The following is a 72,089-nucleotide window of genomic DNA, read 5'->3' as shown; positions in this document are numbered from 1 at the left end:
GTGTACATTTAGAACTCTGTATCTATGTATATGTGTGTATATATACAGTTATGCTCATAAGTTTACATACCCTGACAGGATCTGTAAGATGTGCACCATTCATAATGTCTATAGTATCTATAGTTCAATTTTAGTCTCATCACTCCAAATAACTTTGTTCCAGAAGTTTTGGGGCTTGTTTTGAGGCTTGTGTAGTTACTGTTTGTTATTGTATTTTTTCTGGCAACTTGACCGCGCAGCCCATTTTTGTTCAAGTACCTCCTTATTGTGCATCTCGAAAACAGCAACTTTGTTTTACTTGTGTTTAAAGCCTCCAAAATAAGCAAAAAATGAGAGCATTAGTAATATAATTTCTGTCTGTCTGTGCAGGGAGACCCTCGTACTGCCAAAAGAGGCTGCTCCATCATGTGATCCCACTGCACCAACCAGCCACCTCCTTCTCTGAGCCCAGCCAGTCTGCTGCCAACTGTAATACTAGAACTATTTTTCTATCTTTTGTAGTGTATTTCAATAAAATGTATGGATTTTATTTGATGTTTTCATAAGAATGCAAAACAGCTTTTGGTAGATTTTATTTTCATCTGAAAACCAAAATATGGTCATTGAGCAACATTTTTACTTCAGAAGCTTTTTTTCTTTTTTTAAACCATGTAACAGTAGCTTAACTCAAAGACGGGCTGTGTCTTTAAGAAAACAATGAGTGGTGTTATGTAATTTTTAAAAAAAAATAGACTTTAATTTTGTTATTTTATTTTATTTTATATTTGATCTTATTATAATTATTATTGATGCTATATTTTAGGCCTTTAAATGACAAGGAAAGCTACAAGATGTCAGTGATTAGTTTAGGTCATGGGCTGGTTTTTAACTTTTCTAAAGATCTACTGTATGATTAAGAAATTGTGGAAAAAAATGAACACTAAAAGCTCATCAGTAAAATGAGTTGATGTGATGAATGACTTCCTCCTATTAGTCTGGACCTTGAGTGAAAGAAAGTCTGAAGAATTCAATATGGAATCATCTGTTCTAGGGGTGTAATGGTACAAAAGATTCACGGTTCGGTATGTACCTCAGTACAGCAGAAAACAATTATTATTATTGTTGTTATTATTAATGAAACAGTTTAGTTGTGCTGCAGTGGAAACTATTACTGAAACAGATGAGTTGCCACAGTGGAAAACAACCTTTGTTGCAGAGTGACAGGAAACCTGCTGATAGCTATTTTATGCTATTTAGCAGCTCCACCTCCAGCAGCTACAACAGTAACATGCTGCTCTAACACTGATGCTTCACTATTAATAATCTAATGATGTCATATATAATAATATATCAGTCAGAGAGACCAAACCACTACTTTTACTGCAATACTTTTTAAGTACATTTTTCTCTCAGAACTAGTTCTTATGACGACGACCATGTCAGAAATGTTTTTATTATTGTTCTGAACAGCTTCACTCAAAGGTGGAGTGAAAAGGTGACTTGTCACAGAGAGGGGAGGGGGTATCATTGCACTACAGAGATAACAGGGCGTATCTTAATACTAGTGTTGCAGTCGGTCAGTGTTATGGGTCTCTGACTCTACAGGATAACCAGATTAACCAGGCTACCTTAGCTAAACTGGCTAATATACACCAATAAGTATGCTACAGCTAAGTGATGTGCTGCCAAAATGTTTCAGGTGGAACTCGTGCTCTACAGTTATTGTTCCACACATCAGAGTAAGTGGATTATTAAACTATTGTGAGAGTAATTGTTTGAGTCACAGAGCATATTCTTCGTGCGACTGCATGCACCGGACCGTAACGTCTATGCCGTGACGGTTCAGCACGAATACATGTACTGTTACACCCCTAATCTGTTCAGTGTTATCCTTGTGATATCTTCAGAAAAAACTTCACAATCATGATGTATTTATAAGGAAGTCAGAGGACAGTTGAGTTACTTTAAAGGTGCAATGTGTAAGAATTGGCCACGTGATCCAGACAAATAAGCAGCAGCATACCATTATCACTCACTGAATGTAACGTAAAGCTTACTGTTAACAGTAAATCTGTGTATCGTCATTGAGATATCAAAATGTTACGGAGATATTAGAGCCAGAGGTAAATTGCCAAAGAGCTGTACAGATCAGAAAGCGGTTGCACCATGGAGACAAGTCAAAACATAACACTAAGTAACAACTAAATAGTTACACACATCCCTGAGGTAGGGTAAAATGTCACAGTACTCACTAATTGTAAAACAGCAGTTTTGTGCCACAGAGCATCATATTTTCAGTAATTGTATGCCATTTTACAACACAGTAATCCATTTGAAAGCTAATTTGTTGATATATTTCAATATCAATCCAGCTTACTACAATTGGAACTCTAAATAGTAAATAATAAAGTGACGTATTGACAGCACTAGAGTGAAAGGTACAGCAGCTTTCAGCCTGGCTCATCTCCACCAGTGCTGCTCAGGGCAGCACCACTTCTTCTCCCTCTCATGTTGACTGAGGGAAGACTGGACGCTACAGTCTCTCAGACACAAAGTGGTACTATGAAACAGTATGGGCCAGATGGGAGGGGTTAGCTGATTAGCATGCTACTTCAGTAGATATCTATTCAAAACAATACATAGATATCTTTTGACATAACGTCAAAACTGTTTCTTCACATTCTGTTGATATTTTTAGTTCATTTTTGAATGTTTTAAACAGAAATTATGGTGAAATCTTACACATTGCACCTATTTAAAGCCCCTATGTGTAGGATTAGAAACTGTGGCTTTTTGGTAGTATCAAAATAGACTGAAAGACACCACCCCCACAGATCTGACCTGACCTACAAAAAAGGACTAAAAGTAAAAGCATACATCCGAGTAAAACTTGTGTCATCAAAATAATTTGATATGATGCTATAATCAAATTTTATACATGGGGGGACTTTAATGTGATGTCATGCAGCAAACATGACTTTCTCGTCACTGACTTTGAATAAGTATTGCACCACTACTTATGAAGTGTTGATTGTATTCTTAACTTTTGATATTTGAAGTGTTTGAAGTATACTTTGTGTTTGTGTGTTACTATGCATGCTATGGCTGTAACCTTCATAGTTGAATGAATAAATGTTCTTTTCTTGTACTTGTGTTTAACTTATTTTTAATACATCATTCCATATAACCGTATAGATAACAAGATTAGTCATAATTAGAATAATTATTACAATATAAAAAAATCCATATCAAGAAATATAGATAATGATACTTGATTGCAATAATGTGTATGGCCCTGTTTTTATTAATCCATCCATTGCTGCTTAGTCGGGACCAGGTTGCAGTGTGCATCAGACTGAGTAACCAAGACATCCTTCACCCTGGCAACGCCCTCCAGCTCCTACTGGGGGATCTTGAGACATTCCCAGGCCAGAACAGATATGTAATCCCTCAAGTGCGTTCTGCATCTGCCCTGGGGTGTCCTACCAGTTCAATATGCTCAGATCACCTCCAGAGGGAGGCATTCAAAAGGCATCCTAACCAGATGCCTAAACCACATCAGCTGGCTCCTTTCAAGGCAAAGGAGCAACGGGTCTACCCCGAGCTCCGCCCGGATCTTCAAGCTCCTCACCCTGTCTCTAAGGCTGAGCCTCTGGAGGAAACTCATTTCGGCCGTTTGTATTCACGATCTCATTCTTTCAGTCATTACCCAAAGCTTGTGACCATAGATGAGGTTTGAAACGTAGACCAACTGGTAAATTGAGAGCTTTGCCTTCTGGCTCAGCTCCTTCTTCACTGCCCGCATTACTGCTGATGCTGCACCGATCCGCCTGTCAGCCTCACGCTCCATCTTAGTCTCTCTTGTGAACAAGACCCCGAGATACTTGAACTCCTTCACTCCCACCCCGGAGGGAGCAGTCCACCTTCTCCTGGCAGAGTACAATGGCCTAAGACTTGGAGGTGCTGACCGCTTCACATTTGGCTGCAAACCATCGCAGTGCCTGCTGGAGGTCACTGTGTGTTCAAGCCGTCAGAACCACATCATCTGCAAAAAGCACAGAAGCAATCCTGAGGTCCTCAAACTGGAAACTCTCCTCCCCCCAGCTGTTCCTTGAGATTGAAAATCACAAACAGAATCAGTGAAAAGAGACAACCCCGGCAGGGCCCAACACCCACTCAGAACAAGTCTGACTTCCTGCCGAGAACGCGAGCACAGCACTCAGTGGGTTATTTAAGGACTGAATGGCTCACAGCAACGGCCCGGTACCCCATTCTTCCGCAGCACCCCCCTCAAGGTGCCCCAAATGACACGGTCATAAGCCTTCTTCAAGTCCAGAAAGTACATGTAGACTGGATGTGCAAACACCCAGGACCCTTAAAGGGTGAAGAGCTGGTCCACTATTCCACGGCCAGGATGGAATCTGAATTGTTCCTCCTGAATCTGAGGTTCGACAATCGGCCGGAGGCTCCTTACCAGCATCCTGGCCTTAGCTGTCTGGGTTACCACCCAGACAGGCACCGCCGACCCTCAAGCCACAACTCTGACCAGCCACTCTGACCTCCACAACTGAGGTCCTGAACATGGCCCACTGGGATTCCATGTCCCCAACTTCCGCCGGCATGCAGGAGAAATTCCTCAGGAGGTGGGAGTTGAAGACCTCATGGACAGGGTCCTCTGCCAGACATTCCAAGTCCACCTTCACAACTTGTTTGGGTCTACCAGGTCTGTCCGGCAGCCACCCCCGTCATCTGATCCAACCCACCCGACCCATCACCAACTGATTACAGTTAAATCTCACTGACTACAGACAACCTGTGACGACCCCCCTTCTCCCCACTCTTCCCCCTCAAACAAGCTGTGTTGTGAGACTCAACACATGTCTGTGCTGAAGACCAGAGTCAAAGATGCTTTTAAAAGTCTGTGTTCAGCTCTCAGTATTTTTGTAGCTTCTAAGTGAATCGCTTTGGTTTGAAGTTAAGTTTCTGTTTGTAACTTCAGATATCTGCTTTATTTTACAGTTTCCTGATCGCTTTTAGCTGTATCGGATCCGTGTTAAGTTACTGCTGATGAAAACACATTTCCTGCTGCTGCTTCATATTAAAAGTTTCCCACTAACAAACTAATGGAAGGCTTTTATTGTGAAGAACTAATAGGAAATAAAATGTGTTTATCCACCATTTCACAGCTGTGACTTTGACCACTAGTCACAGCCATGATGTTATACGCTGCTTTCAACTCAAGACAAGTGCGTCATCGTTTAAAGACACATCTTCAAGTGGGCAGCCCTGTTGTAATGGATATGCAAATCCCTGTCATGCTGGACTGACACACCAAGTCAAACTGAGTCAGCCAAGCAAGTCAGAGTCTTCCTCTTAGCCACATGTAGCTGCAAGGAGGCGACCCTCTTGTTCCACAGGGAGAATTCCAACACTGCGGTGCTCAGCCGGGAGCTCATAAGTATCCCCACCTGCCAGGCAACTCTCACCCTGGGAAACTCCAGAAAAGAGAGTCCAGTCAATCTCCAGGAGTTTGGTTCCAGAGCCGTTGCTGTGCGTAGAGGCGAGCCAAACTATATCTAGTCGGTACCGCTGCACCTCCCGCACTAGCTCCGGCTCCTACCCCACCAGGGAGGTGACGTTCCATGCCCCTAGAACTAGTTTATGATGTTCAGGATCAGCATGCCCAGGTCCCTGCCCCTGCCTGCTGTCTGACTGGCAACACACCCAACCCAAGTTTCTATCCCTGCAGGTGGTGGGTCTACAAGGGGGCGACTCCATATTTTTATTTATTTACAGATTTAAACTGTATTCACCCCCAAAATTATCAGGCTTTGTCAAAGCAGAGATGACCTCGTAGCAGATACATTGTTCCTGTTTTCTCGTTCAAAATCTCAAATTTGTTTGAAGTCCAAGTCCTAAATTTGATGACCAGGTCATTATGTGCTTCTCATCAAATTTAATTCCATTTTAGATGCTTACCAACTCAGGAATAGTAGTACCTTTTAACTTTCTAGCCTTTTAGACTATTAAATAATATTCATGCAAGTAGCATTCATTTTCTCTTAAAGGAAGGTAATTAATCTGAGCACATTCAGTTTTTCCTCTTTTCCTCCTTTCTCTCAGAACTCACAGACACACAGACTTGCTTTCCCTGCTGACCAAAGATCAATGGCAAACAGTTTAGGGAATATATCACATTGCAGATTATTTGGTTTTTTAGCACTTTCCATTCAGGGTACCAAACAGTTAATATTCACATAACCACTCTGACTGATGAAGACTCATTGAGTTCATGTTTGCAAAGGTAGGCTGAATCCAAACGTCAAGTCCAGTCTGTCAGTTTACTGAGCCGCGGGATGAAATATGCTTTGTGATGGGATTTACGTCTCACATTTAAAGTCTTTTTAGATCCTGACTGTTGTTTTAAGGCAGAATTGAAAAACTGTAAAATAGGAAAACGATTACCATTCTTGAAAATATAGCAGTTCATGAACTTCATACATCAACGCCTATTTGTCCATCCAAATGTAGTGAATGTGGATGAGCAAAAACGTTATGTATGAAAATGTAACAATGTATTATTACGCCTGTATAGTTTCCAGGACAAAAGAAAAACTTTCACACCTTTGAATAGTACATAGTACAAGATAAGCGGGTATACTTTGGATTTTGTGCGTTAAACAACATTATTGCCTTTGACATAACTTAAAAATATGTTAAAATGTCAAACATAGTATGACATGTGTCTTTAATTTATCTGCAACAGTTACTAATGAGATTTTTTTCCTACTTGATACCTGCCAGACTCCGTTGTATTTGGAAAATCAGTTCTGTGATCGCAGGCTAATGTATTCACTTATTTCACATAAATCTGAGCCACATAAAATCCATAAATTACCCTCACCAACTCATGTATTGAACATTGTATTTTATTTTCAATCAAAACACACATAAAACAGAACGAACAACAAAACGTTTCAAATACAAAAAATAACCTTTGGTTTAAATGTGTCTCTATCAATCAGAAGTGCCAAAAATTGCCCACTGACATATTAATACACTTTTAATGTACCAGGAGAGGACTTTAAGGCTGTGCTCGACATGACATCAAACATCTTTCATCTGTTTACGTCCATGTGTCTTCGTTTATGCTGCTGAAATATAAAGACATCCACAGCTTGCTTATTTCTATTGAAGTAAGTGCTTACAGAACAGTCAATTTTATAAGAACAGTCTGATATTTTGGGAAACTTCTCATGTGATAAACGAGATTTCTCTAAATGTCAAACTGTCCTGTTCTTTGAAGTAACGCTATAGCCATAATATCTTCATAACGGTGCAAACATGTCTCACTTGGGCTTAATTTAATCAAAGGCGTGGTGCTGTTACTGCACATTACAATCACAGTGTTTATCTCTCTGTCATTTGGTCGACGAACACCCTGCAGTCCCTCCCCCTCATCAGGAGCCAAGATGGCTGCTTCATCAGCTCACAGTGCTCATTGACTGCTTGGACCATCTTACCAGTCCATTCACACATGTGACATCAGCTCTAGTAGGTCTCGGATGAGTACTTGAAAGTGCAAAGGGAGCAGAGGATGAACAGTGTCCGTATCCTAATGAGAGCCTTGGAGAAGGCTCTGTGCTCAGACTATTGACTCTTTGGACGGCTGCTTCCCTCGTTGGGAGCCTTGGAAGGAGTGCAGCGCTGACGGCTCACTATGCAACCTGGGGAGCAGGAGAACCACTCTCTGATTGGACTGTCGCCACTCGTTGTACAGTCGACAGTGATACCTGAGAGACACCTGGGGAGGACAGGACGGATGTCAGGATTCCACCTAAAAATTGCATTTTCACTATGCGATGGACATTTTAAAAAAGGTCACACCACCTATTTTTACATGTTGTGGTTAGTTCATCTTAGCCTGTGAGGAAGGAAGTTTGTCAAGTCTGAGAAAATGAAAGAAAGAAAGAAGTGCAATTGATGATGTCACAGTGAAGTCACCAGTGTTATCTCAGCTTCATAACAGAAAACCAGAGTTAGGAACTGGAATTTTGTGGTTTGAAAGATGTGTGCGTTTAACAGGAAATAATGCAACTATTTCTGCGAGATGTCGGTCATTTTCAGTGGAGACCTGCTACAACCCCAGTGGGGGCATCCAGAAGAAATTGTTACAAGATACCATTACTGTAGCTTCAACATTTCAAAAAATATACTTTGGCAGGCTGACTGAAGTACGGCTTATGTGTGGTTAATATTGCATAACATCTACAGCCCCACGCCTCAGCATACTAACCAGGGTCCAGAAGAGGTAGATGGTGAAGAGGGCGATAGTGAGTGTGATGAGCCCCACGGCCTCCAGCCGGCTGGAGTAGTGAAGGTGATCGATGGCACCGCGAAGGCAGAGCCAGCCAGAGATGGTGGCCAGAGGTGTGATGAGCAAGAAACACACCATGTCACCAAACAGGGTGCGCTTCTCCTGACGAAGACCTGGGTTCTGCAGCCACTAAACCACCGGCAAGAATCAAAGCACAGTCAGTTATAGACCAAAAATGTGAAGCAACGACTCAGTGAACTGGATCTTTCTTAATCCTGTACCTCGAGCAGCGGCCTGGACTTCCTCTGCACAGTGAACTGGTAGTGGCAGAGCTCACAGTGACTGGTTCCTGAGGCAGACAGCCAGTGTTCCAGACAGCTGCGGTGGATGGTGGCCAGGGTCCCAGAACATTCACAGGGGGACAGCAGTTCCTCCTGGGCCCCGCTGTCATGGCAGATCCGACACATGGGGCTCTCTGGCAGAGCACTGAGGAGGAGATGGAACTGGTCTGTTATGCTTCAAATACTGTGTGAATATATCATGTATGGCATATATAGATTATATACATTCAATGAAAATGAAAATTTTCATGTCACGTTTGACGTATTTTCATCTGGAGGTTTAGCAACTGGGGAAAAGTGATTCACATAATTGCACAATAATAACCGCTGTTACTCAAGCACTCAGTACTAAGTACTGTTTTGTTCATTCTTTTAGTTAATTAATTTTTCCAGCCGGATTTAACTGAAATAAACAGTGATTATTTTCTGGGTAAGTTGGTGAGTCAGTGCCATTCTTCTGAATTTGGTGTTTTCAAATACTCTGTATGGGCACATGTCTATGGCCTTCAGCTGGAGGAGTTGGGAGTCAGTGTGCTGTAGTGTTAGCTACTCTCTCCTAAGGTTGACGGTTCTGTCGCCTTGGTGTGTGACGCCTCTGGCATACTGTACGATACTGCTGTGCATTCTGCAGACTGCTATTACAGTTGAATGATTTTATGCAGCAGACACTTGTAAGCAGGATGTTACTAAAAAATTTTTTAAAAAAGAACTATTTTTGGAGCCAATTTCAGTTCTATGTATATTTTTGTGTCATTTGTGTTTACACCTCCGACCACCAGGTGCAGCTTCACTTTTTTGTGATAACTGATATGAGTTGTACATAAGGAGGTCAAGGTTAATCAGATTTAGGTGTTGCTCATTTATGATAGAGACATTCCATTCTGCTAATTTATGCTTCCTCCCGTCCTGGCTCCTCCATCCTCCAGCTGGTTAAATGCACCTTGAGGAGTCTTGAGGAGTCAAGGAGAGAGGAGCTACAGGTGTATCCTCTGTTGGACAGCTACACCGCACAGCTGCGTGTCTCCTATAAAATCATCCTGAGCCTGAAAAGGACGAAATGAGCGAGGACGTCATGTTTGATGAATTCAGTTCATCTCTCTCTCACGTCCTCGCTGGGAGCAGCTAAAATGCGAGGGAGAGACATGAGTGAAGGAAGACGAGGGGGACACGTCTTCTCGTTGCGTCTTGAGGATGGATGAAAGAGAGGTATGAGGAAGAGATGTGAGGACGGAGGAACTTTATTCAATTATGGAATTAGGGAAATTATGAAGAAACAATTTAAAATGGAAACAGCTAATGACTGCTCTAATGTTTTATTATTTGATTATAGATCTATGGCAGTGTCTGACTGTCACAGAGTAAGACCATTTAAATCCCTTCATTATTGAAAGAAAAGAACCAACGTAAAGGAGCAATAAACAAAACAGCTATATTTAAATAAAATACTGCCTACTTACTAGTGTGTGAAAGTTTGATGTCCTTTTCAGGCTCAGGCAGATATTAAATTATTATTATTATTCCCCTCTTAATTGCTCTTGTGAATCATCCACCAAATACATTAAAGTCCTGTTTCCTCCTCTCTCTCCTCTGAGGCACTGAGGGGATAGGAACGTCCTCGATGATAGCAGAGGGAGAACTATTAGCTCACAGCTGGAGGACAGAGGAGCGAGGATGGCGGGAGGTATAAATTAGCAGAGTGGAAAGCACCAAGTGGGTGTTTTTCTCATGACCTTATTTCCATGTCTCCTCGCTCCTTCACTCCTCTAGGTTGATCCGGAAATCATTCCATCTGCCATCACGCAGGACATCTCAATTACCTTTTACTGCTATTCAGAGGAGCAAGGAGGCTTCACTGTATGTCTTAATAATGAAGCATAAAAATCAACTTTCATCATTCATTAGAAAGATGACTTGTTTTCATTTTCCCCATTTTTAAACCTGGATCATGGATGCTGCTCAAGGAGAAGAGCAGTAGAAACATATCTTCTTTGTGTTTTGGGTGTATTCTTACACATTAGAAGTGTCTCATGTGTATTGAGCCGACTGTGGTTTGACAGATCTCTTGTTGATGTTATAATATGCGGATGCTTGTCAGACTGTTTATTTGAAGAGACACATTCTTCTGTCATGTTAGAGGACATCACTACAGCGCTGTGCTAGCAGTGATAACTGTGTGCTCTTATTATTTTACCAAATCATCACATTATCAACAAATACAAATTCCAAGGCATCATTAAAAAGATGTTAACATTCACAGGCTGAAAGCTGAGCCAGCGGTGATTCAGCTGTACAGACGTCATGAGAAAGTGAAGTCACCTCAAACGTCTATTTCTCAAAAAACATGTTTCCTCAAATTCCTCTCCGCTCACGTCTTTTTCTGCATCTCGCTTTCGTGTCTTACGTAGGAGCGACTAAGACATGAGGAGAAGACACGAGTGAGGGGAAGGAGTAGACATTTAAGATTAATGACTGTGCTTAAACTCCGGCCTTTGTTTGTTCCCAACACACCGACAACGGACATACTTTCTCAGCAAGGGGTGCGCTGAAACGATCTGTGTAATAAATCTGAACTTTTTCTCATCAACAAACTGGCCGTTTCCTGGGAATCACTACAAACATATCACAGTAGCAGCAGTAGGCTTTTTTAAGTAGAGTAAATGGTCACTACAACTAGTGTTTTGCATATATCTGCTATCATTGACAGAAGAGTGTAAATCTATCACAACACATCAAGAGACTCAACAAACAGAGAATCAGAAATATGAAAAACTAGAATGAATACATGACCTACCACTGTTTGCTGTACGTGTCCAACGCCGCGGGCATCAGTTGAGCGTCCAGCTTGGTAGACACCTGTGTGTAATACTGAAGCTGCTCGCCGGCTGACACGCTGCACCCCTCCATGGTTTTTCCTGGAAGAGGCGGCTCTTCAGAGAAGCCACACATGGATTCGGAGTCAGGCTCGGGCTGGAATCTTACATTTGGCAAAACTTCTGGCAACAAAGTGCAGCGACCGGTCATCATGACGGTGGTGGAAGAGAGAAGAGCGCTGGCACAGATCAACAGGCTTACTGGGCGTCTCCCATCTACAGAACAGGAAAGGTGATTCAGCCCCGTTATGTACAAACAATACAGGAATTAGAGATTTACGCATTAGATACCAATGTGATATCTGTGTATTCAGCAGTCACATTGAAAGAATTTGCTCCTGTATTTCAGAATGTTAATACTATCTGTCTTCAGTCCTCCTAAGCTCCTACATCACATATGGCACATATGAGTGATATGTGAAAATCCTCTCATATTGAACATAAGATTTTACTCACCAAATAACTGCAGAGATGTATGACCCTGGTGACATTGCTGAAAATAAGTCCAACTGGTCAAGAAACATGAGCGGTCTGGCAGATCGCTTGAGTCAGACAGGTTGACAACTAGCCAAGTTTCTACAGAAACACATTTATTTGGAAATACAACCGAAAATAAGCACAGGAAATCAACTGTGACACATGGCTTGTTATTACCAAATGCTTTTCCTTTCTTTTCCAAAGAAATTTTTGTCAATCTGATGATTTGTTTCCCACGCTTCGATCATCTGACTTTTCATGTTTCTTGACCAATCAAACCTTTTTTTTTTTTTTTAACCTTATCGAGTTGAATTGTCTAGTGTGCTCGGCAAAAAAATCGCCTGTTTAGGAGAAAACTCCGTTCTCTGACGAAGACCGTGAGAGGAAGTTGAAAACTCCCACGACCTTAACCTTTGGATGAACTTTCACGCTTAACATGACCATTACCGATGAGTGTAAGTCCAATATTGACTCTCGTTTAGCTCTGTTTTTGGTCTCCACCAACTCCTGAGAAAAATATCTGTCTCTTTAGCTGCTAAATGCTCCACTATGTCCACCAGCTACTGTCTGATATCACCTTCAGACAGCAGATGTGCGTATGATGTGGGCATACACAACGCATGTTTGCAGCCATCACCCTGCTTCTCACTGTTAGCAGAGACTACAGTCTGCTGTGTAGTTTCATTTCACTCTCTGTGTTTATTCTCTTGACAAATTAAACATCGATATCACCGAATGTATTTCTATTCCAGGTAGTAACACCAGGTCTCCAAAACCAGGCTGCGTCTAAACCCTGGTTGAGGGTCAGCTGACACTCATACAGATACATACCCCCCAACACGTCACTGTGTTGTTCTGAATGGGGTGTAACTGTGTTTGTCTGCTATTTGGTGCTGAGCAGGTAGTGTACAGTGGGTTAATCAGTCACTGAAAAAATATCTGCCTGCTACTGCTGGATGAGAACGCTGAGACTCAACCAAACAGTGAAGTTGTGGGCTGTAAAAACAAAACAATTAGCTGAGATGCTAAAAAAGCTGAAGGAAACTGCAGAGTTGATTATTATTCTGTGTGGTTCGGTTGCTTCAAGTGACCACCCTTCACATTATACACAGTCATCTGATCAATAAGTAATATAAAATTTGACATTTTGACATGTGAGAGTAGGAAAAACACAAGTGTAAAGAATAAAATGAATAATGGGTGAATTCCATTTAGCTGCTTGAGTTGTAGTTTCCTGGTATTGATGCATTGTGAGGCTCACTGTCACACTGTCATGTATACATAACTGGGAGCCATCTTTAATGTTATTAGTGACATCTGCTTTCCCTGCGGCCAAAATGTCTGCTGTTAAAAAGGTCTATTCACAACTAACATTTCATCTAATATTCTAAGCTTTTAATACAATTTTCTCATCATATTTGAATCATATCTCATGTAAAGTAACTGTCTCCCAGAAAATTGTAACAATTCCAAACGAACTAGATTATGAAACTTCTGAAACGAATGTTTTGAGGCCAGTATAAACGCCGACGTATTGCACGGATTTCAATGTCCCCATAATGACAAGCCCATGTGCTGCCATAAGTCAGTCAGTGTGATTATCTAGCCTGGCACTGCTGAGGAATGTAACGTTACTGATTAATAAGCATGGAGTTGGAGAGTTTTGTCCTTAGTTATGTCAGCTAGTGGTAGCTGTAGTTCTGACTAACTTCACGTCATGTCTCCACACAAACAACGGAGCTAACTCATGCGTACAGTAAACAATATTTCCTCCTTGTTATGATGCCAGCATGCAGGGGAAGTTACAGGAGGCCTAATGTGCCACACCTTTCCCACTACTTCCTTCACACTCCACTGACTTACCTTCAGTCGACGGCCTGACTCCGCCGTGGCGCCAGGTTGAGCGGCAAAGAATGATATTAAGAAGCGGTCTCTCCTCGAACTCATGTAACTATGTGTCAAACTCTGCTATCATGACACTCCGCGAACTTCCGCTCTGAGCTAAATGGGTGCTGTTCGGTTCAGCTGTCTGGCGCGTGAGAGAGTTTTCCGCCCTGAGCTGTGGCTTACAGGCAGACCTTCTTTACGCTCCGTAACAATTTCTTCCTGTTGTTCTGTAATACAGCCATGGTTGAGCGCCCAGCTTAAAGACTTTGATTGGTAGCTCTTGTTGGGGTGGACATGGTCTGAGGGAACGCCTTGCCTATGAGTCTCACTTCAGGGCACACCATAAAAGAAATGCATCTGTCCACTGGTTTCTCCTGGCCAATCACAGCATGTTTTGTCCACAGTCTTTTACATATTGTAAATGGGGAGGACAAAGTAATATACGCATTTCCGTGTAATGCAATCCAATACAACACTGAACTCTCCGCAGATCTATTTATCATAGCAATAGAAAGTATGGCCGAAAAAAATGGAATCAATATAATAAAATAGAAGGTATTAAAATAAATGGTTTAGAATAAAAAATGTAAATGTATGCAGATTATGTTAATTTTCATATTCAACCAAATGTTGCTACTCTCTCTGCATTAGTTGAGGAACTGAATATTTTTTCTGTTATTTCCGGGCTAAAATCTCACTATGATTACGAATTGGATCACTGAAAGGGACAAATTTTGAGCTGTGTTGCAATTTACCTATAAAATGGATAAATGGCCCCATAGATATTTTAGGTATACACATCCTAAGAAACATGGAAGATAGTACAAAAGAAAATTTTGATAAAAAGCTGTAAATGGTTGACAGAAAAATAAATGTATGGAAAACTCATTTAACGTTGTACAGTGAAATAACAGCCCATGTAGGAGGACGTTCTTGGGACCTTGCGTAATGTTCCCTAAAAGTTCTCTTTTAGGGAAAGGTGACAAACGCCCCAAATTTTTACAGATCATTGGGGACGTTCCTAAAACGTCCTTTTTGGTTATGAAAGTGCTGTAGTTCAAAGTTCCCTATATGACTTTCGGGCGAAGTTCCATTTCAGTTATTTTATGGTCACAGTGCAACATTACAAAGAGGACATTTGGGGCATAAACACATATTCCCATATGGTCACCTGTTGCTCGTATGAGAACATTTTGATGACAACTTCATCAGTTCGCATATGGGTCTAAATTGGTCATATAATAACGTCCCCCATATGACTTTAGGCGGATATTTTGGTTATTTTATATTCACACTGCAATATTACAAAGAGGACATTTGGGACATTCCGTTCAAGACTGCAGTTGACAGTAGGGGAGACCAGGGACAGTTGTAACACTTTTTGCAATTTTCCCTATAAATCAAAAACCAATTAAACCAGAATAGTCCATTTGCTATATTATATACCTCATACATATATACATTCATACATTCATGTTATTGTGACTGTTCATTTCTCTTTTTTAAAATAATGACTACCTTTTTTAGGTAGCAGCCAATAAAATACTTATTAAGTAGGACTCTTACATTGTATTTTATCTGTTAATAACAATAAGGCAGGGCAGAAGTGGAGGCCCCACCAGAGAAGAAAGCAGAGCTGCAGGAGACAAACGAGGGAAGTGAATAGAATGTGTTTGTGATCTAGTTTCCTGTTGTACTGGTGCTGTAGTGCACTGTTTTTGTCAGGAGGCCTCACTGGAGTAAATCCTATGAGACTGGATTGAACACAACAGGAGGATGGACCAGCCCTGGACTGGCCGCAGGCGGTGGTGGTTTTATGTAGCCTACCTTGAAGCTATGTGCTTCTCCTCTGAGCTCCTGAATATGAGTTTTTTACTGTCATCACACTGTAACTGTAATACTGTTTGGTTGATCTAACTCTTAATTCAACAAATCATCTGAGCTCAATTGGGTCATGTATAGTATTTGTATTTGCGTTAGTGACAAGAGGTCTTTATTAATCAAGAGTGTCCCAGCTCTGATGAACCTCCACACTCTTGAGGTCCTGATGGACTACTTGCAAATAACGCAAGCCTGGGTATTGAGAAGAACCCTTAGTGTACATACTCGTGCAAGCCATGCTCTTGTCTTTGCAGGAGTAGACATTGCTCCCCAGTGCTGTAGTGGGTGAAATGGGCAAATCTAACAAGCACACAGGAGAACGAAAGTTCCTTGTTAAAACTTTACTGTGGCTGTGTCAAGTAATTTTTTTTTATATAGCCCAATATCACAAATAACAAATTCACCTCAGGTGGCTTTATGATCTCTACATTATAAAACATCCTCTATGCTTAGATTCTTGTCTAAGTCTTGTCCAAGTCCTCCACTCCCCAAGAGGTGATCTTACCCCCACACTATCCAGCTGCAGCATGAACATGTAGAGTGGCCTGACTGAGTTCTCCTACTTTTCTTTTTAACTGCCTTAAACAACAAGCTCTCTGATATGCATTGCACTCTATTTGAGCTCAAGCGAGTACACACACATTTTCTTCAGTAAAAGCTATTGTTCCATCCCAGCCAGTGCACTTACTATAAAAGCCCAATGTGTTCACGTCCCCTTTGAGATATTGTCCTGATGTAAAAAAAAAAAAAAAAAAAAAAAAGTAATTAATTTCCACATGAAAACCACTAATACTATTATTTTTTTTATTGAAGTTTGTTATAAAAATGCATGATGGCCTAATTTGTTCCGTTGCCTGCTTCCTGCTGCTGCCTCAACTGTTCATCAAAAGTGCTGTGGAGTCCAGTTGTAATGTTTTTGTAGCTCCTCAGTTTTACAGAAGGTGGAGCTATAGCACAAGCTCTTAGAACTTACTACATTCATGGCAGTTAAGTTTCGCAATGCATTCATATTCACACTAAAGGAATTTGAAACATTCATTTATCTAAATGTTGAACGTCAACACATGCCTCTGAGGATAGTGTTTCTCAACATACAAGATTCTTAGAGCACTGTGGGTTTCAGTCCTGGTTCTGTCTGTGTTGAGTTTCCATGTTCTCTTCTCTCTGAGTTCATATATGTTCCCATGCGTGTTTCCTCTCCCCCACCAACACTTGTCTACCACCAGGAAGTCACTCTGAAGCAAGGAAGAGAAGGCCAGAATGTAGAAGAGAAGACAGAGCAGAATGAAGTTGATTACTTGCGTGTATTACAGATCCATATCTATAATATCTTCATCCAAAAGCTTCAGTGTAAATGCTAATCAGAGATGTCTTAAATGCAAAAATTGTACTCAAATGTAAAGGTGAGAGTGACATACTCTCAATGTAGACTGAGAGTTACTGTTGAGCCCTAAGGACTGAGACTACCTGCCACCTCCACAGCTTCATTCTACAGGCTGTAACTCTTATAAATAAAGACCCCTCCAGTATGACATCATCAAGCATAGCAGACACATTGAGACTGAGACCAACCCACACAGTAATAAGAAACAAAAAACAAACAAACAAACTGCCTTGAACCCCACTATTTCCTGTATTGTGCACATTACGTACACTGTACATATTTGCACACTATGTACACTTGATCAGAATCACTGAATGGCAAAACATCTTAACATTGCTGGGGTCGTCTCACCAAATTTGCGACATGCATGCTGCAATTTGAACAACAAAATACATTGTTGGTCCATGTACTCCAGTATAAAGTGTTTTTCTGATCTGATGCCCCTATCAGCAGGATAACATCACTGTGTGTGCCTTCTAAAACTGCTGAAAAATAAATATGCTTTATCATTTGACAACCCTGTGGTTAGGGTCCAGTTAGGTTTGGACACAGGTTCAGGGAGACATCACCCCTTCAGACATGTCTTAAGACATATACTATACTATACAATACAAGACGAATAATCTGCTTGGAGTAATCATTTGTGTCAGATATGTTGTTTCACAAAGAGTTAAATTACCTTGTTTAAAATAATATCAACTCATATATGAAAATATTTTTCATTGAAAAGTTTTCCTGCTGGACACAAGATGTTTCCTACTTCACTGTAAAGTCCATTCTCGGAGTTTGTGGATTGGAGGCTTCAAGTTTCCACATCACACTTGTGTAGGTTGCATACTGGACCACAATTGGGTCAAAACTAGTTGTGATGTCACAAATCCTGCTCTTAGGTACACACCTTACACTCAGATTTAAGGTAAAGTAAAAATGAGTAAAAAAAAACATTTTTGAGTGGGGAGGGGACCATCGTTGTTTTCTTGGAAGGACAGTCTCGATTTGAATCATGAAATAGTTTTCTCTCCTAATAACTTAAAATTATTTCTCATCAAAACAAATGCAACACTTACAGCCCATGTACAGGCATGCAAGAGTCCTGTAGGACTTGCAAATATATCTGCAATGTGCAAACAGCAAATAAATGTGTCTGTTTAATTCCAGTTCTTCTTTATGGTTATTGAGGCTGTTCAGTTTTCTCCTCCGTTCCACCAGAGCCCTCAGCCTTTTCTCCCTTTTATGGAAGACTGGACTGTGTTGGAGAAGGCTGATTTGAGTTGTGTTTTTAAAAGACTATCTGGCATGATATTATTTAAGTTGCCTTTATTAGGTAGTCTGTCTTTGTTTTCATTATTCATTCATCACATAGTTTATATTCAGTCATTAAGAGGATTATTTTGGTTTTCTGTTTATTACAGAAGAGAGGTTGTAGCGTTGCTTGTGTATTTGAGTTGTATTCATGTGTATTCTGTCGTGGTTCTATCCAGGTTGGTTTATTATGAAGAATTTTGTGTTTTCTGGGCTTTGTGTTTTTTGCTGTGTTGCTGTGCTTGCTTTGCCCACCTACACACCTGCCCTGTATCAGCCTCGTCAGCCCTGTCATCCTCCCTGTGTTTCCTCCAGCCAAATGGCTCCCTGTCTGTTCTCCTGTTTCATCACCTCACTCCCCTCTCCTGATCGTCTCTGCCCATCTCTCTACCTGCACCTCATCTCTTCATTTGTTCAGTTTTTGGGTCCTGGGTTTCTGTTCAGTCTTTGTAGGATTTTTGTTCGGTTTAGTTGTGTTCTGTGTAGCTTGGCCTGCCTACACTTCTGTGTCCTGCTCCTATGTTGTTTAATAAATATATTCCTCTATTGCCCCAAAGGATTACATGGCAGCTTGTTTTGCAGCTGCCGGCTGCAGCGTTCTCGCTGTCGCTCAACACTGGACCAATTTCAAAAATTGGTCCAGTCCAATCACTTAGACACAAAAGTTCATGATTGAGTGATATACAGTATATACTGTATATCACTCAATCATGAACATGTTATGTGGTGGTAGGCTATAACAAAACAATGGACAGATGATGACATTGTGCCACACCTCATTTAATTGACGCTGCTTTAAAATGACGGCTCCAAAGCAAGGATGTCTTATTTTGTTAAATGCCTGTTGCCTGAACTCCTCTGTCCTCACAGGAAAGGAATCAAGGATGTACAAACTGACAAATAAGACGAGGGGAGTGTAAACTGAGCTTCAGGGTGGCTGTATAAAGAAGTAAAAGTGAACAAACTAGTGAGCCAGTCCTTCTTGTATGACTGCTTTTCTTTGTGTCTCAGAGGAACAAAGCCATGACTCACTTCAGTGCTCAGCAGTTCAGCAGCTAACTGACACACATTAGGTCCACTGGTCCAGTTTATCATTCCCTCAGTGCTGGTTCTAATACTTGTTCACGGATTTAAACTAGAGATACATGTGAATCATCATTCATCATTAAAATGGGCAAGGATTTTGTTTAGGTCACAGGAATTCCATAGACTTGGTAAACCACAGTAATTCAGATGCAGTGATTTCCCAATGGCCTTGCCATTTCTTTGTTTTCAAAGAATCCAAACCTGAATGGTAGGTAACGTACTCCAGTCTTTGACAAGGCTATTTAGTAAATACAAAGTGTCACTTTGTGACAAGTAAGTGGAGCCTTGTGGGCTGTTTGGAATGTTAATGTGAAGGATCATAATGAGGAACTGCTCAGTATGAGGGAATAGTTAAAGATGTATTTTGGATCTAATCATCGTAGAATGACCGCTCTGGTTGGGCCTATGTGAGTGAACTCAGATTTTGCATACTAGTCGGTGTCTGTGCACACATGATGGAGACAGATGCATGAAAACAAATTAAATTGAGTCAACAAACCTGAACAGCCATAATTAATGCAATGTGACTGTCATGTGACAGTTGTTTGAGTTTCGCCACACAATCACCCTGTCTGCTCATCCTGTGTAAAAATTCTCATCAACTGGACAGATTTCCATGACATTTTGTATGGACATTTATGGGTCCTAAAGGCTCTTTTTCCCAGTGACACTAGTGACCCCCTGACCTCCCCTTTAGTACCATTGTCAGGTCAAAAATTCCATTTGGACAACATGTCTATTTTGAAAATTAAAGCCATTTTTGCTGAAGATATTCATGGTCCCCATGTCTTTGGTAACCCCAATTCGTACACAAGTAATCGCACAATGCCATGATATCTACTGAACATATTCAGACTCACCACAGTAAGAATCCTTGCAAGGATCAGGCTTGATATGTTTCTTATTGTTGACAAGTCCCATGAAAAGACCAAAACCAACAATGTTTTCAGTCATTTCCTAAATCACTAATAGTGATAATAATAATCTCAGTTTGGTCTTGGAGACTTCACTTTCATAACAGAAAACCTGTGTTACAAAGCAGACATGGAGTTTAAAAGTCATAGGTAGGCAGAGAGGGTCTAACAAAACATCCTAAGGAGCTGTATTATGGGAAATGTAGGATCCATATTTTTAAAGCTTGACTCATAACAGAGATTAAAAACCAGGATATCTTTGCCTCTGTTGTTCATTTTGACCATTCTTTTTTTAAATTTAATTTTTTGGCAGACAAAGACTTAATCACTGGACTGACCCTTTAAACACAAGTTATTGAAATGTTGCATTATTTATTTATTTGTTTTTATATTATTTTCCAGGTGTGTCACTCTACAACTGACTATATTCTCATGTGGAGTGATGCACTTTGCCAGAGCCAGCTTTTCTCTCACTGCCCTGCAGAGCTGGGCATTAAGACTGACTGTTGACAGTGCTGTTGACCTGATGGATGTGGTAAATTGCAACAGTTTAATCTTGTGAGAAATTCATCATGTGAATAAAATAAATGTCAGATTTTCAACTGATATGATTAAAAAGGAAGCAGACCATGTGGACTCACCCTGGATGTTTCATTTACTGTAAAGTCGGTGACACCACAACCAAGCAAAATAACTTTATTATGTGGATTATGTCTTGTTTGCATACTTGATTTGTTCTGTCAAACTTTCTTTTGTCTCCCTGTTATATGATATTTCCCTTTGTGTGATGTTTCCTCTCTCTTTTTTTAAAAACTCAAAAGAAAAGCTGTCTTGACCTGAATATATGTATCTCACTGTTTCAATATATTGCAGAGAAGGACAGGGACATCATTTTAACCAGTGTTTTGGCATTTTTTTTAGCTCTTTCGCTGCAAATCACATGAACTTGATATCTCTGCTGACCATATTCAGCCATTTTCAGACATGATGTTTTTTTTGATGAATTACTTATTTCAAGCCAGTCAAGTCTTTTATACATTGAATGAATGGTAACCTGGAAGGTGTGAAAACATTAAAAAATGTGTAACACTGAAGCATACATTGGTGAATAAATACATGGGTATATAATCCAGTATTAATAATAATAATAATAATAATTTGTAGTATAGGTTACAACATTCATAACACTGTTTTGAACATCCTGATTATTTGAATATCTTTTGCATTATTTGCTACATCTTTCAGCTTAAAATAACCAAATTGAACCTATTTGTTCTCTTTTTGTAGTGAATAGTAAAAATCACTAAGAACCACTGGTGTGTGTTTCTGTTTAAATGTGTGAATTAACATCTTCAGCAATGGGGAATTCACTTTTAAAAAATACACTCTCATTACTTTTAGTAAGACAGAACAAAAGAGGACAGAACAGGTCCCTTGGTCTATATCAAATCATGAGATTTGCTTGTAATTGTGAGTCTGAGTTTCTCCTGGCTCTCGCTGCTTTCCAGACACGGAAGGTAAGTTAGAAACCTTCTACTATATGTGCTTTTTGGAGTATTTTTTCTTTCTTTAACAAAGTAGTGTTTACAAGTAGTAAATATAAGGTTTAAAAAATGCTTTATACTAGTGTCACATCTATTGCAAAGTGCAAATGCTGCTTTCTATAAACTGAATCAATGAACTGGACGTCCATGGTGCAATTCACAGTGACAGGCTGGTCAGAGCAGAGGAGATTATTTTGTATAATTTACTTAATAGCCTAAATTTCAATATTTATAACTTTATCCTTCATCTGCCTTTTGATGTCATCCATCATATCAAACAGTGTTTTCCTTAGAACATAAAGACTGCATCTTTTACTCTGTTGCTACTTACTCTCTTCTGAACTTTTACTCAGTAAAAGTTTGACAGCAGAGGGCCTCTCCTCACTGCTAACTGCCAGAACACACTAACTCTGTTATCTGAGTTTTAAACAGACGAGAAGAGCGCCTCAGCACGCCCGCCCACTCATCTCCACAGCAACAGTCACATGATTTCACTTCCAGAGACACAATGTCAAATTTCCCCAAGAAAACAAGTCTTAAAGGAAATCATCTTCCCTTCAAAATAAAATGCTTATGTTGTGTAACTTCTGTCTCAGGATGAGGAAAAAGTCATGTATTTTGCATGCCTGCCCGTCCTGGATGATGGGGTGTTCAAAAAATATATATTTAAATTAAAAAAATAAATTATTAAATGTTTTTGTACAGCGTACGCCACATCGTCCTGTCAAATTATCCTTTATTTTGAAGGCAGCGTTTCCCATGTTCTGCTCTTATGCTGTGTGGCTTAACTTCAGTTGGCTTACATCACACTGACAGTCCCTGTTTCTCACCTGAAACATGTAACCGTGAGTGTAGTGAACAGTGCGCTCACCTCTGAGTCCCCACAGTCTCCTCGGTGACCTCTTGCTGTCTCTAGCTGCAGACATGGCTGCCTCTCTGGGCTGGCTCTCAGCTCTGTTCGCAGGTGTTTTCTCTGCTCATGTGTTGCAGAAACTCTGTTTTCCATACTTTTGGAATGACCTCGTCTTTCTGCTGAATATAATCAGGTACGGCGCGAAGCTGGAGCTGTTCAAGCTGAGATCCAGAGTGTGTACAGTGCTGGACAGGTTCATCCAGCAGGCGCAACGTATACCCGGCAAGCCGTTTGTTATCTACGATGGAAACATCCACACCTACGGGGACATCGAGAAGCGCAGCAACAGACTCGCAAATGTTTTCCTCGACAGACTCAAACTGAGGAAAGGAGACTGCGTTGCCTTGCTCATGAACAACGAGCCCGACTTCCTGTGCGTGTGGTTCGGGTTGGCAAAGGTCGGCTGTTCGGTTGCTTTTCTCAACACAAACATAAAGTCCAGGTCTCTGCTACACTGCTTCAACTGCTGCGGAGCCAAAGCTCTAATTGTCGGCGCAGGTAAAGCTCTCACCTTCCTGTTATAACTGTGCTGAATCCCCACTTCTCCTGTACACCACTGTGTCTTATGTATTACAAAGGAGGTGAACAAACTACCTACTGTACTTCAACCTGCATGAAAGGGTCAGTTCACCTTAACTGAAAAACAAAACAAAAAAAGGTGGAGAATAGAATTTTGTTGGCGCCGCTCAACACATCAACACAGTGTGTTTCCAGAAATAATGTGCCACTCACTCTTAATAATCCATATCATTTAATAATAATGATTCGTTTTGTGGTTTGGGTTAACTGACCCCTTAAGCAATTTTTTTATATAAACATTGAGTCAAATGGCGTCATGTGATAGGAAGGGGTCACTCAGAATACCAAACACATAGAAAAATAATACAGAAATTTGCAGGGATGTGCAGCTCTTTTTTTAAAGCATTGTTTTGGTTTCCAGTCCTCACATTGACTGTAGTGTTGAGTCTTACGGCTCTCATCAGTGTTGCTACACTCACAGATATTTTTCTCAGGAGTTGGTGGAGACCAAAACAGAGCTAAAAGGAGCATGAATGCTGGATTTACGTTTGTCAGGTAAACACAAACATGCTGGATGTGTTAGGAGGCAACATACTCTGTTAACGATTATAAATGTATAAGCTAAGAGAATGTCAGATAGAGCTGCACGCAGCTGTTATTGTGCTCAAAGGTCAATCTGGTTGCAAATTTTTATGATAATAATTGCTAAACCAAGAAAGTGTCAGGAAATAGCAAAGCAATTTTCCAGAATCCAATGAGATGTCTTCACATTACTTGTTTTGTCAAACCCACAGCCTCAAACCCAAAGTTTTAAAGTCATGTGTGTAAATACAGTACCAGTCAACGGTTTGGACACACCTTCCCATTCCCTTCAATGAGAAAATGTGTCCAAACTTTTGACTGGTACTGTATAAATAATGTAAATGACAATAAAACAGAGAAAAGCAGCAAACCCTCACACTGGAGAAACTAGAAGCAGTATTTTTTTCTTGATAAGCAACTAAAATGATTCATTAATAATCAAAATGATTGTTAATTAGTTCTGTGTTGTTCTGTTATTGTGTCAGTACTAATGCAGGGCTGTGTTTGTTTTGGAATCAGTCAAATATTACTAAAGAGGCACCTTTACATACAGTACAATTGAAGTACTGTCACTTATCCCAGTTGTGTATTTTTTACATATAAATATATATATTTTACACATGCTTAACATTAGATAGAAATGTAGTTAACATGTAGATAACATGTAGTTTAGATACAGCACACACTTGTGATAATGTCCAATAGAGAACCACAATCTCCAAATGTCCTGCCAGGTTGGAGTTCAGTGAGGGATGTGAATGGCTGCTCAATGTGGGCATACACTCTGAAATATGCCGTTATATCTAAAACTGATCTGATTGATGCCATGGTCTGGAGGAAAAATCAAAGGTGTAGGTCACATAAGGACCCTCTAAGCTGGGAGCACCCTGATGAAACGTCATTTAACGTGCAATATTTGCTGTTCCATTTAAATGATAAAACAATATGACATTCTGGAAGAATCCTGTTTCTACAGTTAATAGGATTCACCATGCTGGAGCCATGTGACAGGATGACAGATCATTACTCAACTAAACAAGCATGATGTTGGTCAGGAACACTGTCCTCACTACAACCCCAGTGCAACAGAAGAAGGAGTCATGGAATAGCTGGGACAGCCAGACACTGATAAGAGAAGCTGTGGTGCCATATATAGACACTGTTCCTATAGGATAGGCTTACACAATATTGTACTTGCTGTTGACATGATTCTCCTGTGTCTGAGAGTACAGTGGATCCTGCAAGAAATGGAGAGTCATGTCACTGTGGGAACATTCTCGTACACTCTCCACGCTCTTGTGTCATTTAAGACTATTGGTAGAGCTGAGGTATCCGAGAAAAATCAGATTCTAGAGCTTATGGTTCAGGGTTTATTGAAGTAAATCTAGAGCAGTGGTTCCCAAACATACACCTGCCTTCTTTTCAGCTAAAAATTACACCACACATGTGTTTATAAGAATTTATTTTAACAAACTCGAAAAAATACAACAAACAAAAAAAACTTGACAAAAATACAAAGAACACTGATGTAAAATATATAACATACAGCAGGTTTTTCCCTGGATCTTTTTGAGATAAAGGTGGCAAAGGTTTTAGAAGGTGCATGGTGCGACATACACAGTTTGTGTGCACACATTTATTAGTCGTGCGCTCAAGTTAAAAAAAAATCATGATTTGACAGACAAAAGTGTCCAGAGGGATTTAAATTTTATACCAAGATGGAACAAAAAGATAAAAAAAATAAAGATTGTGACAAATGATGTTTATTTTGTAGGCCTGGGACAATATGCTTATATCCTGATTTGATATTATCATAATACTTGGGTGCCAATTTGATTCAGAATCGATTCTCAATTCAAAACCAATTCTCCATTGAATGAATAGAAAAGGGGGGGGGGGGAGCTCTATTTTCAGTCTCTTGCTCCAGTTTACTTGTGTGCCAAACCATTCACTGGTGTCTGTAGCCCATTAAAATACAATATGAAACATAACTGGCAGAGGTAAATATAGAGAGGTAAGGTAAATGTTAAAACATTAACTGCATTAATTAATGGATCAATTAATTTGTAAGCATCTTACAGTCTCCTAGCTGTATGAGAATCACAAAATGAGGGGGAGGTGCTCCGCTGTGTTATCAACATCATGTCTCCAGCAGTGGAGAGCAGGTTCTCTGCTGCACTGTTAGCTCTGGGGAAAAACATCATAGTCCAACACACTGAGCAGGTGCAGGGTTTCTGAGGTGAAACAGACTGTTCAGGGTTATATTCTTCACCTCAGAGTTGGTTTAAGTTGTTTAATGCTGCATTGTGTGTTGGTCAGCTGGTCTCCTTTGTTACTGCTGGACTTTGCTGCTCTGCTCTGCTAACATTAGTCTCTGAGTGACGGCGTAGAATGTTCACAATATACTTCACATTCATCTCACAAGGGTAATTATGTAGTATTTAAATAAAAACATTCTTGCAACCGCTGCCTTTTGTGAAGGTGAACTCCAGCGTATGTGTGCTGTAGACTGTCCGGGTGCTGCACTGCTCTTGCAGTTGAGTTCTGCCTTTTTTGTTCCGTCAACGTCACGCAACGAAATTTCAACAAAGGTGGTGGCCAGTAATACAAAGGCGGCATGAGTTACATGGGCAGGGAAAACTTTGTTATTTACCTAACCCCAGTTCTCTGAGTAATATGAGTGAGATGTCTCACTATTGGATGCACGCCTCGCTACAGCATTAATCTCATTATGCCAATCCTGATTGGCTGGTGAACATGTTTGTCTGCAGCAGGTAGTGCCACCTACCTGAAATAGCTTATGCAGTGGACACTGCCTCATTCAAGATAAGCACCTCTTCTCACTCGCCCCAGCAAGAGGGGTTGTCTGGTGAGACATCTCACTCATATTACTCAGAGAAGCGAGAAAGTTTTCTTTCATAATATCCGTTTCAGTGTCTCACTATGGGATGTGGTAGCTCCCGTATTGCACGGGGCACTCTCACCCAGTGGGAGAGGCGCTGCTTTGTGACAGGTGGGTTTTGTGCTTTGTTTCCCCACATGAGGATTAGCCCAGGAGATAAACAGCCTATCGTCCTCCTGAAACCCCTCGTCTTATCCATATAAGTGCACACACTGGACATAATGCATGACCACTGCTCTCTAGGCCACAAGGTCAATTGGAGAACATGAACCAACCACCTTAGGCACAAAGGCTGGGTTGGGCTCCAGAGTCATCCTTACATCACCTGGGGCAATCTGGGCATACGAGGGATGCACCGAAAGTGTATGGATGTTGAAAAAGCACGAGGCACGCCCTGTAAACCTTAACTCTTTCTGCCGAGAGGCGAGCTGTGAAACACACCGAGTCCAGAGATAATCCCAGAAAGATTATGCTCTGTGCTGGAGACATCATACTCTTTTCCGTGTTCATAACCGAAACCCGAGTCGGATAGGTGTCTTATGAGAATACGCATATGCGCCCTGGCCTCCTGCTCAGATTGCGCTAACAGCAACCAATTGTCCAGATACGTGACCAAGTGGATACCCTGTTGTTTCAGAGGGGCTATTGCCACTTCTATGCACTGTACGAACACCCTCAGGTTTAGAGACAGGCCGAAGGGGAGTGCACAGTACTCGTAACAGACTCCCTGGAAAGCGAATCTTAGATACTTTCTGTGAGGAGGATATATTGGAATGTAGATTGATGGAGGTGAACTAGATGCAGCAGGGATGCATGCGTGAGCATCTTGAATTTGTATTTCCTGAGATATTTGTTCAGAGCCCATAGATCCAGGATAGGGCGAATACCCCCGGGAGACAGTGGGTGTTGCCACTGCACTGTTATTGATATTTCGTTCATTATCATTGATTTGGCTTTTTTTTTATTTGCCATGCCCTCAGCACTTGGCCTGGACGTGTCAGCGGGACACTTTTTAGATGTTAGACAGGGAGACTCATTGTAGCAGTGAGGGAAAATTGAATCCTAATCACGCATTTTCTTGCTTTAGAGCTAATATTATTATTATTATTGTGTTATTATGTATTGTTAAATTATTGTCTGTCAGGTACGTATCCTAAAAGGGTGGAAAGAGTGGAAGAACTCTTACAACAACAGCAGGGTTGCTCTGCTTCATTTTTCAGTGCCAATTATCCTCATCATCCTACTGCATTATAATTCCTTCAGAACTTTACTAGTGGTCCTTCCTTGGGGAGCTTTTAGTTTTGTTTTTCCTAACCGGTGATGGAGTAGGATTCATAGATGTGTCATAGCAGTTATAAGTTATAATTATCCCTGAGAGACGGTCCAGCAGTGCTAACATGATTCAGAATAATGATCAACAAAGCAGTGCTGTGTTCTCTCTTTTTATGACTGTGGTGAGCTGATAGGATTTTGTTTACTTTGTGCTGCATTAGAGTGCTCTTCCATGTATCGTTTGAATCAAGGCACTCACATTTAGACAATATTGTACTTATGTTACAATATACATAAGGAGTTGAGTTTTATTGTGAAATACTCGACTTCAGTCATTTGCCGTGGAGGTTCATGATATCAATTGGCACGGTGTATAATTTCAGTCATTGAGAAAGATATTTGCATACACTGATTACAATTCCATTCTTAAAATATTCCATGCAGTCACCATGAAACACCAGCACTAGTTGCACAATCCTTTAAAAAGTACGTTTTATGGTATTATACCATTTATCATAATATATTGTTAGCTTCCTATTTGCCCTGATGTATTTACACCACACATGTAGGACACAACACATTTTATTTCAGCACAATCTTCAATCACTATCATGAAATGTAACTTGAATCTTGGTCTCTGTCTTCCAGATCTAGTGGAATGTCTCGATGGCATCCTACCCAGCCTGCTGGAGGACAACATTCAGGTGTGGGCTATGAAGAGCCAGAGTGAGCACACACAGGTTAACACTCTGTTGGATAACATAGACGCTGCCTCTGATCAGCCTGTACCAGCAGTGTTACGTGCCACCACCTCCCTCAAATCCCCCACCCTCTACATCTTCACCTCTGGAACAACTGGTGAGTCTGTACACTACAGCTCAGATAGGACAGTTCATACTAATGACATCATGTGTAGTCTGTTCTTGTAACAACCCTTTCTCAAATAGGGTGTTTCGTGTACAGTATGACAGAAGATCATGAAGAAGAACACCTGAATTGTATAAAGTGAACTAGTACTGTGTCTGGTGGCAATAGTGTTGCTGTGATGTAGGAACAAACATTTTACATTTCACTCTTGCTTTGATTAGTATGGAGCTCCCTGAAGTCAGACACACTTTACATCAAAGAACTGAGCATTTAGCAAATGGCTGTACAGGAAGATTAGGCACAGCTGATGCCGATCAGTGGATGCAAGTGTTTGAATTACCATTATGCTTCATGTGTTGTTTGCACAAAGTATGGAGCACATTCATACAAATTATTATCTTTTCCACACAAGTTATACTCTTTTTAATACAAGATATGACTTTTGTTATTATCTTATCTCATCTAACCTTTTGGGGTTTTGGGGCTTTATAACAAAGAAATGATGAATAATTGTTGGGGTAAATTCTACTGCAGTACACCAAAAATTATAATACAAGAGATGATATCTAACGTGACTCCGAGCTTTAGATGACTTGCGTCATATGTTTGTCTCCTGTATTAAAGAGTATAAGTTCTCAAGCACAATGTGAATGCGCAGAGCAATATATACAAAGTTAGTAACCCAAAATAAAATTGATCATTTTGATCATCGACCTTGGACTTTCAGTCTGGTCCTGAATGTCAGTGAGAGGGCTTCTTCCTTCCTTTTCCACTAGGCCATGTTCCCCACCATTTGCAGGTTTTGTGTTAAATCATTCATTTTCATTTCAGTTAAACTGTTTTGCAGTCAGGATGCAGGTATAAAGCATTATTGGGTTTATTTGTTGATTTTCCTTCAGTTTTAAGTTGTTTTGTTGTGATTTGTTTTTTGCCATTGTTTCATTTGCATTGTAGTCTTTTCTTGCATGGACTCCTGTCTGGAGTATTTGAATTCATCATTTTCTTCAAAGTCTTCCAGTGCCAGAAAACATCCATTGCCCTTTATGTGAGGTGTTGGCTAGGCAATGACAAATAATCAGTCACCATCTGTGTAGATTATTTCTATAATTCAAGATAAGTTTTGTATCTGGAATGCTATGGTCTATTATAAAGCCTCCTATGAGTGTTATGGGTGTGTTGGTAACAGGGTAAACAGACCAGATCAGATGTTCCCCGAGGCCTCCTTCAGCTTCCCGTGGGGACACCTCCTGGTGTAATCCCTCCAGTGTACCTTCTCACACCATAACTGTGTTTGTCTTAATGCAAAGACTGAACTGTGAGCTCTTGCTCTGGTTGTACATGGTTGACAAATGTATTATATACAATGTCAAAACATAACACACGCGGGGATAGGCTTCATGAATAGGCTGTCAGGCCTACAATATTAGTGAAAGTAGCTTGTATTTTAACGAAAGTGTAATTCAGGACTTCACATAGCCTGCAAACATGAGTCCTACATTTATTATTAAAGGAATATTTAAACATTCTGAGAAATATTTCAACAGCATCAGTAATCTCATGTCTGCTCACTGAGCACAGAGCTGGAGTCATAATAAGTTGAGTAAGTACTTGATTCCTGTTTTCATAAAAGTATTGTACAGGCTTTCACACAAGTTTTTGTCCTTTTAGGTGTTGAACGTTTAATGTTTTAGTTAGTTTTGGTTACAAAATGGAGCTTGGATTCATTTACCATAGGTAGGGTAGGGTAGGTAGGGTATAATGAGTGACACTGTTGACTTGCATTATGGGAAGTGTAGGATCCAGTGGCATACTATAGGATAAAAATTAGGATATTTCTTCCTTTGCTGCTTCAATTTGAACCATTTTGAAGTCTGTCTCTTGTGAGTTCCCCAACTTCATGGAAGTGATGTACTAAATCGCTGAAATACCCCTTTAATGTAAAAAGCCCCAGTTCAACACAGTGTAGACTGAACTGTGATCGAGAATTTGCTGGCATTTATTTTTTTAGAAATCCCTCTGAATTTGCTGTGAAATCAGGCTCTTCAGAAAGACACTAAAAGCTTGTTCCTACTGGAAGTCATTCATCTGTCAGAACAGAAATGCTTTGACTTCAGCTAATACGGCTGTCTTCACCATCTCCATCACATGCACATCATGATGACCTGAAGAGAGGCTTTAATATAGAGGGAGAGCTTTTAACACAGAGGACAAACCAGAGAATCAGAGAGATGTCAGGACTGAAAGCATGAAGACTGACTTCCTGTGCATGTACAACACCCTTCTCTTTCATTACTGGAGACAGAAGCCACAAAACTATTATGATATTGGTACAATGACAATGGAAATGTTTGCAGTGTTGCATGATATTGTATTGCAATGTCAGGGAGGTAGCACATGGCCGGTTTAATCTAATGTTAGCCAGGTTAACATTATAGTCAACTGGCAGGCAGTGCAGTTGAATTGGTCAAAAAGTATCAAATGTTTTTTTTATAACATCATGTGTTTAATTTTCACAGGGCTCCCTAAGGCTGCAGTGATAACTCACCTCCAAAGCTTGAAGGCAGCAGGAGGATTCTGGGCATTTGGGGGGACTGCAGATGATGTGATATACATCCCTCTGCCGCTCTACCACAGCGCAGCTTCACTGATTGGTATCGGAGGAACCATTGAGCTGGGTGGGTAGACCTTAAATGTTCCTACATTTTGTATTAACTATATGTTATAACCATCTCTACTATCTTGTCAGATGAAATCAACACATTTCAGACATGACGCTCATGTCAAGATTTTAACCCCCTACTGCAATAACATGCATTTTAGTTTGACTCTTGTTCATGTAATGCTCTGGAACAAATCTGAGCAAGCTTGACACAGACTGTCCCTGAGCTCAAAAACCCTCCGGCAGAGCCTGAGATAAACAACATTTCCAGAAACGTTCAACATCACAAACAACTGAATGCTAATACAGCAGGTGGCTGGGGAGGTGGGGGGAGTTACATTCTGAAGCAGGCAGCAGTGCAGCAGCAAGGACAGAACTCAGCATTGTTGTAGGCAGACTGAATAAGTGCAAAATGTTTATATACAGTAGACTGCCTATTGTGAGAGGTAGGTCATGGACATACATGGTTTGGAGGATGTATGGAACATGTTATTATAAACTGACTTCCTTGCCTGCTTGAATGACCATGAGGCTCCATGTAGCTTAAAGGAGCTAGATGTATCATTGTTGCCACATTAGTTTTGAGAGTTAAGATTGTTGTACATGTATGCAGCATTTCAGGTGTATGGGAACTTTGCCGGAAAGAGGGAGACCAGGGCACCCTCCTGGTGCCAGGCCTGGGAGGGGAGCTTGCTAGTGAGCGTCTGGTGTTCAGGCCTTGACCCATGGGACCTGGTCAGGCACAGCCAAGCTGGTAGTTCCAAGTCTGGAAAGTGAAGCCAATGCTGAAGTGCCTTAAACTTGCATTCTCTCTAATAGTCAGCAGGGGGTGATTCCACTGGCTCCAAAAAGAAATGTGTTTGTATAGAGTAGAGTCATTTTCCCATAGAAAATGACTCTACTCTACTCCTCACTTGACTTATTACCTCAGTAAACATTTTCCTAATGAGTTTATTGTCTCAATCACTAGTTTCAAGACCTCCTCAATACAGTATGATGTTCATTTAGTAAATTATGGACTGATTTAATTTAAATTTGAAGATAAAGCAGCATATGCTTTAGGGCATGACTATGTTGTGATTGACAAGTTGCTACCATGGTGACAATGTTGGTTTGGTAACGTAAACATGGTGTAACCCCAGATTCAGGGTACAGGCGTAGCCGTTGCTATTTCAGTGTGTTTTCAGTTCATGAAAGTTAATTTTAACCATTCGGTTGCCTAAGAAAGGCAAAGACCCTCAGTCAGATGATCAGTTTTTTCCGGTAAGTACATTTTTGATTAAATGGTTTTAAGCCTGTTTTTCACTAGTGAAAATTTGCATCAGCATTATCATAGTTAACCATAGACTGTAAATGCACTGTGCTAACCAACCTAGCAGCAAGCGTTAGGGTCAGCTCCGCTGTCTCATCCAAATGTCACTTCTCATCACCTCTGACTCCAAAAATCCAAGATAGCGATGGTCAAAATGCCAAACTGAAAGCTTCAAAACCAAGTCCACAAACCAATGGGTGACGTCACAGTGGCTACGTCCATTATCTATGGGCACAGCCCAAAGAAATAACATGGAGTCGCTACCCTGTGGGCCCACCACCTACAGGGATAAAGACTAGGGTGTGGTGCATTGCCAAACGGTCAGCAGGCAGGGTTGGGGACCTGGATGTGCTGATCCCAGGCATTGTAAACATGGAACATCACCTCTCTGGTAGGGAAGGAGCTGGAGCTAGTGTGGGAGGTGGAGCGGTACCAACCACATATAGTTGGGCTCGCCTCTACACACAGCACCAGTTCTGGAACCAAACTCCTGAAGATGGGCTGGACTTTCTCGTTTTCTGTAGTTGCCCAGGGTGAGAGGCGCCAGGAAGGTGTAGGGATACTCACTGGTCCTCGGATGAGCACAGTGGTGTTGGAGTTCTCCCTGTGGAACGAGAGGATCGCCTCCTTGTGACTACATATGGCTGGGAGGAAGACTCTGTTGTTTGTGCATATGTGCTGAACAGCAGTTTGGAGTATCTGGCCTTCTTGGAGTCTCTGGGTGGGGCCCTGGAGGGGGCGCTGTCCAGCAAGTCCGTAGTTCTGCTGGGGGACTTCAGTGCTCATGTAGGCAATGATGGAGAAACCTGAAGGGGGGCGAGCGGGAGGAACAGCCTGCCTGATCTGAACCTGAGTGGTGCATTGTTACTGGACCTCTGTGCTAGCCATGGATTGGCCATAACGAACACCATGTTTGAGCATAAAGTTGTTCATAAGTGTACCTGGTACCAAAACATCTTAGGCCAAAGATCGATGATCAACTTGGTAGTTGCGTCATCAGATCTGGTCGCATGTTTTGGACATTCAGGTAAAGAGAGGAGCAGAGCTGTCAGTTGAGCATCATCTGGTGGTAAGTTGGATCAGGTGGCATGGGAGGCTGCTGGACAGACCTGGGAGACCCAAATGAGTAGTGAGGTGGACTGGGAATGTATGGCCTTTCCCGTGAGGTCTTCATCTTCCACCTACAGAGGAATTTCTCCTGCATCCCAGGGGAGGTTGGGGACATCTGAGTGGGCCATGTTTAGGACCTCAGTTGTGAAGGTGGCTACTTAGAGTTGCCGCCAGAAGATCATCGGTGTCTGTCGGGGCGGCAACCCAAGAACCTGCTGGTGGACACCAGCAGTATAGGAGGCCATCAAGCTGAAGAAGGAGGCCTTTCAGGTCTGACTGCCCCAGGGATCTCTTGAAGCAGCAGCTGGGTACTGAAGGGCCAAAGGGGGAGCTCAGGTGATTGCTGAAGCAAAAACCCAGGTATGAGAGGAGTTCATGGAGCCATTGGGGAAAGACTTTCAGTTAGCCTCAAAAAGTTATGGCAAACCATCAGGTGACTCAGGAAGGGGAAGCAGGGCTTAGCCCAGCCTGTTTTCAGCAGGGATGGAGAGCTTTTCTTGTCAGGCAGGGGAAAGAACACTTTAAGTATCTCTCCAAGGAACAATGTGGATTCCCTCCTGGCTGTAGACCAGTGTCAGATCAAGTTTGACTCATTCTCAGTGGGTGTTGGGCTCTGCCTGGGTTGTCCCTTGTCACTTATTCTGTTTGTGATTTTCATGGACAGAATCTCAAGGCGGAGTCTGGGGGAGGAGAGCATCTGGTTTGTAATAAATGAACCTCAGGATTGCTTCTCTGCTTTTTGCAGGGGGCAGACTCAGAACATGCTGTAGGGACTAAATATCTAATATGTAATAAATAAAATAATTATTATAATTATAATTATAATTATAATTAAACATAATTAAATAAAACAGAGAGAAGTCTGAAATGAGAGAATTTGCAACCTGAGAGTGTGCTTGGCCAGTAATCTTGATGATTAATCGATTAAAAAATTGTTATTGAAAATGATTACTGGCGATCAACTAATTAATTGACATTTCAGCCCCAACTTAAATTTTAATTTACATAATGTAAACCTACATAAAACTTGATAAAGCACATTGGAATAAGAAGCACTGCAGCAAGAGAGTTCAATTAGGGCCTAAAACCAACATTTAAAAAAAACATTAAAAGATCTGCAATAGCAGTTACAAATAATTCAGGCTTTTTCAGGCTACTAAAACTTTTTTTTACATTGTAACATACCATAAAAATAGGCCTAATCAAAAAAACAGGGCAATACAACAGCAGCATTGCTGTGAATGATAAAGAAGAAAAGTTGTTTTCCAGCTGGTTTTAACTCATCTCAGTGCTTCATTGTTTACAAAGTTTTCTCTGGATTTTGATTTAAAGTAGTAGAGAGCATCAGTTGAGGTAGAGTCAGAAATGCTCAGAACTTTGCAGGTGTTGATGAACTGATGATGTTGATGGAAAAAAGAAGGCTTCATGTAATTGTTCACATATAGTATAGTACAGTGGCTATAGAGAAAGTCAAGGCAAGAAAGGTTTTCTCATCCTTTTCTCTTAGGCAGAATATTTAAGACAAGACTGAGCTCAGATGGTATCCTTAGAATAGAAAAATAAAAGTGTGGGGGGGAAACACAGAAGTTACCGAGCAAAGGAGGTGAGCAGAAATTTAGACTTTCCAAATAGACAAATATGTTTTGCCCATTTAACTTCAAAGGATCTACATAGAATTTGTACATAAAAGAAGTTGGTTTAGGATTGACATTAATATGATGATATGAAAGCCTTTGTCCTCACTACATGAATGTAGCCCACCCACACGCCTTTATCCATTATAAGCTTTGAATCCCATGTTAGATACAGAGGAGCAGTTCTCTTGGTAAACTGGCTTTCAGGGCTGCAGACAATGTCTACTGCACATACTGTAACTGCCAAAATATGTGACCCCTTTGAGGACCCACTGTTTCACTTCAACTAGCAGCTTAATTAGAGGCTTCGAAGCAGGAATAGGACGCTGGACACTATTATGGAGAATTTCATTATTGTTTTAGGTCACTGTTGCTTGCCCCCCTCATGGAAAAGTCCACTGTATGAACCTTCATATTTGAGTTTAGATAACATAATAGTGCAGAAGAAACTGCTTGTTCATCAGTTAGCAAAACAGCTGATTGATTGGTTGAAAACATAAGTAACTGTTGTCATTAATTTGTATGTAAGCTGTTTAAGTATATAAATGTATCTTCTGAACTACAGGTCAAGCTTAAAAGTAATGTTGCACATCTACATAAAATGGTTTTGTAATATCAGCTATATTGTTGAATCCTTGGTTTCTGTATTTGTTCCAACTGTTGGTTGAGAGTTCAGTGTCCTTCACTTGTAGAGATCAATGTCCCGACAGGTTGTCCTGAGAAGCCCTGGAGAGGCCGTTGTCCTGACAGTTTTATATGTTGAAATGTACTAAACTTTGTACACATTTATCACATCCAGACTTCAGACATCCTATTTGATAAGAAAGGGCAAGCACAAATTTAGACCAGCAGATGTAGACATGTCACCAGCAAAAGGCAAGAAATGTGATAGCTGCTGTAGATTTAACACATTTCATTTTTCTTGATAATGGATGGCACATATTTAACTGGAACTGCAGATCTGAAACTGGAATTGTGGTTCTGCTGAGATTCTGAATAGTTTGATGTTTGACATTATCTGGTTTGCTAAGATGAGACACAGATACTGTACATGGTGTAGTACTTGACACACCCCAGCCAGAACAACTGACAGTTTTGGAATTAAAAGATAGGTTCTGTTGACATACATACACTGTGTCCTTGTTATTTGCAATGGATTTGCGTAGTAGGCCAAAGAGCACGTCACACTTGATTGAGTTTTTGAAAGACATCAATGAGGCACCATGTGTTCTGTTTGAGGTATCTCTGTTTGCACTGTGAGTGCATCGATTAACAGTTCTACCTGTTTGTGAAGTGACTGCATCAGTTCAGAGAGGTCAGCAAATGGGTTGTGTCTCAGGTGCATTTGGTGTTATTTTCCCTGATTTCCCACATTTTGGATTCCATCTGGAAAAACATTGTATGTTTGATGTTGTTTCTGAGGATATTCTTGGCAAGAGTATACCATATAGTTGATGTAACAATACCTGTTTTGCTCAGCTTTAATTGAAAGCATGAAGTTCAGGACACTTCTGAACTGGACTTCCCAGGCAATTGGGAATCCTGCCATGCTCTGCCTCACCTAACAAGCCTGGCCAATCAAACGCTGTAGTTCATAGGTGGATGAGAGTGGAGTCAAGTTCTGCCAATGCTAGTGAAGGAGGTGCAGCCTGAGAGGAACATGTTTACACCAGGTTGTGGTCTTCGAGTCCTCCTTTGGTGCAGTTGTACATTTTACAGCCCTTTATCACAACCAATGGTTACAGCCTTCTGCAGTTGGTGGAAATGTGTCACTGTGCATCAGTGTCTTTGCCTTTGTTTGTAGAACAAGAGATTCATGATGATAGACAGAATCTGCACACATGCAATGTATACTGCATTGGGCCTAAAATCAGGGCTGCGTTCTAAGAACTGGTTCCTAAGATGTTTTCTGACCACATGGGAAGGCAAAACTGTTCCAAATGGCCACACTCAAAGCCAGTGGTCATAGAAAGGGTGAGCGATCTCTCCTGGAAGACAACCTACTGTCTCACCTCCACACACCTGGCCAAAGGCTGTGTTAAGTGGCCTTGATTTTTGAATTGTCAGTTTTCAGACAGAAATTGTCAGAACCAATATAGATGTTGTTCAACCACTTCGGTTGGAATATACAGACACCTTAGGGCATGAGTATGCTGTTGAACAGCACCTGACCTTGACAGCTATATCAGAACTGCTTCATTTGTATTTTGAAATAGACAATCCAACAGTCACACCTACCTTACGCAGTGATTGGCCAGGTGTGTGGAGATGGGAAAGAAGGCAGGATTTGAACTCTATCTCTCAAGCTCCTTTTTCACTCTTTATACAACTACTTCTGTCACCTCTGTGACTGACATTACTGGCTGACATTATCCCCTCTTGGCACAGTCCATTATGTCTCTGCGACAGCAGTGTGGTCATTGGTAAAGGATATAAACACTTTTGCCTTTAGACGAGTTTGGACAAAACTTCATATGAACTAGTTTGCTTGAAACATACTGAGACATTAAATGTGCCTTGGTACTTTTGTCTTTTTTGCAAATTTGCATGGTGTCTTGAGTGTTCAAAACCAAATTAAAAAATCTGCTAAAAGCTACTTAGCATTATTAATTTCTAGTTGACATTGTGGGTGTATGTGATGTGCTATTGTGTGTTGCTATGTATTTTGTATTATGTGTCCTGTGTGTTTTTGGCTTTGTACTGTTACATGTTTTAATTGTGACCTGCCGAAGGGACTGCAGATGAAAATTAGCTAACTCTGGTGCAGTACATCAAATGATAACATTTATGTTTAACACTGTACATGGTCCCAATAAATACATCAAATGCAAAATCTCACAAGAACAAGAGATTTAAACAGAACATGTACATGCTTAATGACAAGGTTCTCAATAGTACCACCAAACTACATTGAATACATCTCCTCTGTCATCAAAATATTTGACATTTACATCCTATATGGAAATTAAATTCTAGTCTATAGATATGATAATAACCCATTATTGAAAAGAGGGAGAACATGATAATTGTATTCTTGAATGGTGAATTGAATGACATTGTCTTGTATTCCATCACAGGTGCAACCTGCGTCCTGAAGAAGAAATTCTCAGCCTCACAATTCTGGAATGACTGTCGAAAACACAATGTGACTGTTTTCCAGTATATTGGAGAACTCTGCAGATACCTCTGTAACCAGCCCAAGGTAATCCTTAGTATTAATAACTTAAAAAATAATATTATACCTATGAATGTACTGGAAAAAGTACGTATTTACATATATTTCCAGAACATCTTGGTATAAATTATCCATCAAATAATATTCAGATTGTTGTTATGCCCTTTAGAATACTTTCTAGGAGTTAGTTTGCTATGAAACAAATAAAGTCACTTTAGTTATATACACACATTCCCACAACAGGCCTTGTCCCTCCTACTGCAATCAGTGCCTCCCTGATTTTCCAGAATTATTTCTTTGTGTGATTGTTAAATGTGGATTTGAAGTGAAAGTCTGGAAAGAGGCACTCAGTCTTGAGACTGATACACCAAAACCATTCTTAAAATATCCTCAATATTTTCTTCCATTCTATTCTGCCTATTCTACTCTGATTCATTTGCTCAATTCCATTGCATGTTGTTAATATCTCAACATCTACATTTAACTTGTTATCTACACACCAGACTATAAAACAGATCCATATAATCAACATGCATGTCCACTTAATGATAGACAGAGCGAGCAAGTTAGAGTAGAGCACAGGAATAAAACATCAATGCCCTTTACAGTAGGCAGAACTTTTTCCTCTGTAGGGTCCTTCTACAGTTACTGCTACTTGTGAATCATTTCAGTAACATCATGCACAACTGTGGCCGAAAGACAAGCACAGTCTTTGTTTTAGTGTTTGCGTCCTGCTGTGGTGGACACATAGACATGCACGCACACACAGTATGAGGGCAGAGCATGTTCTTATTGAGGCTGGACTCAAAGTCCTCTTTGTCCACTTGTTTTGTCATTTCACTGTGTGGGTGAAAGGCTGGCCGTGGCACTGTCCTCACTACTGATTGGCAGTGTCTGGGAAATTAAAGATATGCGCACAGACAGCTCATAAGCAAATGTTCACAATATGTGCACACAAGAATGAATACTATCACTAATTGTATGCTATCAATATGTACAAAAAAATGGTTTGCTCACAGGTGGTTTTAGTCTTGATTTTAGTCATCGGATGTCTGGATCTTACGTTATCAGTGAGCAAATGTTCGCAGCAGCTCGGCTCGCAGCCACTCTGGACGTCCTCTGTCCGCCGAACAGTGTGGGAGAAACAATTTGAATCACCAAGTCTGTTTGTTTTGGAGAGGAGGAGACTTCTGCGGATAATTCGGCTCTTCCTGAATGATGAACATTGAAGGAATATTAACTGGGAGAAGGTGACTGCAATGATGGCAATGATGGTTGTTTAACAATGAAGACAACAACTCCCATGATCCCACACTACTTCACAATGTCATCAAACTTTTGTTTTTTGTTTTGATTGAGAGACCACTAGCTGCAGAAAATTACATTTTGTACATGTAAGATTTTACTATATGAAACCCTGTTTCTGATGCTATTTTTGGCATTTGTTCTGCAACAGCCATTCACTGAATTTGCATTCTGTAATTACTTCTGTGTATAGTAGTTGTCATTGTCACTGGTGGAGTCTACCTTTCCTCCATAGGATCCAAACTGTGTACCCAAAAATTGAGTTCACACAATGCCAACAATCAATGAAGACTTCACTGTTAATGTGACATCAAAACACTCATATGTTACCAAAGACGGAAGACTAACCCACTTACCCATTTAGTTCATATGGTCCAAATTCTTGCTCTCCATACATTTTTCTTAAAGTGAACAATAGTTCAACATTCAGCATTTGAAATGATTCCCTTAGAGAATTCCACAGTTTGACTGAAATACACATCTGCTTCAATGTGCATACCTCATCAGCTGATCCCAACACAAACAACCTCTGCAAATGTCCAGTCAACAATCTATTTTTTGGCTCTATACATAACTATAACAGAGTTTTTAATTCCATTGAATCTTTCAGTTTCATCACCCTTGACCTGGTAAACAGTCTGTTGCTATGCTCTATTGAATCCACCTTATTTATAATCCTTATGGCTCTTTTCTGTAGTGTATATAATGGTTTTATTTGTAATTACATAATTGTTTTGGTGGTCTTGCCATCAGCTCCTAGAAATGTCATCAATTGTTATTTGCATCCATTATTTTTGGAAATTTTACAGTTAATTTGCAGATTGCGAATGCACTGGGAACTGCCTTTGAAGTATGATTGACAGGTCAATAGTCTAACTGGCTTGTTTTCGAACTCTATTGATCAATTGTTGTTGTGTTGAGGTGATATCAGCTGCATTGATATACATTTTGTTTCTTGTTTTGTTGAATGTGGTGAAGCTGCTCTTGTATTTTCTATTCAGGGTGTTAAAAACTCATCTGGTTCAAACATCTGTCTCTTACCTTCACCACTGTATGCCGTGTGGTTCAATTTTTGCCATAGCATCCTCAGCCAGGTGGATTTGTGGTTTTGTGGAGTATTGAGGTTGTTCCACAGCTTTCTTGATTTTCTTTCTATCTAATAGAAATGCCCCTGCCACCCTGACTCCAGAACAAGTCAGAATAATGAACACTAGGATGACTTTTAGCTTCTATTTGATGTTTTGTGTAACTTCAGGGGTGGCTGTGGCTCAAGCAGGTCATCCACCAAATAGAAGGTCAGTGGTTTGATCCACGACTCCTCCTGTCCGCATGTGGAATCAATCTTGGGCATGATACTGAACCCCAAATTGCTCCCAATGGCTGCGCCATCAGTGTGTATGAGTGTATGTGTGAATGGGCGAATGTTGGCATGTGTTGTAAAGTGCTTTGTGTGGTCGGTACACTCGAAAAGCGCTATATAAATGCAGTCCATTTACCATCTTCACAGTCAACCACATGTATGTCATTATATGTAAAAAAATAAAATAATCACTTCTCCTACAATTTCAAGTGAAGTCCCCAGAGCCTAGCTGTAACCAAATATAAAACTATTTCACCCAGGTCAAAAGGGCAGTCTTCCTAACTTCTCAGTCCCACCACTTTTTCATCTCCATATTGAATCAATTTAGCCTTAATTGCAAGACCCAATTAATGGACATACCAAAGCCTCATTTGCATAACAGTGGTTGTTTTTGCATTGAAACATATAAGATTGAATTGTCAATGAAGAATAGATGGTTTGTAGGACCATTTTTTCTTTTTTTGCTGTTTATTTCAAGCACATCATATTCAGTAGTGTGTGTGTGTGTGTGTGTGTACTGGTGTTGTGGGGACATAAATCTGTTTACACAGTCACATGTGGGGACTCGCCTCCCTTTTGGGGACAAAAAGCAAGTCCCTATATCTTAAATCATTACATCTTAGGGTGAAGACTTGGTTATGGTTTGGGTAAACCTCTAGGAAATTAATGTAAGTCAATGTAATGTCCTCTGACGCACACAGGGGTGTGTGTGTGTGTGCGTGTGTGTGGTCAAAAGCAACTTTTGTTTACATTGATTCTCTCTTTCATTCTATGAATGTGTTTAAACCAATTAATGGTATTCCTTTGTTTGTGACACATGTCCACACACACACACACACACACACACACACACACGCCCACACACACACTACATATATTTCCTGAGGACTGTAATTTGAAAACTCCTTGCATAACTGACATTTTTCTATATGTATACTCCAGTGTTGACTTAATAATAATATGATTAAGTATTTACATGGAGCACATTTTTGAATGATAACCATTTACATCTGATTGAGAAATTATCAGTTGTCACCTGTCAGATCTTCTCTGCTGATGTCATCACTTTTCTCTCTGTCCATCAGACAGACATGGATATGGTTCACAAGGTGCGGATGGGAGTTGGGAACGGGCTTCGGCAGGATGTCTGGCGGGAGTTCCAGAGTCACTATGGAAACATTAAAATGTGTGAGGTGTACGGCTCCACTGAGGGAAATCTGTGTTTCATGAACCACATCGGCAAGATCGGCACTGTGGGTCGCTCCAACTTCTTCTACAGGGTGAGTGGTTGACAATTCCAAAGCGTGATACCAAAATGTCCCCGCTCACACACTGGTCACACATTTTTGTAAGAGAAGATGTGAGAAAGGCAGATGAAATCTGATTTAAATTTGAATACACCTTGTTTGTGCATTACCTACTTCTAATGATTCTAATGTAAAGTGGTCAGCCACTCACAGTTACAGGCCTTTACTTCACCAGAAAGACCATAAAATAGGAGGCTTTGAGGTTCTGTGTAACTGTAATGTCCCTGTCCCCTGTTTGTATTTTACCTCCTTCTTTTTAACCATAGTTGCTGTAACACAGCTAATATGATAAAATGTAAATGTAAAGTTCAGCATTGCCAAGATAGTTTGCAGTTGGTCTACAACACAAATTCACATTCACCCAGTGTTCACTAAAGTTGTGACCTGTGTGAAAGCTCACCTTCAAAAGCAAATCCACTTATTGCAGCAATTCCATTAAAAGGAACTACTTTTGTTAAAAAGTTGTGCTCCTGTTGTGATCCTCTGGAGGCTGTGAACAACAAAATATTCTGTCTGGTTCATAGAGCCATGCATTGTCTGGTAAAGAGCGACAAGGAAGACAAAGTCAAGTGATGTAATTCCTGTCCTACAGTACATGAAAACATTCCCAGTGCATGGGATGGGGCCTCAATATGCATGATGTCACTTGGGAATTCCCATTGACACGAGTATGGGATTTCTTTCTTTTTTTCAGTCATATAGAATAGGTTATTAGTCAAAGTCAAGTCAGTTTTATTTATATAGTGCCAACTCACAACAGAAGTTATCTCAGGGCACTTTTCACATAGAGCAGCTCTTTAATTTACAGGGACCCAACATTCCCCTATGAGCAAGCACTTGGCGACAGAGGAAGAAGCCTCGAGCAGAACTGGGCTCTAGGTGGGCAGCCATCTGCCTTGACCTGTTGCCATATAGTGTTTTAACAGTCCATTGGTTGGATGGCCCAGTGTGCTGAAGGCCTGTTGCTCTGAAAATGCACTTTCTCTGGAGTTTTTTGCCACTAATATCTTAGTGTATTTTGAAGTTCAGATGCGAAGATACCATTTACAAAATAATTGCTTTTTAGTGTGCCCATTGACTAAAAATATAAAAATGAATAAATTGGGCAGTTCCGTGCACACAGGCACACATAAATAAACATAAAAATTCACAGGTATGCGTGGATACATGTTTTTTTTTTACCATTTGGTTCCGCAGTGGAGAAACAACTGAAGAAATGTCAGGAACAAAGTTAGTGAAGGCCAAAAGATGAATATCAGCTTGAACAAAGAAAAGTCCTGCCAGTTTCATTCACTACAAACATAACAAGACATGAATATCTCATATTTTGGATAACGTTTTCAGCAAAGTTACTCTAAGTCATAAACTATGAAACGTCGCTTCTGCCTCTTCACTTCCCATAGAGTAAACAAGCAGAAATACGGACAGCGCCACTCTGCCATTGCAAGCCACATTGTGGTCGGAAGGTTTATAATATAATATTTATGATAATAAATAAAACTAATAAATAAAACTAGTGTCTATAGTTATCAAGTGCAGCTCATACTTCCATAACCAGGTGGTCCATGACCATGATCCACAGGAACCTGTGAGACCAGAAAGCACAAAAACTCCGGGGAAGAAGCCCAGAGAAGTTAGTAACATGCATTGATTATACATGAATGTGTATAATCAGTGCATCATGGGAGGTCCCCTGCCAGTCTAGGCCTATCACAGTATATTTAGGTGCTTGTCCAAGGCAAGCCTGGACCATCCCTAACTATTAGTTTTATCAAAATGGAAAGTTTTAAGTCTACTCCCAGACCAAAACTGGAAAATGGTTCCACAGGAGAAGAGCCTGATAGCTGAAGGCTCTGCCTCCCATTCTACTTTTAGAGACTGTAGGAAGCACAAGTAAGCCTGCATACTGAGAGCACAGTGGTCAAGTGGGGTAATAGGGTACTATGAGCTCTTTAAGATATTATGGTGCCGGACCATTAAGGGCTTTGTAGGCGAGGAGAAGGATTTTAAATCCTATTCTAGAGTTTACAGAGAGCCAGTGCAGCAAAGCTAAAATGGGATGATGATATGATCTCTTGGCGTAGTTTTTGTCAGTACACGTGCAGCTGCATTCTGGACCAGTCTTTAGAGACTTGGCAGGATCAGACTGATAATAAGGAATGTGCCTGATTTTTGCAATGTTACGTAGGTGAAAAATGGCAGTCCTTGAAATTTGTTTTATGTGGGAGTTAAAAGACATATCCTGATCAAAGATGACTCCCAAGTTCCTTACAGTGGAGCTGGAAGCCAGGGTAATGCCATCCAGAGTAGCTATGTCATTAGATAATGAGTTTCTGAAGTGTTTAGGGCCAAGCACGGTCACTCCAGTTTTGTCTGAGTTTAGAAGCAGAAAATTGCAGGTCATCCAGGTCTTTATGTCCTTAAGGCATGTTTGGAGTTTAGTTAACTGATTTCATCTGGCTTCATTGATAAATATAATTGGGTATCATCTGCATAACAATGAAAATTTATGGAGTGTTTCTGAATAACATTACCTAAAGGAAGCATATATAAAGTAAATAGAAGTGGTCCAAGCATAGAGCTTTGTGGAACTCTGTGTTTAACTTTTGTTTGCATGGAGGATTCATCAAATGTGTATAAACTGAAATTGATCTGATGAATAGGCTTTAAAGCAGCTTAATGCAGTTACTTTAATGCCAATTAAATGTTCCAGTCTCTGTAATAGGATATGATGGTCAATGGTGTCAAATGCAGCACTAAGATCTAACAAGACAAGTATGGATAGAAGTCCTTTGTCAGAAGAAATTAGGATGTCATTTGTAACTTTCACCTGTGCTGTCTCTGTCCTGTGATGCGCTCTAAATCCTGACTGAAAATCCTCAAATAAGCTATTGTTATGTAGAAAGTCATACAGCTGATTGGCGACTGCTTTCCGAAGTATCTTAGACAGAAAGGGAAGGTTAGATATAGGTCTATAGTTGGCTAAAATGCCTGAATCAAGAGGTTTAATTACAGCTACTTTAAAGGACTGTGGTACATAGGCCATTAATAAAGACTTATTGATCATATCTAGTAAAGAAGTGCTAATTAAGGGTAAGACTTCCTTAAGCAGCCTAGTTGGGATGGGGTCTAAGAGACAGGTTGATGGTTTAGATGAAGAAATCGTTGAAGTTAGTTCAGGAAGGTCGATTGGAGGAAAAACAATCTAAAAATATATCAAGATTTACAGCTGTTTCTAAGGTTCCTGTGTTTGGGGATAAATCGGTGCCTGTTAAGGGCAGGAGGTGATGAAGTTTCTCTCTAATAGTTGGAATTTTATCATTAAAGAAGCTCATAAAGTCGTTACTACTGAGAGCTATAGGAATACATGGATCAATAGAGTTATGACTCTTTGTCAGCCTGGGCCTTCCTTTATGTTTTAAGACTATCTTGCCAGACTAAGCGAGATTCTTCCAGTTTGGTGGAGTCGAGTGTCATTCGCAATGAGCCTGCAGCACTATCAACAAAATGATCAATTTTGGAGGGACTAAAATTATCATAAGAGTCCTCTGTTGTGTTGAGACATGGCACTGAATTCAATGCTGATGGAACTGCCTCTTTAAATTTAGCTACAGCACTATCAGATAGAAATCCAGTGAAGATATTTTTGTATAATAGTGTGTAGTCCAGTAAGGAATTCAAAACTTCATCTGATAAAATAGGATTTTGTGGAAAAACTAGTCAGAAGTCAGAACAAGGTTGAGGGTGTGGTTAAGACAGTGAGTGGGTTTGTTTACAGAGAAGCCAGTTGAGTCTAATAATGAAATAAACGCAGCGTTAAGACTATCATTATTGACGTCCACACGAATATTAAAATCACTCACTATAATTACTTTATCTGCACTAAGGGCTAAGTTTGATAAAAACTCTGAGAATTCAGATAAAAATTCAGAGTACAGGCCAGGAGAACGGTACACTATAACAAATAGAATTGGCTGTAAAGTTTTCCGGGCTGGTTGTGAAAGACTAAGAACAAGGCTTTCGAATGAGTTATAATTAAGTTTAGGTCTATGGTTGATTATTAGGTTTGATTTGAAGATGACTACAATTCCACCTCCTTGGCCAGTGTCTTGAGGAATGTGAGTATTAATATGACTGGGGGGAGTGGATTCATTGAGGCTAATATATTCTTCATGACACCAGGTTTCAGTAAGACAAAATAAATCAATATGATAATCTGAGATTAGAGTGTTTATTAATACAGCTTTAGATAACTGAAAGATCTAATGTTTAAGAGTCCACATTAAATTCTCCTATTTTGTTGTACTATTGCAGTGGTGGTGTTAATTTTTATTAGATTTTTATGAATAACTCCTCTTCTGTTTACTTTAAAAATAATTGATTTAAGCGGTCAGGGGACAGACACAGTCTCTATGTGGTTTCACATAAGTCCAACAGAAGTTATTCAGGGTCTTGACAGCTCACTGTTCATCTCCCAGCTGCCTTAATTCCTTAGAGAGCAATATACAGCTTATGAATTTACAATGTAGTAACTACAAATGTAGCTGCTAGCAGCAGTGGACACATTTCCACTGAGTGACAATGAACGCTGATTTTCCTGTTTGCTCTGGAAGTGCAAGGCATTGTGGGTGTTGAAGTCTTGACTGTGCTATCTCTAAATTTTAAGTAACACTTCAACATTTTGGGAGATATACTTACTCTCAATTTCATATCAAGTACAGAGGTGGTGCCAGGATGTGGTTAGCCTAGCTTAGCATAAAGACTGGAAGCAGGGGGAAACTGCTATCCTGGCTCTGTCCAAAGTTAAAAAGTACATTAAGCACTTCTAAAGCTCACTAATTAACATCTATAATATCAATATCTTGTTTGTTTAATCCATACACAGAAACATTCATGTAAAAATGACAGTTTGTGGTTTTAGGAAGAGTTAAGTGCTGGAACATTTTTTTTTAATAAACAACAGGAGTGTCTGTTAGCAGCTTCCGGAAGTCTTGTGAAGTTGCCAGGTTTGGTACTACTGTGCCTCTACAGAGACCAAAACCAAAATCTGTGTTCACTGGCCTTATCTGACAACCTGTCTTTTAGTTAGAGCCACTACACAGAGGTAGTGAGCAGATGGATACACGTCACCAAGAAATAGTTCCGGCATGTAAGTCTTGTTAAAATTACTTGTTTTCTCGTTTTTCCATTTCTGTTGTTCTTTGGATTCTTGATTACTTCAGTCCTGATGTTATACATGTCATATATGTTTTTTGCAGCACAGGTCACTTTGTACATGTGCGTAGAGGGAGAACTAGTTCAAGTAACAGAAGTAGTGAGCGGATGCATACGCAGCAGCTCCTCTTTTTTAGTGTTTTCTTGTGATATTAGACAGGCATGTCATCATATTTTTATGTATTCCATACAGTTTTGAACTAGAGCTACAACAATTAGTCAATTAATCGATTAGTTGCCAACTATTTTGATAAGCGATTCATTTTTGATTCGTTTTTTTTAAAGAAAAAAAGTCCAAATTTTCTGGTTCCATCTCCTCAAATGTGAATATTTTCTGGTATCTTTAGTCTGCTATGACAGTAACCTAAATATCTGACATTTTATGGACCAAACAACTTATCGATTACTCAAGAAAATTTTCAACAGATTTATCAATATTGAAAATAATCATTAGTGCAGCCCTAGTTGATTTCTTGATGCTGGAGTAATGTTCCTATTCGCCTAGAATGTGGTGTAAATGAAATGTCTATACCTTTCATTTACACCATTTCTGTGCAGAATGATATATGTGCAGAATTTGATCTCACATTCATCTGCTGAAGGAGGAAAGTTCCTCTGTGCTCACCTTAAATCTCAGTTTAATACATCTACCTATGAGCATGATTTTTGACATCACAAATAGCTTGGATCAAATCGTGGTCCAGCATTCAACTTATAGTTGTGTGATGTGGAAACTTGAAACCTCCAGTGCACATACACAGAGAATGGACTTTTCAGTGAAGAAGCAGACATCTTTTGGCCAGCAGTTAAACACTGAAATTAACAATATTTACATATACACGAGATTTTGGAATTTTTAATGAGGGAGAGAGAGAAGATGTCATTCCAGGAGTTTAACAAGGTAACTGAACTTAAATTACCTGTGACATACAGATTATTATTCATAGTAGAGCATTTTATTGTATCTTAAAACATGTCTGGAGGGGATCTTTAAACATTTGATGGTAACCCAGGTCTGTGACTTAAGTTTGGAGTTGCATACCTATACCACACACATTAATTTCCTAAGAACTGCTGAAGGCACATCTTTAACTGTCGCAAAGGCGGTGAGCATGAGGAGAATTTGCTTACTAAAGTGCACATGGTTAGTGGTGGGGGAAGGGGTAAACAGCTTAGAGGAGATCTGCCAGGTCATGTATTAGCCAGGATGTGTGTAGGGAGTGTCCTCCATCACAGGGGTCTATAAGAGGTCAATCAGCTGACTGCAGTTAGTGTGTATGGGGTGACATAGTATCATGAACACCTGTGAGATACAAGGTAGTCCAATATAACAGTAAATATCTTTGTTGAAAATCTTCAGTTTTTGTTGTGTCAGAGTTTTTGATACACCTTACGATGTAATGTACTGCGTTGTGTTTCTGTTTTTTATTATATTTTATTATAGATGGTGATGATCATGAAGTACTTATGCATGAAACCACAAATTAGTATAAACCAAATCCATAATACAATGCATACATCTTCAAATGACACTACACTAAAATCCCAAAATTTAAGAATACCAATTCACATCAGCTCTATAACAAGATTAAACCTAAAACCATCAAAGATAATTTGACAACAAATCCTATTTCGATCATTTGTATATCATCATTGTACAGTACAGAAGATAATGTAACTAACTTATCACTTATACCAAAATCACAGCTCACACAACCTATACTGTGAGTCGTTTTGAATCTGCTGACCTCAGTATTTGGAAGAACACCATGTGCAAGTTAAGTTCTTTGGCTTTTGGATGAGTGTGATTCATAGCTACATTTGTGATCAACATGTATATTTACCAATCAACCATAACATTAAAACCACCTGCCTAATATTGTGTAGGTCACCCTCGTGCCACCAAAACAGCTCTGACCTGTAGATGCATGGACTCCAAAAGACCTCTCAAGGTGTCCTGGTATCTGGCACCAAGATGTTAGCAGCAGATCATTTAAGTCCTGTAAGTTGCAAGGTGGGGCCTCCATGGATCAGGCTCCACAGATGCTCGATCAGATTGAGATCCGGGGAATTTTTAGGCCAAGGCAACAGCTTGAACTCTTTGTCATGTTCCTCGAACCATTCCTGAACAATTTTTGCAGTGTGGCAGGGTGTATTATCCTGCTGAAAGAGGCCACTGCCATCAGGGAATACTGTTTCCATGAAGGGGTGTACTTGGTCTGCAACAATGTTAAGGTATAGGTGGTACATTTCAAAGTAACATCCACATGAATGCCAGGACCAAAGCTTTCTTAGCTGAACGCTGCACAGAGCATCACACTGCCTCTGCCGACTTGCTTTCTTCCCATAGTGCATCCTGGTGCCATCTCTTCTCCAAGTAAATGATGCACACGCACCCGGCTGTCCACATGATTTAAAATAAAAGATTCACCAGACCAGGCCACCTTCTTCCATTGCTCTGTAATTCAGCTCTGACACTCACAGACTGATTGTAGGCGTTTTCAGCGGTGGACAGTGGTCAGCATGGGCACTCTGACCGGTCTGCAGCTACTCAGTAAGCTGTGATGCACTATGTGCTCCGACATCTGTCTATCATAGCCAGCATTAACTTTTTCAACAATTTGTACTATAGTAGTTCTTCTGAGGGTTCAGACCAGATGGGCTAGCCTTTGATTCCCACATGCATCAGTGATCCTTCGGCACCCATGACCCTGTCACAGTTTCACTGGTTGCCCTTCCACTTTTGGTAGGTACTGACCACTGCATACCAGGAGGACCCCACAAGACCTACCGTTTTGGGGATACTCTGACCCAGTCATCTAGCCATCACAATTTGGCTCTTGTCAAAGTCGCTCAGATCCTTACGTCTGTCCATTTTTTTTTTTGCTTCCAACACATCAACTTCAAGAACTGACTGTTCACTTGCTGCCTAATATATCCCAACCCTTGACAGGTGCCATTTCAATGAGATAATCAATGTTATTCACTTCACCTGTCAGTGGTTTTAATGTTTTGGCTGACTGGTGTGTGTCCTTAATTTAGATTTTAACAGGGTATATTTTCAGACCATTTTTCTTTAAACCGACTTTTAATGGTGTTAACATTACACCACAGAATACATCAGTCCTGTAGATACACAGCACACCAGCCCCCTCTAAAACTGAGTAAAGCCTTTAGCCCAGTGAGAACTGTGTGATTTACTCCAAACAAGTACATTCTTATTATTATCAAAAAAGCAAACATCTTACAATATGATGTGCCATTATACAATACAAATGTCATAGAATATGATTTAATACAATACTAATGTCAATGTCAGGTGTGTCTGTTATTTTATATTAGCATACTTTATATTTTCAGAAATATTTTTTATATTCTGAATATTTTAGCAACACAATACAAACATCTTAGAATATAATTGAATACGGTATAATGTAATACAACACAATATACTGTATTATAGTTACTATGAATTGTAATACAATAGTTTATTATATTTTCAAAATAAACATCTTACACGTGATATACTACAAGACAATAAAATATTACAGTCCAACAGTATAATATGATATGATATAATATAATATAATGTAATATAATGTAATATAATATAATATAATTGTTGACAAAAATACATCATATTAAAATTATGTGTCAGGGTAACATCATTATGTTGCTGAATCTTGGAGAGAGGTTGAGTAAAGAATGTTGGCTGTATAATCAGAGCTAAAGATTAAACTGTAAGTCTGTTTAGACAGTTAGGAAGGATGAACAGTGTGGTGGCTTTCCTGTGGCTGTGGTAGGTATTAGCCAGACTAATTCTAGTCTGTGGGGCTGCCGTTAATCACAGGAGTTACAAAAGAGTGGCTACATCAATTTAGCTTTAAGCCCTGACCTCAGCTATTCTTAGACCTATCTTGCTGACCCACAAACCGTTATAGAACACAGTTACAAAAGTGAAGTTAGGAAACACAATCATTTCAGAACATATCCCAATTCAGGTAACAGGATTGACAGTTCTAAAATATGAAGTTATCCAAGTGTTCAGGAGTGTTCATGTTTAAACTGAGGAAAATCTTAAAATACTTTCTTTCATTTGTGTGTAATAGAAGTTTTTCTTCTTGTTGATACATAATTTGCCATTACTCTTAAGAAACAAATACATTAAAAAAGTAGTATATATTTCTACTTACTGTAAAATGATCAGCTTCAGCTGACCCCAAGTAGCCAAAAAAATGAATGCAGTTCTAAATGAGTCGTGTAATTTCAGTGTTGTATTGCTTGTTTAATTTGCATACACTTAAATTGAATATGTTTTAGTTCTAATAGAAGTAATAAACTTTGAGTATGATATCACTCAAAGTAATATTGAGGTTAACTCAAGGTCCACTTCATAGCTTTTTCTGGAGCTTTCAACTGAATCTCACATATTATTCTTCATGACAACTGACCGAACGCCGATGAAGACCATGATATGCAGCTTGAAGGACGGGTTCACTGTTTTTCAAGTCTGTCCCAAAACAGTCAGGAGCCCAAACAAACGGTGAAACATATTCCTCTTGCTGTAATCATTCCTCCTGTTCATACTGACCATTAGAAGATCCCTTCATAATGCACTTACAATGGGAGTGATGGGGGACAAAATCCACAGTCCTCCCTCTGTTCAAAACTGTATTTAAAAGTTTATCTGAAGCTAATATGAAGCTTCAGCATCCAAATGAGTCAAATCAAGTTGATATCTTTCAATGTTACAGTCTTTTTTTGGTGCCAAAGTTCCTCTTTTTGTTACTATACTTCCATCACAGCTGTAAATGTGTCAGATATCCACTTGATATGACTAACTCAGACTGCTGAAGCTTCATATTAGCTTCACATCAACTTTTAAATGCATTTTTGAACAAAACAAGACTGACCTGAAAAATTGTGGACCTATTCTGTAAAGCTGAGGAAAAAGCTAGTACCTGGACCCTGAGTTTTGTTTTTTTAAAAGGAAGTAGTATAATTTTGGGCCTGCCATGACCACCGTATGCTTTTTTTGTTTGTTTGTTTGATAAATATAACAATTGCTGTAACATTTTTTCTCAGCAGACATTTTGACATGCCACAGCAGGAAACTGTTTAATAAAGGCTGCATTCAGTCAGTGTTCCAGCTCCAGGGCTCTGGCGCTGTGCATACTGACTCACTGGCATGGTGTCCTGGCATATCTAAATGGAACTGAGCCATCACTAATGTTATTTGTTCCACCTTTGTGGGTGATAGTTCCGTTCATTTAGTTTTATATTGCTATGCCACCGCACACTGTAAAAATATTTTCCTCTAACTTTTTGTGCAGCTCCTGTTCAAGTATGATCTGGTGAAGTATGACATGATGAAAGATGAACCAGTGAAAGACAAATATGGATTCTGTCAGCGAGTGGAAAAGGGTAAGAACTCTACTAAAAATTTCCATGAATGAGTTTTCTTTCACATTCATATTGATTTGATACTATCAGTCATATCTGTGTTCTCAGGTGAGACGGGACTTTTACTGTCTAGGGTGAGTGCCCTCAGCCCTTTCTTTGGCTATGCTGGAAGCAAGCAGCTGACTGAGAACAAGCTGATGAGGAACGTATTTGCGAAGGGAGACGCCTACTTTAACACAGGTGACCTCATGGCTGAAGACCAGGAGGGCTTCATCTCTTTCAGAGACAGAGTAGGAGACACCTTCAGGTACAGTTGGATAAGATGTTTGTTTTTACTGCAGGTGCAAACCATAGACCAGGACCTTTAAAGTCTCCATCCTCATGTTGATGTTCAGATTTATACCAGAAAGCCTGTGTTACAAACTGGAGGAGTGGAGTTTGAAACGTTGGCATTAACCAGGCAGGGAGAGGGTACAGCAAAGAGAAGACATTAAGCTGCATTATGGGAAATGTAGGATTCAGTGTTTTTGGAGCTTGACCCATACCGTGGACATGCAGTTTCTGCTGCTTCGATTTTGACCATTCTTTTTTATCCATCTTTTTCCCAAATGTATGGATTTGCAATAATAAGTCACTGGAGTACCTCTTTAGAGGAGGCAGGACTTTCTACAGATTTCTGAATAATTACACGCCTACTTCTAAATTGTCATTTTCTGTTTAATATTTTGAAAGAGTTCGTAGTTTCATGACTTTTTATTTTCAAAATAAAAACAGTATTCAAAAGGAATAAAAAGTGGTCTATGCATCTAATCTCTCACACTGTCACTATTAAATTGCCATGAAATTGAGGTCAGTCATAAGGTAGATATGCTTGAAATGAACTAGTTCATACAGAGTGTCATCAGATAGTCTTTCCTCCTCAAAAGCATTCATATCATATCGTTAGGCTCTGCTATACACATGGACAGTGACAGAAGTAGTTGTGTAAAGAACAAATGAATGCATGCTTACTTACAATCATTGTGTACTGTGGGTCTGGGTGTCAGTTTTAGAAGTTGTTGGATGCAGCCTCCCAATACTGACGTTGGAAAGGGGGGGGGGGGGGGGGGGGGGGGGGGGGGGGTTACATTATGTTATTAATTCTCTATATAGTAGTTTTCACTATTAGTGATGATGTGTTCAGATTAAGTGCCTGTGCACAAAGGATTCACAGGAAACGATGCAACGTCAACTGGATGTGATGCAGAGGACAAAAGCCAGTGCAGTTTATCTTATAAATCAATCATGAGTTCAGTATTGGTGCAAAAAGCACTTCTTTGTGCCTGTCAGACTAGAGGAGGCAAAGTTCAGATAGAAAAAACTGGAGCACATTGATTCACTTGTAGTCTTTAATAGTGACTAACGTTTTGACTCTGATGAAGACATAGTAGAACTTAAAACAAGACAAAGAAAAAAAACAGGCAGACCTGATGAATAATGAGTAGACACTTGTGAAAATGGGATAAAAGCAGGTATTAATACAGGCTCTGTATTACCGAGTGAGATTCTAGCGGGTTAGAAATTGGTCTGTAACAGGCTATGTTGTGAAGATATATATTTATGTAAAGCTGACTATAATTACAATGTTAATCACTTTAATTGAAATATTCCCTGATTTCAGGTGGAAGGGTGAAAATGTAGCAACAACAGAGGTGGCAGAAACTCTTGGGCTGGTGGATTTTATCCAAGAGGTCAATGTGTATGGAGTGGAAATACCAGGTATGTTTGTATAGTGTGTCACCTTGATGAGCAACAAAATTACAAAACATATATGTTTTCAGAAAATTCACCTTCTGGTAATGTGCCACATACTGTATTTTAACTTTATTATTGCAATAGTTTTCCACTAAAAGGTGAGCCCTAGCTGGGATCCCATGCTGTTTCTAGTAGCATTCTTGACAATGAACATCCCAGTGAATATCCTGGTGCTGGATAGTGATGACATGAAGTAAAATTAAACCATGTTGTTCACAGGACATGAAGGCAGAGCAGGAATGGCTGCCGTGATTGTAAGACAAGGCCTGACGTTTGATGGGAACAAACTGTTTGAGCATGTGGTGAGGGATCTACCAGCGTATGCTCGACCCCTCTTCATAAGGCTTCAGGTAAGAAGCAAAGACATGCTGTATCTGCAGCTTGATTTAGTTCTGATGGATAGTCTTAGAACAGAAGCACTGTGACGCTGATTCCAGGTGCTTGAATATATGATTACACAACTGTAACCTTGTGTGTACAGAGCTAGTTCAAAGGATTAGTTCAATCCAAAACTTGACTGTTGTCATTATCTTATCACTACTGTACCCAGTGCCCTGTTTTCACAGGGCACTGGGTACGGTAGCAGTTGTGTAACTGTGTAAAAGTGATAACATGTCATAATTACACATAACTTTCACTCTTCACATGACTAAACTAAAGAGGATGTTCCAAGACACCTGTTATTTTACAGAAGGCTGATATGGAGCTGTTCTTTATTGTATGTTATCATCCAACTAGACTTTGGGCTGGCTTTGGCTCAGATGGGAGAGGAAGTCTTCTATCTAATCATAAGGATGATGTCTGATCCCCAAATTGCCCCCAATGAGCAGGCCGTTGCCTTTCATAGCAGCTCCGCCACCATTGGTGTGTGAGTGTGTGTGAATGAGTGGCTTTTAAAACTAGTTTTGGGTGAATAGTTCCTTTAAAACAAATCATTCCCAGAGAGTGCGTGCTGACTGTAGGTGTGATCTCTGGCAGTATAATGTCATATAAAAGAGTCTGGCAGGGTGCAAAGTGTAATGTACAGTAGTAATGCAGTAATAAGAGTAATGTCCTCTTCTCTATTCATTCTAAACTAAAGTGTGTGTATTTGTAAATTGAACTTAGAGAGGATAAATTGTATATATTTGTGTACATGTTTGGATGAACTGAAAGCTTTTGATGGTGCATTTATATTGTTAACTACTGGTCTTAAGTGTGAACAGAAAGAGATGAGGTGCATGTATACAAGCACATTCCAAGGAGGACAGCATGAGTTACTTCATACTGTGCACCTGCAGCAGCATTTCATACGCTGTGTCAGTATGTGTGCTACACCATCTAGTGTCCTTTAACTGCTAGTCCTTTACCTTACTACAAGGGGGAACTGCACATTTATGGATATACTAATATATATCTATATCTATATATACAGTACTGTTCAAAAGTTTTAGGCACCCTAGATGTTTAGATTCTTATCCATTATGCAATACCATCAGCGAGGTGTCTGATCGGTCCCAACTTTATTCATGACATGACAATGACCCCAAACATACAGCTAGAGTCATAAAGAACTATTTTCAGCAACAAGAAGAATGGTGAGTCCTGCAACAGATGGTATGGTATGGCCCCCACAGAGCCCTGATCTCAACAACCTGAGATGGCCTAAATAATAAATCCACAGAAGAACATTCTTTCTCCAGGATGGTTACAACAACCTACCTGCAAGTTACCATGAAAAACTGTGTTAAAGTGAACCAAGGAGAACTGCTGCTGTTTTAAAGGCAAAGCTGCTCACAGCAAATATTGATTTACTTTAAGTTTCTGCTGTTTACTCAACTTTGTAAGAAGTTAATTGATAAATTAAAACAATTTATAGAAAGCATGTGAGCATTCTCACTTTACTTTTAGTGCCTAAAACTTTTGCACAGTACTCTGTGTGTGTGTGTGTGTGTGTGTGTGTGTGTGTCTGTGTCTGTGTCTGTGTGTGTGTGTGTGTGTGTGTGTGTGTGTGTGTGTGTGTGTGTGTGTGTGTGTATATATATATATATATATATATATATATTAGATAGATAGATATAGATCAAACTTTTGCATAGTACTGTATATCTATATAGATATAGATATACAGTCCATACAGTCCAGTTGTTGTAACCATCCTGGAGAAAGAATGTTCTTCTGTGGATTTATTATTTAGGCCATCTCAGGTGCTTCTTCATGTAATCCCAGATTGACTCAATGATGTTGAGATCAGGGCTCTGTGGGGGCCATACCATACCATCTGTTGCAGGACTCATCATTCTTCTTGTTGCTGAAAATAGTTATGACTCTAGCTGTATGCTTGGGGTCATTGTCATGTAATAAATTTGGGACCAATCAAACACCTCGCTGATGGTATTGCATAATGGATAAGAATCTAAACATCTAGGGTGCCTAAAACTTTTGCACAGTACGGCATATATATAGGAGTGTGTGTGTATATATATATATATATATATATATATATATATATGAGTTTGTTTAAAAGTCTAATATGACTATGCCCTGACAATAAAGGCATTTTAATTGTTTTAAAAGAGAGTGCACTGGAGTTTTTTCTTGTATTTTTATGTCTGCATGTATGCCTATCCAGAGAGCACCTCAGACAAACTCAGTTTTGTCAACAATTTTAACTTCTATGAAAGCATGTTTTAATATGGGTGAATGTGGTTTGCAGTGTAAAAGCGCTTTGAGTGGTTGGAAGACCAGAAAGGCGCTACACAAGTACCGTCCATTTACCATTTACCAACTAAAATAACTCTCGAATGTTCAGTTCAGTCTGAAATCTGCTGATACCCTGAAATTACGCTGACTGTTGTGGTTTTTGTCCCCTCAGGAGGTCATGGAAATGACGAGCACCTTCAAGCAGCAGAAGTTCCAGCTGGTACAGAGCGGCTTCAACCCCTCAACAATCTCTGATCCTCTGTATGTGTTGGACCACCCACAGAAGAGCTACATTCCTCTAACAGACAGTATCTACCAGAACATCCTCTCTGGAGAACGCAAGCTATAGAACTCACGAGTATGGAGGTGATGACACAGCTCCAAACAATGCACAAAGAGGGATATGAATTAGTAGCTCTGCTTTTTGCAGTATTTTATATTTAATGGAAACGTGTGTGCCTACAATCAAGTTGAGTGATTTACTGAGCTCTGAATGAAAAGCTGATATCCAGTTAGTGAATAAGCTAAATGGTGAATAAGTGAATACATGTGAGCAGTAATGTCCCTAACGTACAGTTATTTTTGTTCAACATAAATAATATAAACCTGAACACATCACCATGGTACAGTAATACCTTAAAGAACCCTTACTTAATGCTTAACTAACCCCTGAAAACAAACCAAATACCTCAAGCTGAGATAAGGTGTTTGCTAAGGTCACCAGAGATCCCTTCATCTGTATGTTTACTTTATAAACTGATCAGAAAATATTTGACAAATCCATTAGTTATTGGTTTACAGTGTTATTAAGGCTGGGATTTTGCTTTACGTTAGGGGTATGAAATATTTTCAGCAGTAAATCAATGACATTTTAAGGAGCTCTTATTCAGTTTATTAATGAACTGTATTATATGAATTATATTTTGTGGATTTCTGCATGGATTAAGACGTTTTTATTGGGTAAAAAATACAAAAAAAACAAACAAACAAAAAAAGCAAAAAAAAAATTCAATTACGGTGTAAATGAAGGAGGTTCCCACCAAATTGTGGTTAATTAATGGATACATAAATGAATTAACTGTAATGTATTAAACTAATGTCAGTTTAGAGGAAAAAACTTAAATTTGACCAAAATAACATGAAGGACATCCATTAATTTATAGCCTAAAGGGACCATTACTTTTCATTTAAGGTGCAAACTCAGGGGTTCAGAGCAATGAATGGATTATCATACTGTATATGAAGGGTTTATTGGATGATTTCTATGGTTTAAAATAGACAAAATATCATGAAAGTCATCCCTGTAAAGTCAATTTTAAGGGCTTTTACCCATTCAAAAACCCCTTAAACCGTGCAGATAAAAATACCACAATATATTATAATCCTTGAAATTGTTAAATTAATGATTCCCTTAAAATCCCATATAAATGCCTTGTTTACATCAGCACTAATGGGTAAATAAAAAGAATTTTAAGGTAAAAATTGAACAGATTCAGTTTCATAGTGTATGGAAATAAAGATACACAAATCTGATTTGTAACTTACAAACAAAATAAATGGTTCACAGATATGTTTTTGCAACTTTGCTGACACGCCAAATCACTTGATTCTGTTTGTTGACAAATGTATCCACAAATATTTCATTTTCACTGATTTCACTCTGGCCTATCAGATTTGAATACATCATTTTGAGGAAATCATGACCAATCACAGCACACATGGTATGTGTTTGTTCAATTCATATTGTTTATTTTTGAAACAAAAATAATTTTGAAGAAAGATTGTGAATACAGAAGCCCAAAAGTGCCCATATATTTAGCCATATTTAGTATTTTTCCCATTTATGTTTTTTAATGCTGTGAAAGTTCTGATGATTGATTTGATTTATTTATTAATTTTAATTTTATTTTTTTGCTTTGCTTTTGTTTACCCAAGCTTTTAATGTTTGCTGGTAATGTATTGACAGACATTTATACTGGCTCAAACCAGTGGTTAGAGGTCCATTAACACTAAAGGTCTTAGATGCAGGATGAGGGGAATACTGGGATATGAACCATCAAGATTGGCTCTTCCACCAACTTCAGAGTGTCTGCATTGTTCTGCTTTGAGATATCAACAGCTTATCTCAGAATATTACCACAGTTACATAACTGTAACTGTGATTTGTAATATTTTTAGCATGTAAACATTAGCAGGGACTGAGATGTACAGTGTTATCCAGAGGTCTGAGCTATATGAGCATTATACTGTATACTGTTTACCGGTTGGTTCTGGAATGTAAACAAGTTGTTAATTGTAATATTCAGAAGGTTCAATTCACTTCTTTTTTTGTTGGGGATATGAAGATAAAATATATACAATATGAAGATAAAATATATATAAAAAGTATTGCATACAAATGAAAAGATGATGTGATTTATTACAACTTGGGTCTTATTTTGTAGTTTCAGCCTTCATTTCCTATAAGCCGTAATAACAAGCAAACTGCTAAGAATTCACTAAAAAGGGTCCAGAAGCACAAACAATCAGATGATCAGACAGGTTGTAAACAAACCTCCAGATTAGCCAAATTATGTGAAAGAGAAAACAAAAGCAAATGGTGAAATTATTATCCAAACATCCATCACAGATTACAGACACTCTTCCTGCTTTAAATTTGACCTGTTGTGCTTACTGTCTAGGCTGTGACCTCATCACTCAGCACAGCAGGGAGCGGGGAGTGATGATAATATCTTCCTCCATAGAGGAACGGAAGTTCAGAGCATACAGGTGGATGCTGGTTGGTGACAAGAGTTTATGAAATGCTTAGACTGGAGTAGATAGCCTGAACTAGAATTGCGGCTTTGCTTCATTTGTGCGTGCACACAGTTTTCCTGTGCAATGAGGGATTATTAATTTGGCAATTACTTTGGTGAGTACAGTGTCATAACGAATAGAGATAATAGACAGAACTATGTATATAAGACCCTAGTTGTAATAAAGTTGATTTATCCTGTTAAAGGAACAATCCCAGACTCATGAGTCCACAGTCTCATGAGTACTGTGCATCCAAAAGTTTTGAACATTCTTGGCATATTAACATGTGTTTCTTTTCATGTTTTAGCCTAGTTTTACAAGGACTGTCAGCTCTATCATATACATTCTGTATCCAAGGACAGAGTTCAAATCTGGCAACCTCAATATGGAAAGAGGACTTTGATCATAGTGGCTCAAACATTAATTGCTCTCATGATAATGTCAACAATAATGTCTCCTTTTAACATTTCAACATTTCTATCTCTGTACTGGATAAACCGAGGTGAATCCATTTCTCTTCTGACTCTGGATAAGACGGCAACAAGTATATTCTCAAAATGTTGGCCTGTTGAATTCATCATTACTTTTAATCATGGATATCAGGTGTTTTGATGAGGAGTGCTGACTAGATTGTTCTTTTTCAATCATGCAGAATGAATGGAAATCACTTCAAATGCTGGATGAAATACAACCCGATCACAGGTTTGCTCTTCATAAGTGCAATTGAACTTTGCACTTTTTTTAAATTTTTGCAGACATAAGGAGTCAGGTGAAGGGATACCAGTTACACCTTGTTCACAATAGGTGTCTTAAGGAGCCAACAAGTTCCCATGGTTCCTTTGTAGACACTTTGAGGCGCACTGCAGAGCAGCAACCAGTGCACACCATGTCTGGTTGCTTTTGGGTGTGGCATTTAAATGTATCTGATACAGAATGAGCAGTTGCAGAAACAAACCCAGCATGTGAAGAAAGATATGATGTTTAATTCTCACCTACACCTGACTGGACACCTTTAGGAAGTGACTGGTCTCAATATCTTTTGATAATGGGTTAATTACAGTATCTCTTTATTTTGGGAAAACAAAAGTTATTTCCTGAGATAATGGGATGAATATCTTGAGATATTTTTATCATGTCAGCTTGCACAGATAATGTGGTCTTGGCTGATGCAGTATCTTATTTGAGCTGATAATGTCAGATGACAGAACTGTATTGGTTCAAATGAACCATGACTGTAAAAATCAGAATCAGAAAGCATCATTGCAGGACTTTCTGCAACCCTCTACAGCTTAAACAAATGTTTCATTCCCAGTAGTTATATGACTTGTTCCATGTAGACACATTAATAACTGCAAATTAGGTCATTAATTTAGTATTTGTGAATTATTGTGACAGCTTTCAAAACTGAATTAATGAATGGGAGTCAAAAACAAAAGAAAACAATTGTAGTATGCCATAATGTAAATACTTTTAAAAACTTGTGTCTTCTTATGACACCTATGGAAGCTGAAAGCAGTTGTGGCTGCAATATTTGTTTGCAATCCGGTAATCTGAAAATCACAAGTAATCACAAGCACAAAAGAAAGAATCTTTGTTTACTTGATATGATCGTTATTACAAGAAAACAACTTTGTCATCACAAGATAATGAGAAACTTAACTTGAGATAATGAGTAAAATAAAATAAAAATACACACCTAGTCTCCAACTGACTTTTTTCATTTTTAGTCACAGAATGGAACCCAGTTTTAATTCAGCCATATAACATCCAATACCTGCAGCCAGCCCCTATGAGCAAACCAGTATGTCTAACTCTGAGCTCTTTAGTATTGGTTTACTAACAGACTGAGAGCTGTGCTAATCTAATGCAGTCTTTGTGAATCAAGGCCACCATCCAGCGAAGAGTCCAGAGTCGTCTTTCTGCAGTGCTCACTGTCAGACCTCTGACATGACCAAGCTGAGCCAGAAACAAAACACTTGAACAATTTTGACTTTCACTGTGACCTAAAGACACTTGATGTTTGTGTTTGAAGTCTGACTCAGGTACTTCGTCCTTGGCTTCCTACAGTTTCATCACACACACAAACATAGGACTTGTTTATTGCAATAATTACGTCATACTATTATACATTGCTAAAAATTATTTCATGTTGTTGTGTCTTCTCTGAAAAGAACATATCTAGTCCTGAGTTCACTCTGACAGCTGAGTGGTTTGACTGAAAAAATCTAAGATAAACAAAGTCATTTTTGTTTTTGATTTTTAAAATTTGATTTATTTCAAATCTTCACATTTCTTCATTGCACACTGTGTATGTGTTAAAACTGAATAGAGCAGTGAATAGAGTTTAATACAGCAGTGAGGCAGGAGGACATGTCTACCTCTAAGGAATTAACTGAAATTTCGTGCCACATTTCACTACAAAAAATGCATAATTTAAGTCTGAATTTTGTAAAGAATCAAAGATGGGAAAAAAACAAAATTGTAAGAAGACACAAAAGAAAATTTAAACTTAAATGTCAGGATAGTCTTTTTCCCCCAAATTCTGTCTTTATTAACTCTGACTTTCTTAAAATTCTGGATTGATGAGAATCAGAATTCTGACTTTTTTTTCTCAGAATAGATCAATCTCAGAACTCAGTATATTCATGCCCTTGCAATCTCAGATACCTCTCATCAGTCAACACTGAATATTATGATTATTAACAATACCCACACTACAGATACGCAGACAGACCTGTGTCAGACCAGTCTCTCTGAGCTTTCTACAGAACTGTCAAGAATGTTGTAGAAACTAACTTTTACATGAAGACTGCACTACACAACATGAGCTACATATGTAAAAGTTCAATTGAATTTTACTTCCATTGTGTGTCAATATAATCATGAAGCAATTGTTTTTATTTTCTCAGTATCATAAGTTCATTGACTCATTCATATCAGTGTTTAATTAGAAGATGCACTAATCATTATTGTTGTATCAGCAAGAGATTAAATGACAATGTGTAATGAGTGAAAAGTGTTATCACCACCTGCACAGTTCACCTCCAGGCCCTCTTTGAACTCATAGTTTTGTTTCTCACTGCCCTCATTGCTCTCATCACCCTATTTTCCAGCAGGCAGATGTTTTCAGTGCAAAAGGTCGGATAAAGCCACTCTACATTATCAGTCCAGCAGTGAATAGCAGGCAGACACAGTTAGAGACTAGCTGGTGAACATAGTGGAGCATTTATAAGCTAAAGAGACAGATATCTTTCTCAGGAGTTGGTGGAGAACAAAATAGAGCTAAAAAGAGAGTCAATATTACTTACATTCATCAGGTGAACTCAAACATGACTCCAAAATCATGTTCATGTTGCTCTGTGTCTGCTTGATGTGTAAATAAGCCAGTGTTTGCTAACAAGTTAACAATGTTATAAGGTGATAAAGGTCCAAGACAGATGTTGTGTTCACAGCTTGCTGCGCTGCATTCAAGTGACTGGGCTGGTGCAGGTTTAATCTCTGTTTTTAGTAGCCATTAAAAAATACAATTTCCCACAATTTCCCTCTGCAGGTTAAACATCAGCACCTCAACAGAAGTTGAGATGCCACTTGTTCAGACATGGCTGTAAACATGGCAGAACAGACAGAGCTGAGCAGTGTAGATCACAGTTAAAAAGTTGTAAAGATGACATTAGAAGAGAGTGTTGGAGGAATCCAGCAGTTACAATGACTTGTACTATCAGAGCTGCTGTAGTGTTCTGTATTTAACTTTGTTGAAATCACAAAAGGTTTTGAATTCTAATATCATGTTCTGTAGTGTGTTCATGTCAGGTGATGTCAGGACTTTGGCTCTCTATTAACAGTAGTGAAGAAGAATGGTTTGTTTTTTGTTTTCTCTTGCTCAGCCTATTTTCATGTGAAGTCTCTTTTGTGTTAGCTGTAACGCTCGACTAAATGTCAGCCACTTTGCTCTCAATTGATTCTGGGTGTGTTCATTTTCTGCACCATTTTTTAAAGTGTTTACAGAATTTTAGAATAAGCTAATTTTGTCAGATAACATCACTGATTAACAGATTCAGAGCTGGATAAATACCAGTACATAGATCCAAACTACATACAGCATTACTGTTAGTGTTATGGGTATTTGAGTTTGATGCACTTGTTTTATTGTATCATGTACACTGATGTAACATGGTCTGTTTAGCTTTGCCTTCACTGTAATCAATCAAGTCTCCGACAGTCAGAACTTTTGTCAGACTTAACCTGACTGAAGGGGATGAGTTCCAGTGCCACTGTGTACAAAAATGCCAGAAGAAATAAATATTGGTACATTCAGTACATTTGCTTTGTTTGTTTAATGTAAAGTGTGTTATGTTTTTAAATACCTATGTGTAGGATTTGAAACTTTCTGACTTCGCAACTCCAAGTGGTAGTATCAAAAGAGACACTTGCTGGCTCCAAAGCATTATCAAATACTCACCAGTGATTCTGACACAGTAAAACTGAGAATAAATTGTGCATTATACATTTTCACCAGCATTGTCGAATTTTTCTACAAAAAAAAAAATAGTAAAGAAATTAAAATAAAGGACAGGTTCACAATGAAAGAGGTTTTGCAGTGTATCTGAAGCTTATATGAGTCTTCAGCAGTCTCAGTTAGTCATATCAAGTGGATATCTGACACATTTACAGTCTTTTTAGCATCAAATTCCCTCTTTGTGTTTCCTCGGACAGTGTTTCCCTGTTGAGCTGCAGGTGGAAGTATAGTAACAAAAGAGGAACTTTGGCACTAAAAAGACTGTAACGTTGAAAGATATCAACTTGATTTGACTCATCTGGATGCTGAAGCTTCATATCAGATAAACTTTTTAATACATTTTTGCACAGAAGGAGGACTGTGGATTTTGTCCCCCATCACTTCCATTGTAAGGTCATTATGAAGGGATCTTCTAATGGTCAGTATGAACAGGAGGAATGATTACAGCAAGAAAAATATGTTCAATGTTCATTTGGGGACCCGACTATTGTTTTAAGACCAACTTAAAACATTGAGAAGCCGTCCTTTAATACTTTAAAAGAGGCTATTATCAGTTTAAAAAACAATGTGTCATGGATGTAAGGAAAGTGTGAAAGATGAAACAAATGCCCTACGATAGTGAAGAGTGATCTAGGCAAAAGGGACAACAATACAGACATAAACCAAAACTTGTTTGTTAAAATCAATCAATCAATCAATCAATCGTTTAATGACCACACAACCGAGGTCGGTGGAATTTGTATATATATATATATATGTATATAGCGCCTCCTGTGGGGCATCGGTGGGGCAATGTTAAAAATGAGAAATTTCATAACATATTTTTCAAAATCTCTGGAAATAGGTTTGCTAAATTACCAAGAACTGAGTTTCAGATTTTAGGGTCCCCACTGGAAATTATAAATTAACTACACTACTTGAGTACATGTACTTTGTGTAAGTTTCTCTAGTCACCAGAGTAATTTTGCTACATGTATATAATGCTCATAAGCAAAAGAAGTAATTTGGGATGAGTATCAAGTCAAGTCAAGTCAGTTTTATTGTCCAATATCACAAATCACGCATTTGCCTCAGGGGGCTTTACAATCTGTACAGCAATACAACATCATCTGTCCTTAGATTCTCAATTCAAATAAGGAAAAACTTAACGAGGATCCCTCTCCCGACAATAAATGCTGCGTGTACAGAATAGACCAATCTACAGTAAGGAAAAACAGGATGACAAAGTTATTGATAAATTGATAATTGAGTAACTTCCAGGTGCAGCTAAACAGATAAGGCCTGAGCTACACAAGCCTCCATCACCATGGAGACCTGGAAAGAGGACAGACTACACATGCACACTGGAAACTCACATCACATCATACACACAAGGGAGAGAGAGAGAGACAGGACATCATTCAGACAGAGGAGAGAGAGGCAAGAGGTTCAGGAATCTCCTGAAGGATGAAGATCCAGATGCAAAAACTAAGCTCAGACACTCATGTGCGCATGAGACAACAAACAAACAGAAGGTTAAAGAGATGCAATGGTTATTGTCCCTTATTACTCACTCTCTTTCACTTGGTTGTGCATTAGTTAGGTATCTTTGAATGGCCACTTCCATGGCCAGCTTCTGACTTTAGTGCCCTCCTGTGGTATGATTGAAGCAATGCTATCCTCACGTTTTGTTTTCTACACAGTCTTTAACTAGACATGAGTTCAATACAAAGATTGAATACAGTCTTTATCAGTTTATCACTGGATTCCATTGAAAAGCAATAGAAATGTAATTAATCCAAAACTACAGTTCATTTTTCAGTTTGAGGGAAACATTGCATCAGGATAACATTGAGTATACTGGAACTGTTCCTAAAAAGCTGCCGGTGGATCACTACAGTTAGACGTGAGATAGTTTAAGATTTGCAGTAATTGTGTAATGTCTAAATGTCAAGTAGTAGTTTCAGTCAGTAATCACTTGATTTTCAGATCATGTAGGAAACCAATCAATGTGTTTTTGTCAACAGAGACTTCTACTTCTGGCCATTTCTCTAAAGGCTGTGTCTGAGAGTGGAACAGGTTCCATGAAGTTCTGTCTCTAACAGGTCATCTGACATGAATTTAGTGAGATGTGTTTGTCTTTGACCTGGTGAGAGTTTGTTTCTGAGGACAGTTGCTCTGGTGCATTCATCTACTGGAAGATCTACTGGACACTGGAGAAGGTGAAACTAGAACAGCACAGTACATTAATAATTCTGTACACTGGTGCATTGTTTGGGTTTTCCTCAACAGCGTAGAGCATCTCCATGGCCGGTAGGTTTCCCCAGATTACGTTTTATATGGTTTAAAATGGTTCATAAAAGATAGCTTTCTATGTGATCACCAGTAGTGTTAATATTAATATTCAGATATTCCTCTTTAGCAAGTGGAGCAATACCACAATGTACCATGCTCCATGTCAAGTAAAAGACCTGCATTAATAAAGTTACTCAGGTAAAAGTACAGAAGTATGATCAGCTAAATGTACTTAAGTAATCAAAAGTAAAAGTTCTAATTACAGTATAGAAGATAAAAGATAAAAAGTCTAATAAATGTATAATATAATATAATATAATATAATATAATATAATATAATATAATATAATATAATATAATATAATATAATATGTTAAAACACAAGGAAATATTAATTCAAGACCAGACTGAAACATGTACTAAAGACCAATCAGATGTGTGACCATTGAGTCTGAATGAGTTGGGGTGGGGTGGTGGGGGTAGGGGGGTTGGTTTTTTGTTTGTTTGTTTGTTTGTTTTTCTTTTTTGTTTGTTTGTTTGTTTTTGCTTTTTACTGTTTGTTGTTGTGCTGTTGTATGTTTGTTGTTGGGGACTACAGATGCAAATTAGCTTCAAGCTAACTCTGGTTCAGTGCATCTTTAATGTTTCAAACTGCACACTGTTCCATTCAATAAATAAATCAATCAATCAATATTAAACAATAACAGAGATGTTCCAGCAGAGCCAGAAAAAAAAAATCATGTGACTCCTCCAAAAGAATATTAAATTAAAACATCCCAGTATACTCAGTGTTATCCTGATGCAATAAACATCACATCATACTTCAGAAGCATAATCAACATTCATGTGCTCATCTGTGCAAACCAGAATCTATAGTTTCGAATAGAAGTAATGTTAAAATTGAGAAATTTCTTACCATATTTTTCAAAATCTTTGGCAATAAGTTTACTAAATTACTGAGAAGCCTTTCAGATTTTAGGACTCCCATTGGAAATGATAAATTAAGTACATTACTTGAGTACATGCACTTTGTGTAACTTTCTCTAGTGATAATTCTAGCTCTGTCATAATGTGTTGTAAATGTGTAAATGTATAATGTTTATATGCATAACCACTATAAAGACATATGTCCTGGTAACTATAACTATCTCTCTCTTTCTCTCTTTTAAACAGCAGGTGGCACCAAAACATTTTGAACCTCACACAGCAGGCAGAGAGAGGATCAGCCTCAGCTGCTCTGACCTCTTGAACACTGAGTGTAAATGAGAGGACAAACATTTCAGTCACACAACCATCATTTTGAAGTATTCAAATTGTGTTGCTGATATATGTAAAACTAGATATTTATATCTTTAGATCTGTATATTTATATCTAAAATATACATCCTTTGATCTCATCTCTCTACTTATTATTGTCATATACATTCACGTTTTTACAGCTGGTGGATGTAGATGCTTATAATTATTGGAGGAGCTTATGATATGTTTTTTTCCATTATTTAATCTCCTGATTGTGATATCTTGTATCTGTGGAGTTTCCTGTGTATTTGGATTTTGGGAATTACAATTAAATTTCTTGTGTATACCTTCAAAACAAAGGACAGTTGAACTTAATTAGATGATCATCGTATGATCTGGAATGTTTTGTCAAACATTTGCCCTGATGAAGGTCCAGCAACAAAACACTGACTTTATTTAGCATGAGACCAACAGTGTGCAACTGTCCTTTCTCCATAAAGGAAATACTTAAAATATATTTTTGTTTAAATAAATATCTCCATTAGTCACTAGTAGCATTACTTCAGAATGTAATCTGAATCAACTGAGAAACAAATCAGTGATGACTGAAGCAATAGCAATTACATGCAATAACAATTTTACTCTTGTCCTTCAGTTACTCACCACATGTAATTTTAAGGAAACCACAAAAGCCCTCATTTTTTTTCTCTTTTTAGAAACAGTGGTTATAGTTGAATGAGAGTCAGTGAGAAGGGAAGCGTGTTAGTGCTCTTAGTTCACAGATGTCCTGGAGGGGGGCGTGAGGGGGACATGGGGGCGGGGGGGGGGGGGGGTCTCTAACTTTAAAAGCTTGAAGTGAGTCAGTGAGTCAGTGAGTCAGTGGTTATTTTTGTCAGACTCTTACTAGCATTGAACTAGTGGAAGAGCAATGTATGTACAAATGTGTGTAAAGCAGCCTCAAGACATCCTGCAGCTCCTCCTGACACTGACTGGCTTCCACTGGAGTGGAATATGCCTTCAGGAGCCTTTATGACATTTGAGCTGACGTCAATATTGACATCCATAATGTTTACTGTGATTCAAAGTTCATCCACTGATCTCATTTCTCCATGCTCCAGCTGGAAGAATAAATGCTGGTTCTGCTGCCATGTGTGTAAGCTGACAACAAGCAGCAGTGTGTACAGAGTATCCAGAGAAAACTTTCCACTCTGTAGTCACAGTGGCAGTGAACCTTTCTGTGCTGATTTGTTGGTCAATAACGTTCTGTTCGTTAATGGCTTACACACCCGCCTGAACAGCAGTTACTGCAGCATTTTGGAGGTGGTCATGCAACTCTGCTGCCCTCACTCTCACTGCTCTCCTATCAGTCATTCTGATTTGTTTTTTCATGTAAAAGCAATGTTTTTTATCAGGTTCAAGAACGTTGTGTATAACATAATACAGTTTATAACTGCTAGAATGTATCAACTCAAATGTCTACTGGGTGTAATTCACTTGAGTTCCATACTAACATCAGCAAAACAGTCTTACTGGCTTGTTGTTGCTTGTTTGATTGAATCACAGTCTTCATCAGCTGATGAAGTGTGTTTGGTTGTCATGGATCTGTAGATGTTGAAAGGTTCATTACTATGAAAACTTCCACTCCTCACTTTTAAGTAAAATTAAGGAGAAGAATGATGGAAAGATAAACATCTACATGCTGATGAAGATCCTGTGATACAATGGAACACTCTGCAACATGTGAGTAAGAGGACCTTAAATTGAGATTCCATTCACTACAAATCACATACTAACTATACAGAGATACTACTTTCATCATCAGGGTTGGACTTCAACTATAGAGCCTGAGCAAATACAAGTGAGAGCCTTCTTTGACCCTTCAAACATTTTGTCTAAAAACACTGAGACCTGCACATCTTTTCACTGAGCCCTGTCCTACCAAGTTGATCATTTGCTGCAAACGTTTCTTTTATAGCTGATATTTAATTTTTGAGAAAAGAAACACCTGTATGCCTTCAGTTGAAGCTAATGAATGCAGCTTTTTACTGACCATTTTGAATGGAAGCTATACAGCTTCCAAATTGTTCATGTACAATTCAAGGCAGTTTTCGTTTCTATTCAATTTGCAAGTTTTATGAGGAAGGAAATCCATTTAACACAATTGTTAGGCATAAAGGATTCACACTGGGCCTCACACAGAAAACACAAACAACTTCCATCTTAAGTGACTAGTCAAACTTCATATCAAACTGTTGTTTTTCCTGTCACAGTGCGGCTCTGTTGCAGTACTGTCCTTCCTCTAATACCACCAGTCAAACTGTTCCAACAGCAGGACTTTTTCACAAGTTTGTCTTTTTACTCTTGGGTGACATTTTTGTGACCGAAAGTCCACAAATGAAGTGGAACATGTTGCCTTATATGGCAGTTCAGGTGGGATTATGCTAATGATCAAATTTACAAAAAGTGTGTGCAGTTTAGAGAGTTTGCAGAATCTGACTTGGAACACTCTTACAAGCAGAGAAAAGTAAGATGTGAAAATACTTTGCCATCAGCCTCTTGTGTGGATATGGAATATATATAGATATAGAATGGATGAAAAAAGAGTTGGACTGGAATAATATGATTTGGTACAGTGTGTCTTTTTGACTTGTGTTGTTTTTGTTTGTCATTATTGTTTCTATGCTGAATGTTGAATGTTTTTGGCTTTGATTTGATTGATTAAGTATAAAAAAGGGAGTAGGACTAGAAAAGCCTTCATCCTATGACTAATCAACATTGATGGTTATTATATGTGTTGTTTACTGAGAGTTTGCTTTTATTTTATTTGTTTTATTTCACTGCCTATATGTTTTATTTTGTTATTTTAACATGTTTGAAATACAAAATAATCTAATCTAAAGAAACATTTAATGTAAACAGAACATTTTTTTCTGTTTGTTTATAAGAAAGGAGCAGAGAGGAGGTTGACAGAGGGTCAATAGAAGGGCCGTAACTAATTTTTGCCACAGGGGCCATACATGGGTTAATCCAGCTTTGTTGAATGAATACTACTGATCAGAGTTGTGATAACTGTGTGTTTTCATCAAAGCATCTCTATCTTGATCCAAACAAGTTGGAATGTAGGAGCCAATGTATCAATTCTGTTCTACTTCTTCAGCTCTCTTTTAAGTGTGTCAGTTATTTTTTGAATTCCTCGCCTCATGGATCTGAGCGTGGCGGTTGCAGTGGTTTCTGGGAATGTGAGCTGGCTCCTTGGGTCAACTATGTGCTAA

The 72,089-nt window shown here is 39.2% G+C and overlaps 3 protein-coding genes across 4 annotated transcripts in view; 2 read left to right on the top strand and 1 right to left on the bottom strand.

The window, feature by feature from the left end:
* The window catches only part of lmnb1 (lamin B1), a 13,742-nt gene extending 13,213 nt beyond the window's left edge, over positions 1-529 (top strand). The window contains exon 11 of the mRNA XM_044334147.1: positions 370-529. Within this exon, the coding sequence (XP_044190082.1) occupies positions 370-411 (42 nt within the window). The 3' untranslated portion in view covers positions 412-529. The remainder of the gene's footprint in view (positions 1-369) is intronic.
* Positions 530-7,236: 6,707 nt separating this feature from the next.
* Positions 7,237-14,108, bottom strand: LOC122968877 (E3 ubiquitin-protein ligase MARCHF3-like). Of its 2 annotated transcripts, XM_044334390.1 has the most exons (6): positions 13,848-14,108; positions 11,964-12,083; positions 11,429-11,723; positions 8,578-8,782; positions 8,276-8,485; positions 7,237-7,783 (listed from the first exon to the last, which is right to left on the bottom strand). In XM_044334390.1, the coding sequence occupies exons 3-6, from the start codon at positions 11,659-11,661 to the stop codon at positions 7,625-7,627; spliced, it is 807 nt and encodes a 268-aa protein (XP_044190325.1). In that variant the 5' UTR covers positions 11,662-11,723; positions 11,964-12,083; positions 13,848-14,108; the 3' UTR covers positions 7,237-7,624. The 2 variants fall into 2 exon arrangements, with proteins under 2 accessions (XP_044190325.1, XP_044190323.1); XM_044334388.1 differs by lacking the exon at positions 11,964-12,083 and having other exon boundaries at positions 13,848-14,089.
* Positions 14,109-22,782: 8,674 nt separating this feature from the next.
* slc27a6 (solute carrier family 27 member 6) lies at positions 22,783-65,105 on the top strand. Its single transcript, XM_044333774.1, has 10 exons — positions 22,783-23,393; positions 28,819-29,028; positions 31,554-31,712; positions 38,830-38,954; positions 42,678-42,872; positions 53,447-53,537; positions 53,625-53,823; positions 55,177-55,274; positions 55,530-55,660; positions 58,165-65,105. The coding sequence occupies exons 1-10, from the start codon at positions 22,907-22,909 to the stop codon at positions 58,339-58,341; spliced, it is 1,872 nt and encodes a 623-aa protein (XP_044189709.1). The 5' UTR covers positions 22,783-22,906; the 3' UTR covers positions 58,342-65,105.
* The last annotated feature ends 6,984 nt before the right edge of the window (positions 65,106-72,089 follow it).

The sequence above is a fragment of the Thunnus albacares genome, chromosome 18, assembly GCF_914725855.1.
Source record: "Thunnus albacares chromosome 18, fThuAlb1.1, whole genome shotgun sequence".
NCBI classification, from domain to species: Eukaryota; Metazoa; Chordata; class Actinopteri; order Scombriformes; family Scombridae; genus Thunnus; species Thunnus albacares.
The sequence above is the reverse complement of the archived record's forward strand: the minus strand, read 5'-3'. Positions and strand labels throughout refer to the sequence as shown.

What these genes read in the sequence shown, in the direction of transcription:
- LOC122968877 (XM_044334390.1), bottom strand. Translation starts at nt 11,661, where the DNA reads ATGATGACCGGTCGCTGCACTTTGTTGCCAGAAGTTTTGCCAAATGTA. An exon ending in AGTCCAGGCCGCTGCTCGAG is followed by an intron (nt 8,486 to 8,577) that starts GTACAGGATTAA and finishes CCGGTGGTTTAG; the next exon opens with TGGCTGCAGAACCCAGGTCT. An exon ending in TCTACCTCTTCTGGACCCTG is followed by an intron (nt 7,784 to 8,275) that starts GTTAGTATGCTG and finishes TGTCCTCCCCAG; the next exon opens with GTGTCTCTCAGGTATCACTG.
- slc27a6 (XM_044333774.1), top strand. Translation starts at nt 22,907, where the DNA reads ATGGCTGCCTCTCTGGGCTGGCTCTCAGCTCTGTTCGCAGGTGTTTTC. An exon ending in AGCTCTAATTGTCGGCGCAG is followed by an intron (nt 23,394 to 28,818) that starts GTAAAGCTCTCA and finishes TCTGTCTTCCAG; the next exon opens with ATCTAGTGGAATGTCTCGAT. An exon ending in GTATGGAGTGGAAATACCAG is followed by an intron (nt 55,275 to 55,529) that starts GTATGTTTGTAT and finishes TGTTGTTCACAG; the next exon opens with GACATGAAGGCAGAGCAGGA.